The sequence below is a fragment of the Apus apus genome, chromosome 4, assembly GCF_020740795.1.
Source record: "Apus apus isolate bApuApu2 chromosome 4, bApuApu2.pri.cur, whole genome shotgun sequence".
Lineage (NCBI taxonomy): Eukaryota > Metazoa > Chordata > Aves > Apodiformes > Apodidae > Apus > Apus apus.
In genome coordinates this window covers 45,775,758-45,847,846 of record NC_067285.1, presented here as the reverse complement: position 1 = coordinate 45,847,846, position 72,089 = coordinate 45,775,758, and positions in this window count along the sequence as shown.

Below are 72,089 nucleotides of genomic sequence, written 5' to 3'. Positions count from 1 at the left end.
CTCTTTCAGTGAAACCACAAATCCAAAATACTACAGAAGTCAAATTCAGTCTATTAAACCATTGAACAAAGGGTAAGAAAAATGTCTGGCATTGTGGAAAATAGCTAGTGTTTGGCTGAAGAAATGTTTTCTTCTCTCTTTGCACTTTGTTGAATCATTTGCTCTGGTGTTTATGGCTTTGCCTTTTAGGGTGACAGACAGAGATATTTCAGAGTGAGATTCTAGCATTGTGCTTCTGATGGGGAAAATGAGGAGTCTTTTTCCTGCAGATTATGATGTGCTGTTAGTGGTAAAGCATTATCTATTCTGCCAACTAGCTGATGATGGACTGCTTTTTCTGGTAAGAGGAAGCTGCTTGGAGTCTTTCCAAAAGTGCTGGTAAGTTAGAAGGTGAGGTTTGATGTGAGACTGCAAGTCCATAAGAGACAAACCATTGTCTATGTAATTAGGCTGCTCTGTGCAGCAGCTTCTAGATCTAAGTATTGCTTCACAAAACACAGGAAAGTAGTTATAAAACTGGTTTAAGGCTCCTGGGTAAATGGCTATTAACCTGACAAATTAATGTTTTTCTCCCAATCACAGATAAGCCCAGTTGTAATTACGTTTTGATTTTTAATAAGATTCTGATATGGATGGTATTTACTGCTAAAAACTTTATTATAAGACAAGACTATTCATGCATGCATATAAAACTTGGATTAATAGAAGCCCTAGAGATGAGTCAACATTATAGATTTATGTCTGTTTTGATGGAGTGAGAAGGATTCTCTGAGAAGACAGGAAGAAGATTATTTATATTGCCATCATTTAAGAAGTGAAGCTCTTCTCAGCAGCACCTGAATACCTCTAAGGATAGACAGGAGGACTTTTCATAAATTACCTGGTGCATTAAAAATAAAGGTTATTCAGAGTAATTATGTAGGACAGTCCAATATAATAGGGCAGGAAATTGCTTGAGTCCATTAATTTAATTTGTGCCCTCTCAGAGCAAAATCAATCTGAGGTATACAGCAGGGGAGTGCACTTTCTCCCAAAAAGGCAGAGCATGAGGAAGATCCCCTCATATATGTGTGTACATCTTTTCAAAGAGATGATAAATTCTGTCTATCATGATCTTAAAAAATGAAGCAAACCAAAAATTCGAACATGATTTCTTGGCACTGGCTTTAGGGGAACCTAAACTCTCCTGACTGAAAAAAGCTGTTTGTTGAACATCTGGCTTGGCATCTTCAGAGAACTGCAAATCATAGACTTGAAGTCATGCAAGGTCCTGCTGTCTGTGCCCACCCAGATGTGGTTGCCGCTTACTGCTTCACTCAGCTTATACTGTCAATAACAAGTATCTCATAGGTCCTCTGCAGCATGCCTGGGGTGGATGAAGCTCTGCACCTGCTGGGGCACAAAGAAGGGGACATGCAGTTGAGTCCCAATTCTTGGGCACTTTCCATCTCCCTTTCTTGTGCCTAGCACAAGTATGTAAGGATGAAGGCAGCGGGGAGTAGTGCTGCCAGGCAAGGAAAGTGTCCTGGCACTGCAAGAATCACTGGGAAGAGACCCTGGTGGGTAAACCAGACCTGGCTCCTGGGAATTTGCTGGAGGCAGGAAACCTCTGTGACTATTGAGCTTCCTCAGAGTTGTGTAGAATGGGAAGGTGTAAACACAGCCCCTGGGAAGGCTGTGGCAGGAGCATGTCTTAAGTAATTCCTAACAAATCTTCCCAGTGTTAGACTTGCTCACTGTCAGTGCTGTTTGTTTTATTTTTTAATCCTTACATTGTTAGAAAGCTTTTGGGCAGGGGCTGGCCAAATTATGCAACTGACACTTGGTATTCCTTTGTTCCTTCCTGAAGTGTCTTGGAGGTTACATCCAGACAGCACAAAGTCTGGATATCTGTGCAGCCTGCCCTCCTGGTTCAGGAAGGAATAGAGAGCTATTGGTGCTGTAATGGTGATGAAAACTCATTTGCCTTTACTTGTCTGCCATTCTTCAGAGAAACTGTATTTCTTCCCCATGACTGCTGAATATTGTGTTAAACACCATTCTCCTTTACTTCATGTAGCCAAAGCTCCTGGAACTGCAGTGAGACCACTGGCTGGTAAAGCCTGGACAATATTCCCATTCAATCATTCCACACATTAATAAATCCTGTTAGCTTGAAAAAAACCCATTGAGTCAGCTGCCAGAAGGGACTTATCAAAATATTTTGTATGTTGCACTTTGTTTGGCAGCAATTAAAACTTCTGGCTTCACAAGCTCGTCTTCGTAGATGCCATCTCCTTTCTGTGACAGAAAGGGCTCGCCTGTTGCTTGGATGGGTACATTCCAGTTCACACAGGTAACAGCTGTGGTGTAACAGAGGGAACAACAATGAATGCCAGGGGTGGGCAGGTAAGAGGGCAACTGTGTGAACATGGGTAATTTTAATTAGCAGGGTGATCACTTTTTACTGCATTCATTGTGGTGCCCACCACCAATACACATTGTCATCATGTTTATGAATTCCTGATGATAAGTGCAGCATGTGTACTGAGAGAGAGGGAAAAGATCAAGTCTTCAAATTAAGATATGTCTCTTTATGCTAATTAAAGCCTGACCTGTGTTCACCTAACTAAATCTAAACTTAAAAGCAGTATATTTCTTTGTGATTATTTTGTTCCATATCTTTCAGTAAATTATCAAACTGTGTAGTGTTAAATATAATACTTTATCCTTACTGTCATCAGCATAAATTCATTATTTAGATGTGCTTCCAGTGAAGGCAACTGAGATTCTGTTTCTGATTTCCCTGAGCCCGGGATTGAAGCATTCCATATTGATGTGGAAAATGAAGGCACCCACATTTTTGAATGTGATGGAACATGTGTAATAAAACATAATGCCATCATTCATCTTAATAGGCACAATATAAAAAATACTTTCCATGCAGCCTACAAGTAATATAAATGAATTAGTCGTTTAATTGCAAAATATTTTAAAAATCATGATGATAACTTAAAAAAAACCTGCTATGCCAAATTTTAATATGATAATAGCAGCTTCATTAGCTTTAAAAATGTGCATAATTTACAGGAATCTTGTATTAGCATTGAGGTGACATTTTCCATTTTAGTCAGATTAAAATTGTGTAAATAGGCCATTTGAAATGCTCACATTGTAGATTAAAATTAACTATTTAGGAATTAATTCTTCAGCTTCTCATGAGAATTATCTTTATTCACACAAGAAATCCCATTGACTAATGGCATTTTTTGGGCATAATTAGATGACAGTGAGACCAGGGTAAGAATTACTCATGTGAAAAATACCAACTCCATCATTCTTTGTTAAAAGATTTGCTGATAATGGTTCTTTTAATGCAATTAGCTATTTGAGTGTTCTGTGCTCTACAGCAGACAGAGGGAAATTCTTTCATGTTCTCTGTGGAGGATAATTTTCTTCCCTGACACATGAATGGAATGAAACTAAATGCTGGTGGTGTTAGGGGAAGGACGTAGTTTGTGGGTTTTTTTACCTAGATAAATCAACATAATATTTTTAAGATAACATATCAGGAATATTTGTGAGTTCAGAACAGCAAAAGGCCTTCTCCTGCTTTATAGACACCTTGGGTTTTTAAGGCATATGCTCCTGGGGAAGTGGGTAACATTGAGGGAAATATCAGTGTAACTATTGAGACATACTCTGCTCTTTCAGTGCCGTGCAATACCAGCAGTTGGTGCATCTCCTCACATTGCTTTGTCCATTAAGGCAGAGTTTCATTTTTGGGGTTCATTGGAGACAACCCTGGAGGGCTTTCTTGGAAGTCTAGGACTGTTTACAAGATTTTTTAAGATCTCCCTTGCTGACTAATCCTATTCACACAGTCTTCATTGTTGATCATTAAAACAGTTGTTTTGTTTTTATTATTTGTTTTTTGTAAAAAAAATATTTTTTAGTACTCCCCAGCCTTTCCTTTTGTCTGCAACAAAGTAGAGTATTGGCAGCTGTTATGACCTCTGACTGCTGTATCCAGAAGCTCACATAAAGAGATTTCAAAAGTATTATTCAGAAATAAAAATGTTCTAACATAACTGTGTAGCTTTCTTTGTGTATTCAGCTGCCTGAATAGCACAATCTTTCATTTACCATTAAAAAAGTAATCAACATTTAGGTTGAGTCATTCCATTGAAGAGCAGTAACAATGTTAATTAATTGGAAGTTTATCTATATTCACGGTCTCGATGTGAAGGGTTTGGAAGAAGCCACCACTTCTTCAGCAGCTGAAGTTGGAAGACTTTCAGAGAATTCCTAGGGAGTTAATGCATCCTTTAAAACACAGTTTTGACAATTTTCTCTGTAAGCAGGAAAAGAGGAGTGTTTATAAGAAAAGGAAAACGGCAAAACTTTTTATTAATACATGTGTTTTTTTTAAAAAAAAACAAGAGGATGGAAAATCTCTGATGAGAGATGAAATCATTTTTGTCACCTAAATTAATTTGCCCCTGTGTCTTGTACATCATTTCGTGCCACAAATAATTGATCAGAGACTGAAGCAGAAATGAACGATTCAGACTGTGATTTAAAGGGAATTAATTCTTAATTAAGTTGGCTTACTTTGGATTTTCATCTTTAGAGAGAATAGGCTGCTAAGCATTCACAGTAGAATCACAGAATACCACCACTTAGGTTAATATTAGGAAAAGCCTTCATAAGAGATTAAGGTGCTCTTCACATGAAGAAGATCAGAATGAAGTACCTGAATTTAAGACTAAGAACCAGAACTCCCATCAGTATATAGGGGTCTGGTGTCATCTACTAAGTGAGCTTCAGGTTATCCCAAGAAGTGAGGCAAAATGGCAAGATCAGAATCCTGTGTTTGCAAAGGAAGGAGGCAGTTAATCCAGAAGCCTTTTCATTACAATCTTCCCTGCAGTGTATTTCTCTGATACAGCTTCTATAAAAAATTTCCAGGTAGAATAGCACAGTCGCTTCTTTGTCATCTCATTGTAATATCTTAGGGGCACCTATGTATAAGAATACTGAATCTTATTGCTGAATATTCCTAGAACTGTATATATTGTTTCAAAACTTCTGCTTCCTTACATCTTGTGGTCCTTCTCTTCTATGTTACTTGTTATTTATACTGTCCTTCTCCTGTGTCATTTGCAAGTGGTATCTGTGTGCACATTGCTTTGAGACCATTTGGAAACTACATCAGTCTATCCAATTAGTATGGGAGGAAATGTCACCATTTCTGAGGGCTGAAATATTTTTCAGAGATTTTTCAGAGACCTAAATATTTAGATGGCTTCCAAATATGTTCTTCAAAAGTGTGTAGGTGTTTGACTTCCACTGTTTAATTTCTCATGGGTACAAAATCTGGATTTTGCTCGCATTTTATCCAAAGCAAATAAACTTACAAGTTGAGATGACTATAAGCTAAAAGCAATGTGTTTGATTTTTTAGATGTAGTTGTTTGTACTTTCCCTGCAATGCAACTTAAATTTGTTGGGTTCACCAGTGCTTAATCTTCAAAAATGAAAAGGGAATCGGAGTAAATAATTAAGGAGCTATGTGTCTTACATTGCTGGGCTGACAGCTCTTTTTCATGATTCTGAAGAGATAGGACAAATTTGTTAGTGATTTTAGAAGTGCCTGAAGCACTGATTAGAAGCAGCTTAAAATGGGGTAGAAAGTGAAAGGGAGCTGTCGTATGTGATAGCAACACTTGTCTTTGGATTCCTGTATCCATGCCACTGGTGCACCTGAAGGCTTCGTTCAAGTATTTGGGATAGAACTACAAGATGTAAGATACATTGTTTAGAAAACAGTATTAAATGAGCAGATGGGAAACACCAGTGTAGAAACGTCAGTGGAAAGACTGGAAATGAGGACGTGGCAACAGGCATGTTGGGGACAACAAGCATGGAAATGCATTTGTCAGGAAATGACCATAAGGAAGACAAAATTGATTGCGTGGCTAAAGAGGCAGAAGGCATCCTCGGTAATCAGAATGTTTCAAATTCATTCAGAGTAGGTAATGTCAGGAGGTAGATGGCTGGATAGCTGCAGCTCAGTTTCGTGGACAGAATTTACAGTGTTGCAATTAATTGGAAAGGATAATGAATCTCCCCTTTTATAAGAACTAACTTTTGGGGTTTGTCTGGCTTCTTACAGTACAGTGTATAATCTTTTCTACTACATGAGCTGTGACTTAGAAGCCACCAGAAACCAGAGCATAACTAGTTTGGCAGGTGGGGGCAAAGACAACAGCAAGTTTTGTTTGGGATATGCAGTTGTTCCACATTTGGGACATTTGTGTTGGGCACACATTTGTGTGCCATTTTGATTTTTCTGTAACAATAACATTTTAATTAGGTTTAAGCAGAAGCAGCCAATACATCTTTATTTAAGGGTGTGAGGATTTACGGATCCTGAAGACATCCTGCTCCAACCCATAATTACTAATAGTTAGAAGTAGTGACGGGTTGAAGTTCAAAGAGTGGGTGATGGTCTTGCTCACTTCTGGTTACTGATGAATCTTTCTGTGACTGCTGAACCTAGTAAGGCTGGGTATTGGAGTAGCAAGTCTTAAATAAACAAGAAATTCAGTCTCTTAAGGAGTTGTTCCTATCAAGAGCTAGAAGAGGGTGAGGTGAATCCAAGAGACACGTTGGTTCATCCATCCAAATGGCATTTCCAGCTGATTTGTATGTTTCAGACTTCCTTATCTTGCCAAAGGGGACAAGAAACAACAAGTCACAAAGCATGTGTGGAGTGCCTGTGGATTTGACACATTTCGGATCAGGCTGCACATCCATACTTTTGGACAGTTCTTTTTCCTTTGTATTTATTTTAGATTTGGAGATAATAACTTTGTGTTTGTATGTTCTCTTCTGAGTTGTCCCAAAAACTGAGTCTGTGTTTCTACCACTGAAACACTGTAAAATCTATTGCCTTTGTATGTGTGTTGATAAGATTATTGGGATGCTGTTCCTTCCCCAGTGTATTTAAAACTGTAGTGTGTTGCTTGATTAATTGCTTAAAGTGTTTGCAGAAGGCAGGAAATGAAGCATCGTGGTCAGTGCTCATTATCTTATTGCAGTAGTTGTGAAGTCATATAATTAGATGAATTTCTGCTATTATGTTTTTAGCTCTTGCAGCAATGTAGAAAAGGCAGGAAATGTGATTCAGGAGACTGACAGGAATAGAAAGTATCAGGAAGACTCAAAATACACACACACCTCATGATTTTAGGACAGTCTTATGATTTCTTAGGGTCTGGTTTGTAATTTGTCAGTCCAAGGGCAGGCAGCCTTGCTGAAGGTTACAAAACCAAGTCTGACACGGGAGGTGGTTTGAGTCTCTGTGTGCATTGGGGTTAGTGTTACCAAATATATTTCTCTAATGGAGTGCTAGTTATTAAATTATTTAGGAAAAGTAAAAGTTCTGATATTTTTAGGAAACAAACTCCACTCATGGCTATTTTTAAAAGATTAGTTGGTAATTAGGCAGGAAAAAAAAATAGTAAGTTAAAAGAACAAAAATAAAAAAAAGGAAAGTAGAGAAGACCCTGCCCTTGAGAATGTGAGTGTGGTATGTTTTGTTTTAGTGTTCTTCTTTCTGCACTGTGTGCATGTTGTCCTCTAGACTGACAAAGTTCTTGTGTTTCCCTTGGAGTGTATCTGTTCATTAGTGTCTCCAGACAGAGGTAGTTTAGCTTTTAATTAAAATACAATTTTCAGGTTTTTTAGTGCGTTAATGAGACAGCAAAAATTAATTCATTGGAAGAGGAACAGATATCTGGGCCTTACAGCACTGAAAGTTAGAGCCTCATTAGTAGCTAATTATGCAGAACACGGTATATAAATGGAGTTGTTATGGCACTAAAAAAAAGCCTCAGTGCATTACCTAATGACATAAAATGTTTACAGTCTGTTCTGAGTATGGTATAATGTCTTCCTGAGGTAATTAATGGCATATTTAACAGTGACACAACTGGAATCACAATTGCTTTGCAGGTACAAGTTGAGGGCAACGAAATGTATGGAAGTCTTGAGGCACAGATTATTTGTCCACTGATAAATCTGGGAATATCAGATGATACAAGAGGAACACAAGATTTATGCAGGAAGTGGGACAGTGTCTATTTCTGACAAGGACAGAGTACACTGGGCTTTATTTTTTGGTTTTCCAAAAGTGAGCAGTGAGATGCCAGGAGTCCAAACTGGCTATCCAAAAAAAGACCTGGTTACCTGAGAGAACCAAGGCCCATCTTCTGATAACTAAGAAGGTGTGAAGTATCTTGCTTTTCAATATAAAAACAGCAAGCAAGACTGATAATACATACGAGGTGGAAAAGACTATATTTGTTTGACTATAAGGGCCCCCATGAATCAAACAGACACACTCAAATTAATACTTTCATAGCACGTTAAATATTGTTTTTAGTAGACTAAAGGATAAATTAAAAACCAGCTAACCAAACAAAAAGGATTTTTTTAAAATCTGCCTGAGAGGAATGGCAGATGTAACTTAACAGCTATGTGTTATTATTAAGAGTGGTAGCCAGCATTGTGCTTCCATAAGGCAATGCCTCATACTATGAGTAAAGCTGTAAGCAGCAGTAACCAACCAAAGCTGCTGAGATGCAGCATGGTAGAAACAGCCTCAGTTGCACATCAGCAGTGGTAGAGGAATGACTGAAGGAGAATGCTGCTGAAACACACTTGCTGTGTACCCTGCCTAGCACATCAGAGGTAATTTGGATAGAAGTAGAAAAATATTGTGAAAAGCTGGAGGGGGTGAGAAGGCAGATGAGGAGATGTTTATGCAAATAAGAAAGGCCTGTAAAATGATCTGTGCATTAGTCATGATGATTCCAATTACTGTTGTATTGACTAGGAACCACAGAACCACAGAATCAATTAGATGTTTAAAAACACAAAAAGCTATTTCCTTGCTCAATTTGTTCAGCAGTCAACAAATTTAGAGGTTGTTCTGGGAAATTATTTTGGTATGATGACCAAGTTAGAGACTGATTAATGTTTAGCTGTGAGTAGGTGAAGTGAAGTCATTTTGCTATGAGTTCAATGCTTTATTTTTTAGCTGTAATGCTTAGGGAAATAAAATGGAATGTTATTTTTCTGTGCTAGCACCTTTGCATGTGTTACTGGCATTATCAGCTCTAGTGGGAGGAAGACTTAATGACCTGAAAGTTTGTGTTATGGCAGGTAGGAAAAGAAGCTGCCTATTAATTGTGGTAGGTTTGTTGGGGTTTTTTTTTAGTTCATTAGTGAAAATAATTTTGTATTCATAAAAAGGTGTAGGTAGGCCAGAGCTGAAGGCTCTATACCCATGTCTAATGGGTACAGTTAAATAGATGTCAGTTCCAGCATTGCTGAGGACCCATCAATTTGCCTGATTCCCATCTGACAAAGATATTTGTGTGCCTGTGTGCACATGCCTTGTTCATTTTTGCTGATTTCTGAGTATGAATTTTTGTATTACTGTGGTCAGCATGAATACCAAGTCCCAGTTGTAGTGGTGCTCTCTCTAAATAATGAATAGAGTTAGTACAAATTTGCTGAAGGATTGACTTTTATAATCAATCATATGTGGAACACAAGGATAGGCAACTCTCTATGACATTATACGCCCATAAAAATTTGTAGCACACTTCCATAATAGGTTTTCTGTGTTGGGAAAACTAAAAGATGCACTTTGCAAAATATTTTGATCCTTTGTCAAAGGACTTGCTTCTTCCTGTATGGCTTAGCAGAGAAGTTATTCTGGCTGGCTGTGGGCTGGAGCAGACTGACTAACCTTTTGTGACTGCCTGTGGCCATACTATTGTACGGTAGCACAGTTTGTCTTTGGAGGTAAATAAACTGCTTTTCATGTACAGTGGAGGAAGGGAATGGTTGTAGCATGGTGATCACCTCATGCACTGTAAGTCTGTAATTTTGGTCCAGGTATGTGTAGCTTGTATGTGTAGCCATGATCATAGAGCGTTTCAGATGTGCTTCTAGTGTGACAGTGAGTAAATTCCATATTTGCCTGCCAGAAGTGATCTGGTTGCCTTCAGGTTCATGTCTGGATGCACCATCTTTGGCTGAGCAAATCAGGACCTTGTCACTAGCTCAGCTTACAGTCACCAGCATGCAGCAATCCACAGTTTGGCTGGTGACTCTGAAATTCAGTAGTTCACCACTCTTCAGTGAAGCCTTTTCAAATCCTTGGTGCTAAGGGGTGCTGTGTTGTTCTGCAGGTGCCTGCCTGTCTCTGCTTGGTACAGGAGGAAAGCAGCAAGATCCTTTCCTGTCTGTCTTGACCTATTTCAGAAAGGCGAGTGTGCGCTGGTCTGCAGGTCTTCCATCCTGAATCCAGCTTTTGGTTGAACACCTGCCATAATCTTCATGCTGGTCTGTAAGTCTCTTTGAGAGTTGCTGAGCACCAGGCAGGCAGACCCTGCCCAGTTAGTGCACATGGTGTCATTGTTTAAGCTGCTTTGGTTTCAGTCCACAGCCATCTCCCATCCATCTTCTCCCGTCCATCTCCATCTTCTGTCTCCTGTCTCTACAACATGCTGCAGTCGTACCCAGACAGACCTGGCCAAAATGCAACATCTGTCTTTTGCAAGGTTGCTTCTGTTTTTGCTGTTGTTCTTTGTTATAACTGAGGAGAACTGAAATTTGCATCAATTGCTTTTGAAAATATGGGATGGAAGTGGAGGAGGGATTCAGAAATAGCCACTGCTGAAGATGTGGAAAAAGATTGAGAACTGTGGCTACAGGAAGCAAAGGTCCATGTCCACAGAGAGATCCTACACAAAGACTTTTCTAGATTTTTCGAAAAGTTTCTATTTCATCTTAATAATCAAGAGGGCAGGCAGGTAACTCAGAAACTTTCAAGATGGAAACATATTTCTTATAGTGTTACAGATGGTTTCTTAATTTTTAGAACCCTGGGATCATATTTGTACTGTATAAACATGACTGGAAAGATGTTCTTAGAAAAGGAGCTATTAAATTAAGGGAACAGCAAATGGAGAGGACTTTAATAAATGGGTAAGGCCTTGGTAATATTTTTAGGTTATTAACTGGCTGTGTAGGACATTGTATGGGAAAGAAGAATTAAAATGTCATGTTTTGTGGAGAAAGCAGATGAAGGATGGAATATTAAAAGTTCTTAAAATACAATCTTAAGTAAAAGTGTGCCCAGTGGAGAATTAGTAACATAGAATAGAGGATGCTATATAGATAGATGCAAGTAAAGTGGAAATAAAGAAACTAAGAGTAGTGGATACGAGGAGCCCAGGGGTCCCTCTGTTACTAGGATATCTATAGTCCCTATCAAAGTCTGTGCATGGAACTTTTTAGATAATACAATAGAACTTCAAAGCTAACCAGTACAAGCCTTCACATTAGATCTCATCAGAGGGACTTGTGAAAACAGATGTTCTTGGGCTAAATTAATCCTTAGAATGTTAATGAGTTCATTATCTTTTTACTTTTATTTAAAGCTCGTGCTTTATTTGTTTCCTTTATCTTACAAATTTTCCCTACTGGATCCACATTGTGCTTCTTTTTTTTTCTTTTTAACTTGCACCCAGCAATTAGATTTGAATAGAACCCAGCCTCATGGTCCACAAAGCAGGTGTGTTCTGAGTAATGAGTATTGCTGATAGTTTAAGGGGAGAGAGATGGTAAGAGGAAATCACATGGTTTGGGACAGACTGACCCTATCAGGGAAGATGTGCACAAGAAAAAAATATTCAGCAAGTGTGTAAAAGATGAAGTAACATCCACCTTTCTCTGCCTCCTTCCATTTGACTTAGGAGATCATTTTAACCAATTTGAAATCCTATGCATTTCATGGAAATCAGTGATGGAAGAGGGGAGAGAGAGAGAGCCAGAATTCCTTTTGCTGGGAGGAACCACTGCACAAATCAAAGTCTATTTCTGCTCTATTAACTGGTGCTGTTCTGTGCCTGTGGACCCTCAAACCAGTAAGGGATGTGGAAAGCAGCTGGAGGTAACTGGAGATAGAAGTCATGGAGGTTTCTCCCTGCTCATGGGGAGATGCAGGGAGTGCATGGAGATGGAGAATTGGGGAATACTGCACTGGGAGAAAAACGTCACAGGGGCATGTGAAACTTTTTATTTTTGAAACCTGTTTACTTTCTTGTTTACTCATCCACACAGCCTCCGGCTCTCCTCTGAGCCAAAACCCTCTGAATTTGGGAGCCAGAGGCACAATCCTGAACAACAGCTGAAGAGCTGAAGTCCTTCTCATTTATGTCCCACAGTGCAGTGTGTGCAGTCTCTGTAGGGAGTGTTAATCTTCTGAACTAAATTGTGATAGTTTCAGTGGTTTAATTTGATAATTAGTAACAATAATAGTAATAATGATAATACAATAATAAGAAATAAAACATGATATTCAATAACTAAAGCCAATGAAACACACAGAAATTATGTCTAGTTCAGTCATTGTGTTGCAAAGGCTTCTGTAGTCCCTCATTCCACCTGAAACAGGTTCCTTGTCATCTATATAATGTCAGGGCATTAAAAGTCAGCAGAAGAAAATTATGGCATCAGTTATTTTCTTCCCCCCATCCCCAGTTAAGAGAAGTATCCTCACAATTCCTAAGTATGTAGGGGGTGAAAAGAACGTTTTCTAGTCCTGGCTTGCCTTACAGAGTATGAGAATCACTCTGAAGCCATTAGATTTGTATAAGTGAATATGCACAGTTAAAATACTATACAGCTATTTAATTTTGATGCTCTGGAAACCCCTTATTATAAATTTCTGCTGAGGTTTTTATATTTTTCTGGTTTCATTATAAAATAAATAATCTGTATAATATAGTAGTTATTAATGTAAATTACTTAATGTATTACATCACTGATTAAATCAGCTGTTGGAAAAAAGCTCTGGTAGATTAATCTCGATTCTAAAATTTATAGGTCAGAATGGTTTGAGAGATTGTAATGTAGTGGGACAAATCTTGTTTTTATAGCTACTTTTTAATATAAAATCCTACCTAAGTTGTAGTTCAAAGGCTTTTTTTCCCCCTATTTTCTTATTAATTCCTATATTTATTAAGAGAAATATGCTTCTGTCATAGGGCAATGAAAAGTATTGAATTCATTGTAGATGTGTCTTTAGTAGAGATGAAAAAATAAGGAATCTGGAAGAATGGTGTGCAGTTTAGCTTGGTGTGTTGCTTTTAAATGGTTCCTGACTAAGGAACCAGACTGGATATTCACAGAATCACAGAATCTTAGGGGTTGGAAGAGACCTCAAAAGATCATCCAGTCCAACCCTCCTGCCAGGGCAGGATCACCCAGCGCACATCACACAGGAAGGCGTCCAGGTGGGTTTTGAATTTCTCTGGAGAAGGAGACTCCACAACCTCTCTGGGCAGCCTGTCCCAGGGCTCTGTCACTCTCACAGTAAAGAAGTTTTTTCTGATGTTTACGTGGAACCTCCTGTGCTCCAGTTTGTACCCATTTCCCCTTGTCCTGTCACTGGACATCTCTGAAAAAAAGCCTGTTTTTTTTCTTGCAAAAACAGATACAGACAATGATCTTTCTTCTGCAACATGCATGGAATATTTCCTTCTTCTTTTTTTTTTTATTGCTTTAGTATCACATATAAAGGATTAAAAAAATAGTCATATAAATCAGATTGTCAAGAAGTATTAACTTGTATAAAGTACCTGCATATTCTTAATATTGTGGATTTTTTCTATGTTTTTATTTACTCATCATGTAGAAAACTTTCAGCTTTGTAAAAAAGAAGTGTTTCTTATGAGATAACACAAAGAAGCTGTTGTAAAGCCTTCATATGTGTGGGAAATTGGCTAATAATGATGATACAAAACAAATCCTCTCTTTGCAGCTTTCTCTGCTGCCTCAGAGACTTCATGCTTTTCTCTTGGCCCCATTTAAATTCCAGTGATGAGATATCTCAATCTGTCCCACTTGTGAGTCATGGAGAACAACTGGTGTAGTACTAAGAACTTCCAAAGACTTTCTTCTGAATTGGAGAGAATATGTCAGGAGATGAAAACACGAAGTAGGAGTTTGCTCCCAGGGTGCTGCTTGCAAAAAATGGTGATGTCTTCATTGTGTTCTGAGAACAGAGGAGGTTGCCATGCAATAGCACAGCTTGAAGAGCTGTGTGCCAGCTCTGTGCCAAAGAGCCAGTGTTTTCTGCTGCTTTTTTTTAGGTGAGCATTGTATTCTGAGCACAGACTTGAGTTCAGAAGGATCAGTTGTTTCACACTGGGGTGAACTGTAGTAATTTTATTTCAGTGAGGCTTCCTCTTCCAGCCCTGTTGAGTTCTCTCTAAACACCATGGTTCAGACTGGTTTGGAGACATTGGGCCTCTGCCTCACACAGAAAAGGATTTCATAGTTCAGCTGGTTAAAAATAGCTTTTCTGCAGTGTAAATGAGTGTGGTGAAGCCAGGTACTGGTAGCTGTTTTCTTCCTCCCATGAGCAGGAAGAGCCTCCACTGCCATCAAGGGAGGTGGGCAGCAGAGAACTGGCCTCCCCAGCTCTGCTGAAGCCAGACCATTGTCCATTCTCTCTGTGCATGAAATACACAAGAAACACATTTAACACAGTTGAGGACAGTCACCCACGTCTAACACTTCAGATGAAAGGAAATAAAAATTCCTCTAGTCCCTGATCCGTTAGGCTAAACACTGCAGAGCGCAAGGAAAAAAGGCTGGAATCTCCTTTCCACCCCAGCAAACAGTGAATTAGCACCCTGAAACAAAAGTATTGCAATTCCTTGCAACTGTCTCACTTGTTCACTCGAGTAGGAGCTGGTATTTTGATTCCCTAAAAGTCTGCTCCTTTGAAAGTGTTGCTCAGCATTGTTGCTAATTGCCTGCAGACACAAAACACTGTGGAAAATAAAACATTCTGCTACTTTTGCATTACTTCATGCAGTTCACCTTTTCAAATGTCTTTATCCTCTCCCAGTTGGTTCTCCTTATGCCAGTCTCTTGCGTGTCTGTCCTAATCAATTTATTCCCCATCTCTGTATCTTTTCTGTTTTGGCAACTTGGTGCCTGTAGCCTGATGTAGCAGGACTGAAGCAGAAAGAGCTCAGACAGATGTGGAAAATAAAATTCTGTTCCTGATGTGGTGGACAAAACTGAGTTCAGTTATCATCGTGAGCAGCCTCAATTAATTTATAATTTCTTTTTTGTCATTGATATGAACAAACATGCTCTTGGCTCATGACCAAAGCTCTGAGGAAGTGTTCTTTAGCCATTCGTGGTGCAGTTGGTTGTAATGTCTGTTGTAATTGTCTGAAAAAGTTATCCTACTTTTCTCTTCCATTATGAATTCATTTAGTGTAGCTACCATTATATTAAGTCTATTGGTGACTTTTCCAGGTGGGATTTTTTTGTGGGTTTTTTGAAACTTTTTCTCTCAAGTTGTTCAGAGCCCTGAAGCTTTTACTAGCCTGAGTAATGTCTCTGGGGCATTTATTGAGTCATTACTGAGAATGTCTTTGACATTATTCAGGAACTGATCAATCTTTGTCACTGCACTAAGCCTCCTAAACATTCGTAATATCACTTGCAACAGGTGTTAAATGTGTATAACCTGCTTCTCCTTTAAATTCTTTTTATTTTGTTGTTAAATCTATGAAAATATTTCCCTTTCTTTGTAGTGGCTCGAGGACACCAGTGGAGCCACGATCATTGCAAATCTCACCTGTGTTCAGAGATCAGTTTCTATATAGAGCTAAGTGAGACACTTGAGACAAAGGAGCGTTTTTTACAGGCTTGGTTTGACAGTAATGCAGAGCTGAGCTGCCCCTTTGAGGTGAAGGCTGTCACAGATGTGTCACAGCTCCTGCACGCAGGGGAAGGTGCTCTGTCGCACCAGTATAAGCATAGTCCATTTGCTGCACTTTCTGGCTATGATACAGGGAGGATTGGCAGCATCCTCTGCAGCTCTGCTGGCCCTGGGTGAGTGGCACAAAAAAACTAGCACGGTGGGAGACTAATATAAAAACAAGTGCCCATGTGGTCACAGTGAGACATGAGTAAATCCCCTTAGCTTAGTGAAAATTTCTTTGGCCACAGTGAGAGTATTTGGTTGATTTTTTTTTTTTTTTTTTTTTTTTTTTAATTAGGCACTCATAGCTGGCTTTTCAAATCATCATCCAAGGACATGTTGATGTTTGTTAGACCATTAATTAAACATGTTGATTAAGATAATTTAGATAAATTTGATGAAATAAAATAGAAGCAGCTAAAAATAGGGTAGCTGCTGGTCAGAAGAACTAGAGTAAAGCATTCAAGTTGGGGAACTTTTCTTTGTTGTTGTTCTTGACACAGTAAGACATTGTTATCATTCTGAACATGGTATTTCAAATGTATCCCCTGTACTGGCAATAAATAACAGTATATGATGCAAGGTACTGGGGAGCAACAGCAAATCTAATAGATAATAGATCTCTGTATCTATCTCAGAGAGTTTCCATTTTCAAAATGGAAATGACATAACTTTATGTGATAAGGTACAGTGATTTTCCTTAATCTGTAAGGAAGATAAAATTCCAGAAAACTTACTTCTCAAGAGTAGCAACATATTTTTAGGAATTGTGTACAGTCCATAATGGAATATAATGCAGAATTTAAACTGGAAGGGTAAGAAGAGAATAAACAAGAGGCCATCTACTTTAGAAAAAAAGAAATATTAATAAAAGCAAAGCTAACTGAAAAGAAAATATAGGTAAATAAATTAATATATTTCTCAGAATTTAATTTCAGATCAAAAGATCTGAAAAACAAAGTAGCTGGTCCCCTGAATGACAGTTCTGAGCCATGACAGCCAGACTGGCACAAGCAAGAAATGAAAGGAGCAGAACTGCAACCATTTGAATGTTCTCTGAAGGAGATTAATCATGCTACCTGAAATATCAAAGATTCAAGCAGTTGCTTGTATAAAGGCTTTATACAGTGCTCATCAGGTGTAATAAACCAAACAAGCCGATCTCTCACAGTGCTGTGACCATTCCTACTAATAACCCCCTATGAGGGAAAGTCTTGCCTCACACCACAGCCTGCAACTATTCCAGTTGGGAAATGCTGTTACTCCAAATAAGCAGTTTCCATCTCTTGTACAGGGAGCTGTGACATACATACTAGAGGCCTTGTGACATATACAGAAGAGACCTCATCTGCTTCATAAGCTGTATAAAAAATATGATTAAATGTGCTGTCTGCTAAATGGGAGCAGCATCAGGATTCCAGCCAAAGAGTAAGAGGATTAATCTGAAGAATGTAAAATGTGGTATGTTAGTGAAGTGTGAATCTTGCCTCTCAAACAATTGTAACACGTGCAGCTCTTGCTTGTTTCCATCATATCTGCTTAAGCTACTCTTGCAAACATTTGATTTATTCCTGTATTGCTAAAAGAAATGAGTGCATTTATTTCTGTTGCTTAGGTCATCTACAAACAAATTGGTATGGCAGATTTCCCAGTGAACTCCTGCAGCAAGCATAGCACTGGCTCCAACATTTGGTCAGGATTCTTGGCTTTTAGAAGCAAAAACAACAATGGGAAAAAGCTCTACAAAAACTCCAGTAGAGATGTAGAAAGCTCTTGAGATAAAACAGAAGTTAATTTCCTGATAAATCTACCTGGATGTTATTGCCATCTTTAGTTATTTAATTCTTGGGTGCCCTAGGAACACAATGAATGAGAGTATGAATGACAAATGGATTTGTGAAAGAAATTAGATGAATCCCATTTCTCGTTTCATTTTCAGTAACATACATCTGAGGAAATTCCTTGGTTTCAAAGACTTTGTCCAACTGAAGGAATAGGAATCAGTTTGGAGAATTTAGAGAAATCCAAAGACTTTGCATAACAAATACTTGATGGTTTGTACAACAAAGCTATAATGACCACTGCCTTGCTTATTTTAAAAAAATTGCTTTTGATGGGATTTAGACATAAATTGTAAAAAATGCACCTTTTTTAAAAATATGGAACAACAATGCTATTTATCTAATCTTTACTGGAGTTAAATGCATTATGATACAGTTAATAGTGTATTTCCTGTAGTGATATATAATCCCAAGTAGTTTGGTTTTGGTTTTATTACAAATTCTGTCCTTTTTTACAGGAAAATTTTTCTCCCAGTCCTCCCTTTTGCTTCTCCTGAAATTGTGAGTTGATAATAGTATTTAATCATACTGTCAATTACTTCTGTTTGACTTAAAACTAAGGCTTGGAATAATTAATTTTAATGTGTACTGTGAATCCTCATTTGTGTTTAGTTGTGTCCGGGTTGTCCCTAAATATCCGTGAGGTTTCATTTGGACAAGATATTATAAATGTACAGGCATATTCACATCCACTGTTCAGCCAGTAAACTTTATCCAAAAGGAATAAATATGTATATGACAGGTTGGATAACAAAAGCATTAAAAGCCAACAATCCTATGTCAGCTATTTCTCCTTCATTTTAAACCAGATTTATTGTGTCTGTCTTATTTTCTGAGTGGTTTACATCACTATGGAATGCTGGCTGCATTACACAGCCCTCCCTCCAGGGTTGATGTTTATCTTGCTGCCATTGCTTCTTTCATGATTATAGTTACTGTATTGGATTATATTTTGTGTGTCCATAATACAGGAGAACGTGGACTATAATGTGACCCTTCTCCCTTTAATATTGCAGCACACCAAATCCTTACTACTCTCTGCACAAAATGCACAAACTGTAGTTTGTGTTGGCATTTCTTACAGTGTGGTTTTGTGGAACTTGGGATCCTATCTTTGGAACAGTGTGTCTGTGAGCTGGGATGGGCTCAGATATCATAAAGCTTGATCACTGAAGGGATATTAATTTATCCCAGGTGGCATCCTTTGGATTTCTGCTTAGTATACACATGTGGACCCATTTGGGAAGCTCTAAGGCAGTTTCAGTAGGGAAGACACAAAGCCACAATCAGGCCAAGGCAGCACTTTGAATCAAACCTTTCCTTTGCAGGGAGCTAATTGAAGAGTCCTTCTGCATTGCTGGATGCCCTCAGTGAAATATGGAGTGTGTTTAATCTTTGTAATTTGGAGCAGAAATTCTCTTGTTATATGTAAGATTTATTGAAATATTCCACATCTAAAATAGAATCACAGCCAAACCTGGGGCAGAAAAATAGAAAAAAGCAAAGCTGACAGCTCACATGGATAGGTAAGTTATTCCTTAGTATCCATATACTCCCCTTACCCATGTTGAGGGTAAAAAACTAAATACTGATGTTCCATTCAGAGCAATGTTAAACCTTTTAAATAGTTTCTAGCCATAAATCACATTTGCTGCAGTGTTCCCTGCAATGTAGCAGAGAATGGACTGGAGAAATACCCGTCAGTTAAAGGCAGCTGTTGTAGGAGGTTGCTAAAGCATATAACAATGTAGCCACTGGGATCAATTTTTATCAGACGCAGCAATTCAAAGATATTCAATAAGTCATTTACAAGATTAATGAACTCTAATAAAAAATGCAAGCTCCTATTCCATATTTTATTCTGCTCACTGTAGCTGAAAATTACATTTTATGATTTTATTAGACATTTTACTTAATTTTTCTCAAATTGGTCATTTTATTTAAGTTAAAGGATATTAAATAGATTTTTTTCCACAGAGAAATAGGATTTAAAAAAAAAGAATTGAATTGATGTAATAAAGTAACTGTATAACATAAATAGTTATCTAATCAATAGGATCAAGTCTTCTCTCTTGCAGTAGCACAAGATTTAGAGTGAGGTTTTGAGACGGGGCCGGTGCCTTGCAGAAGTGCCTGGAGTATAAGGAGTGTTATACCCCATCATACATCACCTAGTGAAGATTAATTTTTTTTGTGTGACTAATGTATTTTTGGTGCCCTGCTAAATCTCTGTTTTGCCCCTCTCAGCCCCTCCACTTCAAGAGGAAAGCCTTGCCTTTGCAGGAGCTGCCTCCTTCGTTCCCTTAGGCAGAGCTTCAGCAAGAGGCTTCAAACCAATTTGCTCTGTGGTGAGAAGGGATTGGATGTGAAAGCTGCTGCAGCCACTGAGCTACTCGAGTGCAAAATGGGAGAGACAGTAGCATGAGCGACAGCAGAATCTGGCTCAGGGGTCTTGTTTTTCTTGTTAATGTCTTAAATTGGAACCCGTGAGAAGATGTTACTGTAAAGGAACATTCACAGAAACACAGGTAAGTGTGTTCTGCTGTGGGGAGAAGCAGCTTTCCAATGAAGGCAAAGCAGCTGGATGAGACCCTCAGAACAACTTGTCTAGGTGATGCTGTATGACATGTAGAGGCAGATTTGTTGCGCTTGGTAACAGTTGTGAAGTTTCTAAATTGTTGAATGGGAAGTGACTCAACAGAAGTCAGTAACAGAACAGCAGAAACAAGTTATTCTTTGCTGGTGATTAAGAGTGAAAGAGACTTAGTAACTATCTTCCTGCGTCTGTATTATCCGTGGCCTTATTATGTCTCATCTAATCTATTTTTTAGAGTATTCTGTCTGGTCTGAATAATTCAAGCTTTACACAGCATCTGAGAAGCTGCCTGTCTTTCATGTCCTACTCCTTAGTGCTCTTCCACAGCAAAGTTTCTCTTAGAGATCTATTGTAGCCCTACTACTTCCACAAACCTTTGTAGTATGCTGTCTCTGAAGGCTATAATTATTTTTAAAAATATCAGAAAAACAAATTTAAACTAGATACTAGTAAGAAAAGTTTAGTGGGTATAGTGGCCATTATTTCAAGATGTTGTTTGCAGTTAGTCAATGTGCTGGGAGTTTGTGACACATCCTTTCATGCTCCACTGTGATTCTTCTGAACAAATTTGCCATAGAGACAGTGACCAGTGTCAAAACTGAGTTGGTTACCATTTATTTCTCTTTTTGTGCAAGTTTTACTTAATAACTATCTTGAGTCTTTTATAAATCTTTGTGCCAGAGACCAGATCCAAGATAGTGTCTTATAGTGATTCAAAAGTGAATTTAAAGGACATATAGGGTGTTAGAGCATGCAGGCACAAAGCTTGTTTTTGATTCATGTAAGTCTTAGCTCCTGGATTGATTGTTTTAATAACATTTCTTAATAAAGTAAAACTGAATGTATTTTTTCCTGTGGGCTCATGGGATGAAGAGTAGGAAGCTTCAGTCTCTTTATAACTTGTCAGCTTTGACTTCACAAAGGATATTAGAGTGCTCTGCTTTGCAATTATTGTTTTGTACACACAGCCCTTTTTTGAAAAGACATCTCCATGACATGGAGATGAAAATGCATATATTTAGAGGATATAAGTGAGCTTTCAAATTTAGCTATCAAGTGCAATCTGGGTTGGGTTTTTTTGCTCCATTTACAGCAGTTCTTTTGTACTTCCAGTGGTTTGTCTATGGTGTTTGTGGTCCTGAGGCAGTACTTCAGGAAAGCAATTTTACTGGGAGGAGATGATTAATAGCACACTTCAGTGACTTCCTCAGTTATGAGTTAAGTTAAATGTTTGCTGCTTAGTCAAATCTCACCCAAAAAACGTTTTTCTTTTCAACATACACTTATATTGTTCATCCCAATTCCATTCTACGTGTTTTTTTGCCTTACATGGGAAAAGTGAGACTTGCTGCAGTGATTTAAATAGTATGATAAGTCATCCGGGAAAGTTCTGGGTTGTACCAAGTGTTAATTTATTGTATTCTCAGAAAACATCTAGAAAAGCCACTGTTTTGTAGATTCCAGGAAGGCCTTTAAGAGGTGATAAATGTGGGCAGTGACCTTCTCATCAGAACTGATTTTGGATCTCAAGCCTCATTTGTTTTCAGCAGAATCCATGCTCCAAAATTAAGGAGCTTGTGAAAATCTCCTGTCTACTTGAAATCTGGACACATATCTGATATTACTGTGAAACTCTGGAAACAACTGCCCCTCTAAACTTGACAAATGCTACCTAGTATTTTGCTTCCTCTTCTCTCCTGTAAGCTGCTACAGAAGTTAGAGTATGATTCAGTTTTCTTCCTTAAGAGCTCGAGAGAATGTCTTCTGGTTTATCCTGTTCAGTTGATCACAACACTAAACTGTGGCTGGGCAGCTCTGCTTTTGCTGCTCTTTATGGGAAGAGAGGGGAGAAGAATGGGGAGCCTCAGTGAAGCAGTGGTGCTTTGCCCCAGCATGCTGTTGATTTCCAGATCCTGCAGCTGTGCTGCCCTGTGTCCGGTGGCCATGAGCATTTTCATAACTTTTTTCTTAATTTTAGTTTTGAACAAACAGAATGTCTTCTTGAAGCTGGGAATCCAGGAGACTGAGGGGAGACCTTATAACTCTCTACAACTGCTTGAAAGGAGGTTGGAGTGAGGGGGGTCTCTTTTCCCAAGGAACAAGTGATAGGACAAGAGGAAATGGCCTCAAGTTGTTACAGGGGAGGTTTAGATTGGATATTAGGGAAATTTTATTCACAGAAAAGTTTGTCAGGCACTGGAACAGGCTGCTCAGAGAGATATGGTGGAGGCACCATCCCTGGAGGTATTTAAAAGATGTGTAGATGTGGTGCTGAGGAACACGGTTGGCAGGTGCTGGGTTGGCAGTTGGACTTGGTGATCTAAAAGGTCTTTTCCAACCTAAATGATTCCATGATTCTGTAATGTATCAGATAGAGCCCTGTGAGATACCAAATGTATGCGATAGGGTACAAAGAGATTAATTTCCAAAAGTGTTATCTTTTTACATTCTTCACATGTGTCAAAGTGGAGGGCATAAGCTGCTTGCAGCATTTTGCAACATCAGCTGAAGCATCAGATGCTGTGCATGCTTACAAATGAGGCTGCAGCCAGCAAACCTGGGAAATGAAATACAGAAAGTGCTAAACTAGGAGAACACCTCTGGAGGAGGACAAAAAGAACACACACAGACCTACTTTGCTGAGGCAGGCAATAAGGTTGGCTCTGATACTCATGGCAAAGGCAGCCTTCCTTTCTCATCCTTAGGAATTTCTGTAGTTCACATGTACCAGAGGCCCATGGGAGAGAGAAAAAAGTCATGTGGAACATGTTAGTCCTTTGTAACTTACCTATGCAGGTATGTTAAATTGTCCAATTACAAGATTAAGGGATTTTTTATTACTATTTTCCCAAGGTTCTGAGAAGCAATGACAGTAAATGGCACAACCAGCATGATTCTAAATCAGCAGAGGTAGACTTAACATTTTGGTTGATTCTTACTATGATCTCATGTCTTTGGGAAGAAAAGGTTTTACAGTAAGTGAACAAAAATGTTCTCAAATGGTGCTTGCTGTTTGAAATCAAGGCACTTGCATCTATTGTTTTGCAGAACTTTCCCAAAGAACAATTAAATATGTCTCCAAAATCAGTTAGAATCAGTGAAGAATAAAAAGGCCTGTGTGTAAATGCCAGATGATTTCTAGCTTCAGTTTAGTCACCTTATACACGGTGTCTTCTACCGAAGATTCTGGGACTTATAAGACTAAAAATACTGTTCCTTCCTCCTTGCTTCTTTCCTGAATTAAGCATGTGTTGTCTCCCCTCTGCCAGGCTGAAAAAAATCCCCCCAGAGGAGATATCACTTTGCCTTGAGGAGAAACACCATGTTGCAGTCTCATTTCTGCTGTGCAAAAAGCTGAATACACAGGGGCATATACTCACAGCAGAGCAGTGCCACGAGCCTTGGAAGAATGATTGTTTTGCCTGTAATTTATTCTCCAAAAAGGTCGACTCAGACACAACATCTGTTTTCCACTGTGATCCTGATTTCACCAAATAATTTTGCATGCTGCCGAAGTTTTCAGGAGAAAGACAAGATTAATTAGCTCTTTTGGGGAACTTTCAGAAATCTTCTGAAATACTGTTACGATCATGGGCAAGATCATTCTGGGTTAGATTCAGCTTGGTGTCTTACAGGAAGAAGCCTGGGAAGAGTTATCATAGGTAAGAAAACAGCTGTCTGGACAGAGAACCATTATGGGATAGGATGTGTACAGTTACTGAATTTATCCTTCAGCAAGAGGACACTATGTAAGTTTGTAGCTTAAAACCACGTTAGTTAGTATTGATAATGTGCATCTGTCTTTCTCTGGTTTTTGGCTGTGTGCTTGGCATCAGTATTGGCTGGTCTCATATCAAGTGAAAATAATTATAGAAAGCAAAGTGATTAATGTCTGTTGGAGACAACTGGAAGGTTATTTTCATATTTCACAGTACTGCTTTATGTACAGCATGTATGCACAGTACATGAGGTGCTCTGCTAACAACACAGATAGATGTTTTATTGATCTCCTTCTGTTCCACTTCACTAACTATGCCTTTTCTTCAGTGAGGCATAGCACCAGGATAATCAAGTATGCATTTAATCTAAGAGTGCATGTAGCTATCTGCAGGAGCTAGGTCTCATGAGTTCAAAGAAATGGACTTCTAAAACTTACTGTGAAGACAGGAAGAACGGGGGGGGTGGGGGGGAATAAATACATATATATATATACATGCTGAGGTAGTGAGGTTAAAATGATTTAAAGAAAGTTGGAGACCTAAAAATAGGAGTTGTCATTTAAAATGGGAAATGCAAATTGCACTCTGAAATTAAAAGACATGTAGGCAGATTTTGGAAATGAGAGCTGTATATTCTAAGCCATATATAACACTCTTGAAAAACTCACCCAATCTGACATATTTTATGCCATGTGAAAATAAAGCAAGAAGAGAGAATTATTAAATAGAATGATGAGAAAGAAAGAGCATGTATACAGTTTCAACATTTTTTTATACTGGGACTTTCTATGTAAAAAATGTAGCTACTTGGTAAATGTTGGAAAACATAAATACTTGAGCTGGCTGGAAACACACAAAAAAGTGATCAGAATCTGATTAATTATTAAATAACAAGTTTGGTAATATATTCTCCCTGTAGACACAGTTATAGCTGGTATAACACATTAAGATAATTGAGAAAACTGTGTCTTTGTGTACAAGAGTTTGCATGTTATCCAAATGGGTTCTATTAAAGCCATATCAACAGTCAATGTCTCAAAAATTAGGAAATAGCTGATCCTAGCACTTTGAGGGCATACTTAATTTATCCCCGCTAGTATTTTGGTAATACTAATTTCATGACCATATTATTTTTTTCTGTAGAAAATATTGTAAGTGTACAGTCATTTTACATGAAGTTGAAATGCACCAAGGGGAATCAAACTAGCAAATGAGCAAAGGAATACAAACAATTCACAATTTGGTGCTTTACTTGGGGAAGTGGCTAGTTCTAGTATCCTGAAATCAGCTGCTACATTTAGTCTTTCCCTTATGTCTTTAGTAACAATCCTGTGAAAAATAAAGGGACTATTAATTAAATTATTCATTAAAATCATAGTTCATACTATATTGTGAAGTGCTAAGATAACAGTGTGAAGAGAAATGAATCTGATACATTGTACTAAAAAAATGAATGGTAGTGAATTGAAATGCATAATAATCCATTATTTTCCTTATTATTATCACATCATGGAAGCCACTTATGTAAATGTGCCTGAAGTATCTAACAAGATGACAACATAACAGTTCCTGGGAAGCATTTTTACCCCTTTTTTATAGAAAGGGTACTTAAGACATGGAGATATGAAGTTATTAGCCAAAAGTCCCACTGGAGCAGATATATGACTCAAGATTTCTGTGTTCCAGTTTAGCATCTGGAGCACAGAACTGCAGAGGGAGACTTTTAGTATAAATGCAAGGGAAAATGAAGACCTCCTTGACTGTAAATGCATTTATCATATTTTTAATTTCCATTGTACTGTGCCATCATTTGTAAAATCTGTAAGAAAGATGGTGGTCTTAAAATTCCATCTGAAGTGAGCTGTATGCTAGGACTTTAATGAATATAATAGTGGGGCAATTCCATCTACTAGGGTTGTGTTGGCCCTAGAGATAGTTAAGTGCAAGTCCAGCATAAGGAATTGTTCTGCTTAGGTCAGCTGAACTACATTTATGCTAAAAATAAATACAGGTTTGGATGCTAAGAATGAATACAAGTTTCAGCTTCAAAGTATTTGTCATACATTATTCTGTAAACATTTTAGTTATTCTGTCACTTTGGATGACTTGTTTCAAGTGATGTTTGTGTAGTTTTCCAGAGATCGTAAGAGAATTAGTGAACACTGTTACGCAAAATGTAACAAGAATGAATTTAGGCATAATCTTCATGTGAGAACAAGTTTTAAGTCTTGCAAAGACATTTTCTTGTTAGTTCTCGACTACCCAAGTTTAGATTACTAGGAGAATTCCCAGAGTTAATACTTCATTTCCTTCCACATGTTACATTGGTCTGAAAATGTTACAGTGAGTGGAAACCCGTCACTGTATTGGAGATCAGGATCTGCCTGACCTGTTTGTTCGGCTGTGGCAATGACCAGTGGGTATTTATGCATCTCTCTGAACCCAGCCAACTTTTTTCAGAACTGGACCAACTTGAAACTGCAAGTGTTGTTATTTCAGGAATAGTCAGTATCTTAAAGTCCTAGTCCTGCAGCTGCTCTGATTCTCTCAGCTAAAGATGAGAATGCCAGGCAGCTCTGTCTGAAAAAAATGTATGTAAGATCATATTGTCTACTGGACATCTATGCCCATTAACAAATTTTGGAATTACTCTTACCTAAATCTCGAACTAGCACTGACAACAATATTAAATTTGTTATGAAAGTATTTTTGAAGGTATTTCTATTTGGTGGGAATCATACTGAATGCATTTTTCAATTTGTCACTGTTTTTCATCAAAATTCATACATGCACTTACAAAGTGAATGGTTGATCTATCTCCTTAGAGAAATAAAATTTGTACTGAAAAAAGCTATCTTAAATAATTTGAATAGCTGTAATTGAACAATTTAAATTTTGAGAAGTGAAATGCAAAATTCATTCGGCATCATCAGGGGGACCTACCAGAAGGATTTCAGCTTCAAGGCTGAGCAGTATTGTGGCACTGAGTTCTATGAGAAGAAATTTGCCATTTTTGAGATTGTAAAACTGTTCAATTGCAATATAGGGTTTTGGTTTTTTTTCCTGCTGGGATCCATGCAGTGATAAAAAATGTTTGGTCGAGGAAGAGAGTTGTGACCAATTACTCAAAATTCTCATACTAGGACCTCAGAAAAGTGGTAAGAAACAAGTGAAGGGAATTCAATTGTATAGGTTGTAAATATGGTTTAAAATATTGTTTTAAGTGTTGAATTTGGCAAAGGATTTAGAATAGTCTCACTGATACATAAAAAATCCAGTTGTGTTTTCCTTCCTAGAAAGCTATGAGTTATTATTGCTGGATTACTGGAGGAGGAATTTATTTAGTAGTATGCATGTTTTGACAATAATGAGCCAAATTTACTCTAAGACTTATGTTCTGATAAAGCCTCTCATAGAATAACGTATGCTGTTCAGTACTAATTCAATGCTCATTAAAATGTGCTGTCTCTTTATTTCTATATATTGTGAGTGTATCCAAGTATTGCATTGGTAGGCTCTGTTGTTTATGGTATGAAAATGATAAAAAAAGAACACTAGTGTTTGTAGCAAAAGTGAAATTGATTTTGCTCATTATCTTGAGTGTCAAAACAAAGGAGAAGTAAAAGAAGCAAGATAAGCAGTGAAAGTTAGAGGTTTAACATCTTGTTTGACCTATTTGGAGTAAAATTTTGACATGAATGGTTTATGTGTTCAGATCATAGATTTTTCCATCATGAATGTCAGAGTACTTACATATAAGGAAAAACAGAATAATGTGTTATCCTTGTTTCTTGAGACTGCCTTGTTTTGTTTTTCATTTTCAGGTGTTTCTGCTCTGGGCTGGTTCTTAATGATCCATTCTTCAATTGCTGGTAAATGTCCATGGATCAAGACCCTTTGGAAAACTGCAGGTTTTTTGATGGGGATAACTAATGTAAGAGCATTGGCTGGTAAGAAAATTACTTTAATGTAGCAACTTGATAAATACTGCACCTTTTTGCATCTGCCTTTTTTTTTCTTTTGTCTTCATGCTAATGAGATCAATACTGCTATTTGTGTACATGAAAATGAGGATTTTTCTCTAGTGTGAATAGGTACAAGATGCTATTGAAGATGCTTATGGCTACATGTTTCTCTACCATTGATACCATTTGTATTTTTAGTTTTGGGGATTACAAGTTGATAGCAGCCTCTGTCAGGAACATTGTTCAAATCTCTTTGGTTTCAGGTAATTCTTGTCCATTTTGGGAAAAGCACTATTTTTCCTTTATTGCTATTGAATTTCACCAATGTCTGTTTTGAGGAACTGGATTATTAGAAACTGCCAGAGTGAGTCTGGCTGCAGAGGTGCAGTTTTCAGGATAGCATCAGCTATAATGATCTTCATTGTCCTATCTCAGATGATGTATCAAAAAAAAACAGTCCAGGAGGTCTGTAGTTGATGGTTTAATATCTCGAAAAGAGATGTTTCCCCCTAAACCTCAGTGACTGAACATTAAGACATTATCTTGTATCTACTTCAGCACAGCTGCTGTTTCTTTCATACATGCCCTGCAGTGACTGAATACTCTTGCCATTTACTATGTAAGTACCTGCTACTCCATTAAATCCTGCATGTCCTTTTCCAATTAACTCCCACCATTTTGCCATGCCAAACCCTTTATACCCAAGAGTTTAGATTTTCCTGCCATAGCAACCGGGTGTGGTTATTATGTGTTTTGTCAATACCTTGAATAGCTGGAGCTCTTTGTGTCAAAGGCATTGAGAGTCTTTGGTGATTTTTTACAGGAAAAAGCAGTGCTTAATCACAAGGCTGTTATGAAAATTACTTCAAAGGATGTATTCTGCAAGATCCAGTGCCTTTGGTTCTCACAGAAGGTCACCAAAATGGGCAAAATTAACATGTTGAACATCGTGTATTTATGAAAAGTACTAGATCTGAACTAAGCTGGTGTGAGGGGAGAATTTTTGTATTGAATCAAAATATTTTAAATCAATCTATGAAGGAAGAATGTACTAAGCTGTATTATAAAATTACAATTAATAATATGCAGTAATGAAGCTGTAAGTAAAACTGCTCCAGTAGCAACTGTAATTACTACATAAATTAAATAAAAAATGTTTGAGAGAGAATGCTTGTCAGGCACTTTACACCATCAGGCTGCTTTAAATGCATTTTTCTTAACAATGATACAGTCCATGGATGGTAATGGCTTCCAGAAAGGCACAGATTTTTTTGAGATGTGTGTACTCTGCATTTGTTAGTGTATTGTGTAAATACTCAATTTATTAGTTAGTTAATAGTGATGAAAAGGGTGATTATATAGAGGTGCTGGTTTGGTATAATTAGCACAGGTGTTCAATAATGTTTCTTTCATGGTAAACACACAAGGCAGAATGGAACTGTTGGGATTAGCTTGAGGATTCCAATCCCAGGAACTGCCTCAGCAGTAGTTTCTTGTCAGAAGGCAGCCTGAGGCCCTAAACAGCAAGCAACAGGCACCCTTTGCTGGGGCTGCCCTTCAGCTCCAGGAGCAGCACTAGTCAGATTCAGTTGCCAGAACTGTGCAAGCAGGAAGGAGGCATCCCTGAAACAAACACACCAACTTAACACAGCATCCAGTGATGCTTTTTCCCTCCTGGGGACATCAAGCCTTTGTGCAGGTGTTTGAGGGTAGCAAGGGACAAATCAGGAGGATGAGTGATCCCACAGTATTGTGAAAACATTGAGCATCATCAGTAAGAAATAGGTCTGTCTCAGTCAGTCAGCTTGTATCTGAAACCTTGGGGGGGGGAGGGTGTTCCTTCTTTTTTTTTTTTTTCTTTCTTTTTTTTTTTTCCTTTCTTTTTTTTTTTTTTGTCTGGAACAAGTGGGCTAGTTTGTGATTGGAACCCCTAGCTTGAGTTTTGAAGCTCAACAGATTAGACCTGTCTAGTTGCAGTGCCCTGCAGATAAAAGGTGTCATTCTGCCAGCCCAATCTCCAATAATTAGTACCTTATCTTCATAAATATATAGTTTTATCAATGCTTCTGTAACTATACATGGATTAATTCATTAGCTACTCTAGGTATAGACTCCAAATAAACTGGTGATATTAACTGAACGGGCTGTAAATCAGGGCTCTTTGGAGCTCATCAGTGAGCAGGAATCAATATTAAAGGAACTGTAAAATTTGAAATATTTTTTGCCCTGATAAATAGATAAATTCTGTTAGGCTTTTCTAGCATAGCAGTTCTACTAGCACTGGAGTGGAAATCTGTATATATATCTGTATATGTATCTGTATATATACCTGCTTTTTGCCTTACTCTGCTATAAAATAATGACAGTACCAGTAACATCATATATTTGCTTGAAGCTTTCCCTATAAACACAGTCTTAGTGTTTTTAGATCCTTGCAGTCTAATTTCAGTTGGTGATCATCATTCACACACATGGATAAATATATCCTGGAGGTTCATCCTCACTATTATAAATACATAGAAATATTTATAGTTAATGGATTTGGGATTAGAACAGCTCTGCTTCTTCATCCGTATTTCTCTCTCTCGCTTAACCAGGTACCTGGAATTTTTCCCCATTCCAGTCAATGCAACAAGTCATTTCCTCTTTGAGAAAAGTGCCATTTATTTCTATTCTGTGAAAGCTCCCAAATGAGCACCTTCCCTGGCCCCCAAGGCCCAGATTATCAGCATGTTCACAGATCCATCAGATCAGGCATGCTCCTGCTGTCAGGTACAATGATGTAGCCTCTCGTGGCTGCCATTCATTGTAGTTTTTCCTCTATGTTAAACTATCAAAGGAGTCCAGCGTGGCACCTACTGTGCTATATCTGGAACAGCCACATCTCTTCATGTCACCCACGGAATATAGTTAGCATGGCTGTCGTACTGTTTCAAGATCCCAACAATGCATTAGGGTTTAAAAACAATTTTCCAGCAGCACCTGGGTGTGCTTGAGGCCCCAGCAGCCCTGAAACACACCTTCCCTGAAGTGGTCTCAATGGGACTGCACGTCCCAGGGAAGACACAGCTCCTGCAGAAGGGGTGCCTGGAGCCTGGGTGGTACAGAACTTGCATGGGAAGGTGTTTATCTTGCTTTCCCCACTTTCACGTGAGAAATAGAGAGCTAGATCCTGTAAATGCATTGAAGGTTCAGCTATCCAAATTCACCATCTAGTCTGGGCTGCTCTTTTTCACATATAGATACAATTACCCACACATAAAATTATTCACATAATAAAAAAATTTTGTCCATCTATACCTCCCTCTTCTAGTGCAGACTAGTGGCTTTGTCTGAATGCTCAGGTCAACAAATATGCTTTCTGAAACCTGGTGACCTGCCCCTCCTTTTATTTAGTAGAAAAGGAAATTAAAGTCCCAGAGAAGTGGGTATGCTGTCTTCCTGACATTAGGCAGCATGTATGACCATAACTGATGATGGATGTGGAAATTAACTCCCAGGCTGAAGGAGTCTGTCTCTCTCCACTCACTGTTGAAAAGCCTAATGAGATTAACCTCCTAATTTAGGCAGCCATGTTAGACATCTAAGGCTAGATAGAGCAAATACTCCTTATAATGGAATTTAAGTATATGATCAAAATAACAATGGCTAAAGAAACTGACATCAGAAGTAGTCAGTTGGTTAAACCTGCTCTTAGCAAGTCTAGTCAATGCACACCACAACTGGTATCCTGCACCACCTATCCTAGGGCTACCAGTATTTTTTGTCTCCAAGTGGCTGAAGTTATAGCAGCAATATTAGGAATTACTGCAAAAAAATTCAAAGGCAAGGAAGGAGAGCATTGGGAAAAGAAAAACCTTGTCTGTGATGTTAGAAGTCGTATTATATTTAAGCAACAGCTGAAAGAATTTGCATTTTGTCGGGGTTTATTTTATTTCCCCATCTGTTCTACACTTTTCAGTATACACTTTCTTTTTTCATTTTAAATTCAAATTCTGTTTGTAATGGAGTTTTCTGAAAGGCTTTGGAGAAAACATATGTGTTGATGAAATGAGAAAACTCGTGAGCATAAAGATTTTGAAAGTAGAGGTGTTTTTTAGTCAGAATATTTAAAGAAATGCAGGGGGGAAAAAAGATGATACAATAGTCTGAAAATACAAAGACATTGTTATAAGGGCAATCTAAGAAAATTACTTCTTTAAGCAAACTCTTCAGACTTAGTGAAAACAAGGGAAACAAGAAAAGTAATCATATAATAAAGCAGATGAATATACATTAAAATAACTGTTATATGCCACTTCTAAGACACAAAGACTTTCTAAATTTGTTTGTTGAAAAAGCCTGTCTTTTTTTCAGGACCTGACCCAAGCCTAATTAAAACCAAAGGTGGAACTCCAGTAGTTGATAAAATATGTTAATCTACTAATTTATGCTACAATGGGTATTGGGAAAAAGATTCAGACAAAAGGACGTGAACAAATTTCAGCTAAGAGGAAATTTTGGAACTTTGTTGTTCAGAAAGGTCTGCATACCCACACTTCATGGTTGCTAGCAAAGTTTTTGGAGCTTAGAGGTGTGAACCCCTATTTAAATGCATATTCCCTGAATAGTGGCTTTTAAAAGTCTGTCAGAAAATCAGTTCTCTTAATGTTTAAATCTGTACTCAGCCTTCAGTTTTGCTGAAATCTCAGTGGGACTTACACTTACGTTTAAATGCTGTCACAATATCACAGAATCATTCTGTTTGGAAAAGACCTTTAAGATCATCGAGTCTTAACCTAACTCTACCAACCATTAACCTAACTCTACCACATTCAGTGCTTAAACCCTGTTCCTAAGCACCACATCTATAGTCTCTTAAACACCTCCCGGGATGGTGATTCAACCACCTCCCTGGGCAGCCTGTTCCAGTGTTTAATTACCCTTTCAGTGAAGAATTCTTCTAATATCTAATCTAAACTTCCTCTGGTGCAACTTGAGCCCATTTCCTCTTCTCCTGTTGCTTGTTACTAGGGAGAAGAGACTAACTCCCACATTACAACCTCATTTCAGGTGGTTGTAGAGAGTGATAAGGTCTCTCTTGAGCCTTCTTTTCTCTAGGCTTAACAACCCCAGTTCCCTCACCCTCTCTTCACAAGGCTTGTGCTCTAGACCCTTCACCAGCTTGCCTGCTGTTCTCTGGACACACTCCAGTCCCTCAATGTCCTTCTTGTAGTAAGGGGCCCAGAACTGAACACAGTACTTGAGGTGCAGCCTCACCAGGGCTGAGTACAGGAGCATGATCCCTTTCATGATCCTGCTGGCCACACTATTCCTGATGCAGGCCAGGGTGATGTTGGCCTTCTTGGCCACCTTGGCACGCTGCTGGCTCATATTCAGGTGCTGTTGAGCAACACTCCCAGGTACTTTTCTGTCGCCCACCCCCCTGGTCCTTTTCTGCCCCACAAGCCTGTAGCATTTCATGGGATTATGACCTAAGCGCAAGACCTGGCACTGAGACTTTTTGACTCTCATACAATTGGCCTCAGCCTATCGATCCAGCCTGTCCAGGTCCCTCTGCAGAGCCTCCCTGCTCTAGAGCGGATCAGCTCTCCCACCCAGCTTGGTGTATTCTGCAAACTGACTGAGGGTGCACTCGGTATCCTCGTCCAGATCATTGATAAAGATATTAAAGAGAACTGGTCCCAGTACCGAGGCCCGGAGAACCCCACTTGTGACCAGCCACCAGCTGGATTTAACTCTGTTCACCACACCTCTTTGGGGCTGGCCGCACGGCCAGTATTTTACCCAGTGAAGTGTACATAGGTCTAGCTGTCCTGAAAAGAAATTTTCCTGAGAAAGCCTTTTTGTGAAACATGGTCTATAAATGCTCTGAAAAACAGGAAAGCACCTTTGTCTCCCCACTTCACGAAGCTGAGATCAATTATAAAAACACAGATTTGTGAAAGCTCTTGGGAGCGAGCTATTTCTCTGTCACACCTGTGACACGCACGTCAGTCACATTTCCAGCTGGCAATTTGAAATCCAACCTGCAGAAGCAGCTACCTTTGTCATAAACTTAAATTGACAGTTTCTCTTCAGGGCTTTCAATTAGGATCTCAAAAGAAAAAAAAAGAAGGAAAGTGTCAGTCTGAGTGCGATGAGCAAGTGCTGTTTTGTGGGAGGCCTACACATGCTGCTTTTTGCTCAGACTCCGTGACAATCAGAAACCTGCAATGCCAAGTGGTAGATAAAAAGCACTTAAAAAGAAAACACGTTACAGCACCATAAAAATACCTGTTTTTGCTGGATGAGGGGATACGTGCACCAAGGCCCGGTGTGCTTTCCTGAGGGAAAAGCTTTTCTGCCGAGCTGAGTGAGGGCCCAGGACTCGTGAGGTGGTGGCGAGGATCTGTGACGCTGCTCGAATAATCCCATCTCTAAAAGTTCTGCATGCTGGATGGAGGAAGTGATGAGAAAGCTCCAGATTCCAGTGTTGGCTTCTGAAAGGGGGGAAGATGAGGCCGCAGGAGCTGGTGGGCCTGAGGTCAAAGCTTCCTCTGCCTCAGACGCGAACTGGAGGTGGGGTTGGTACAGCAGCCTGATGGGCTTGTGCGCAGCTGCAGTCCCTGGCAGCTCTTCTCTTGCTCTCCCCAGGAAAAATCTGCCTGTTTTTAAAGCCACATTTAAGTTTTTTTAGTTGTTTATTTTTGCTCTATTACGTCTGACCCTGTGTCAGGATTGCCACGACGGCCTCTGTTAGTTGAGGTGAATGTTATCTCCCAGGCTCCAGAAAGCAAGGTTTCCATGTAAAATGTGGGGAGAAAAAAAAATTATAACCAAGTTTCTAGCTCAAAAAGTAATAAAGCTAACCTTGAAGCAGTCATTGCATGTAAGTTGATTCAACAATTTGTGCCTGAACCTTCAGCAGGCCTCAAACAACATGCATGAGGAGAGGCAAGCAGGGCAGGGCCCCCTCAAGTGTCTGGCTGAATGGAAGGAAAGCATCCAAAATCACCTTGAATTTATATTCATCACTTAAATGTATGACTGGAAAACTGATAAAAAAGGCTTAGGATGGGCACAAGTGGTGAATGTATATAAGAAACCAAGTGACATCCACCTCACACACACTTTGGATATGTACGACACTGTACGACACTCATCCACTGCCTCCCTCTTCTATTAAAGCTGTAACTGTGGCAGCTTCACCAGGTATGTGCTTAATTTGTTACAGATATTATTTTCTTTTTACAGTTATTAAAAATAGATGGGCAGCAGCTGGGAACTTAGGCAATTCTAGAAATGGATTAAGTTCAAAAATTTGTTGGAATTTCTGTGTGTCTTAATTATCCTGGTGTCTTTGTGTGATTTATGTGATGATTATTTTGCAAAACATAAAAATAAAAAATGAGAATGTTTTCAGACACCATTCAGCATGGGAGAAGTGGAGGGTAGCTGAAGCTGGTGGTAACTTGCAGCCATCAGATCCTTATGATGGTTGTTCAGAGACTCTCAACAACCATTTCTTTAAATGCAGGTTTTTCTAATTAATGAATTCTGAACTTAAGGTCCTTCCTTGTTAGCTAGAAAATGTCTGAGACTGTTAATTGCCAAATTGTCTCCTAGCACTAGGGCTTCAGCAAACAACCAATGTAAACTAAAATTTAAAAATAGCTTAGACTAAGAAACAACAGTCTCCTCTTGAAAAGAGCAAGACTTTCCCTGCCCTCTCCCCTGCCCCCCTCCGAATCCATGTTATTATTAAAACAGCTATTTCTAGTTAATATTTACACTTCGAGAAAGGAAAAATTTAAGTTAAGGTTTGTTTTCAAAATTCTTGCTCAGCTCTTAGTATCCCTGTATTTTGAAAATAATGGTACCTGCTGAGAGCCAGTAGTTACGAGCCACCATCTTTTGTGGCAAGACTGAGAATCAGAGGCTGGAAGAACATGAAAAATGTCATTCACTTTTCAAAATAATTGGTACATGTGTATAGTCTGAGAACATTATGAGAAGGTAAAAAAAAAGGAGAGATCATTTTCACCCAGAGAAGGTAGATTCATAGAGTGAAATCTCACTCTTTGGAAATGATGCCAAAATTATTGTTAGATGCAGTGGGGCAGCCAAATAGTTGGCAAAAAGAGATTAACACAGGTAGGCAGTCTTATTTGAAAACTAACTAGGGATCTGTCAAAGAATCCAAGTATTGAGGAGGACTTTTAAAAGTAATTAGGCACCTAATTTTGTGACTCTGCACATCTTTCAGGTTAGAAACCCACTGGTTTCATGTCCTCAGGAACACCTTTGTGGAGTTTTTAATGCAGTTGAAAGGAAAAAAAATCCAACAAAACCATTTATTATTATTTACTTCTGCTGTTGCATTTTGTGACTTTTTGTTAGATACCTTAAAAGAGATTTTTAGCTGAACCATATATCCAGCTCAGTGATTCTTTTCTGCTTGCCTGTAAAACTCCTGAAGAAGTATGAAGTGGAAGAACAGAGGTATTCTGAGTTACAGAATTTCAAAGTTACTCTTGTGGATTTATGAAAACGCAACTTTGTTGCTTGTTCCAAACATGAAAGAAAGAGAGATACTAGGGTCTAGTTCAGGCTCCTGTTAGCAAAGCCATCAGATACAAGCAGATTTACAACTAACTAACTGTTGTAAACGCAGGGACACAGGAATCAACTCCTACAGCCCTCCAGTATACCAGTCTCCTGAGCTCTGCCTGCTCTCAAAAATTGGGCTTGATGCTTTGATGCTGTGAAGGAGTTAACTTTTAGGAAAAATATAAGGGGAAGGGGAACAGGAAATTAAGGAGAGATGAAAGGAGGAGGTACTAAGTTGCTTGGAAGCTGGTTCTCGGCTACTTGCAGGAGATGGGAAGGTGGTTTCTGAAAGTGTGAGGGGGTGACAGAGAGCCCTGGGTAGAAACACTGAGCTGACACAGCAGAGGAATAAGGGAATTCTCCTGGTAGAGAGAGTTATTATGGAAACATTTTTTATAAACTCCACCCTGCTATACACGTGTAAGGTCTACTTTGACCACCCCAGCCATGTTGTTCCATTCTGATTAACTTCAGACCTCAAGCCTTAAAAAAAGTGCCTTAAAAAGCTCTCTTGAGTCGCTCTCTGGAACAAAGCCAATTACAAACTGCTCAACAGCTTTGACACCCTCATCCTGAGCCAGTGAGTGTCTGAAGGCAGCAGGAGGAAACGCTCTGTCACTCCAGGGGGAGTCTGTCATGTTCAGGGGTGAACCAGACATCAATATTTATCATGCATCTATCTGAAAGGTAGAAGTGAGAGTGCAGAGTAACGGCACTATCGGATTGCCACCTTGGATGTGGTTGACTTGTGTTAAAGTTTTCCTGCTCTTCCACACCTGATCTTCTGCTGTTCATCACCCCTTCCCTGAAATTAACAGCCTCTCTGATCTGTCAGTGCCACTGCCTGTGTAGTCTCTCCAGGAGCTGAACTGAGCTGTGGTAGATAGCCCCTATTATTAGAAGTGTTTCAGCTGTTGGATTCATTTAGACAGAACTGGGTTAGAAGCAATTACACATGCCATTAGTTGGCAGTTTGGAGAAATCTGTAACTTCCAGTAGTGATGAGATCAGCAGAAAGCAGAGTGATAACCTCTTGATCTGGCACAATTGCTGCCCAAATAGTCTTACTTAGCATCAAGGACCCTGTGTGGACAAGGTGCATTCCTTAATACTCAGAAAGTAATAAGATAATTATAGCTGAGAGACTGACAGTGTTGCTGTTCTACCTGCTGCTTCTCAAAAGTGGCAGAATCAGACTTGCAGTTACACTCATAATTTTCTGTTACATGAGGAAAATAGGCTTCTATCAACAAGGGGTGTTGTGTAACTCTGGAGTGGTCAGTGCATGTTTTATTAAACATTAGAAGCTGGAGAGTCAAACAGAACTAAGATTGGGTGAGGTACAAGTTATCACAGCATCTTATTTGTCTGAAACTTTCAATGAGTATGTGAGAGAGAATGAGGTTGGAAGAGGTGTCATAAGCCATGCATTTTTTCCCATTCCTAATAACCTATTAGTACATGAGCTGAAAAGTGCCCTAATTTTTAATGTATGACATTATTTTTTAATTTGAGCCTAAGAGGGAGTTTTGTTGTCAGCTGCTAGAAGAATAGAAGACTTAAGTGCATAGAAGAGTTTGAAGATCAAAAGTACATGTCCATGAACCAGGAGGTAACCTTTAAAAAAACTAGAGTAGTTTTAAACTTCAGTGTTTAGGGCATTGCAGTATAATGTAGCCAGGGGATAGTATTATAGATGCAAATGCTATGTAGTATAGTATAGTAAAATCTATGAAAAGTCTACATTTATTTTAAAAATAAACCTGATTTTCAGTGCAAAATTGTATTTACACTTTTAACTTGATGAAGTCTTTATTGAACAGTTACGTGAAGGTGAATATTTTTCCTAAGTTCACTGTTGTTTGTTTTTTTTTTTACTTTTCTCAGCCCAGATCCTTTTTGTCAGGCTTATCTCTGAGCTGTCCAGCCTGTGTTACTGCACAGATGAGGATAACCTCTCCCATCCTGCCTGAGGCAGGAGCTATGGAAGGTGAAATGGCCAAGAGCATGGAAAAGAAGTGAAGTGCTCCTATCACACAGCCTAAAAGATAAATGTGAAACAAAACCTAATTCATTAGCTGCAGACACTTGGAAGCATATTAGCATTTTCATGTTTACTTAGACTCATGCCTAATTAGTTTAGTTGCTGTAAACTTCTCTCAAGGGAGTAAATTACTGAGAAAAAAAATCCCTTCCCAAATACTGTATTTAGTGAGGTAAACCAGCAGATCTTAAAAGAATCACAGCAATGCAGAAGAAATGGCACATTATTCTGTAAATTATTATCCCATTATTTGTTTTCCACCAAGAGAATGATTCCATAATGGGAAGAAAAGGAGTAGATCTCCAAAAAAGAGAAGCTTCTCCTGACATTAAAAACCAGTATTTAAGCATGTTCTTTTCTAAGTAACATAGTCCCATGTATGCCCCTCTGACAATATGCACTGTCTTACATATGTCCAGATTGATTAAAATGTAATTCTGGGCATTAAGTATGGTACATTCCAGAAGGGTAAGAGCAATGAAGGATCCAATTCTGGGGATCTTTTTAGAAAAAAAAAAAAAAGTGTGTGTTTCTGGCTGATAATTCTGCAATGAAGAATGGAAAAAAAAAAAAAAAAAATAGAAGTTGTACCCCAGCACTTATTTTAAGAAAAGCAGCAAAACACAAAGCTAGTCTATGACTTACAGAGCAGAGCACCTAAGCGCAGGTTTAACCCAGTGACAAGAGCAGCATTTCAGCACATGTCATGAAGCATATTTGCCTCAGTAGGTACAAGAACTGTTCCTTGGGCTAGCAGCAGTGGTGGGAGAAAGGAAAAAAAATATATCTGTGGGAGGGCTGAGTTTCTTTGTACTTGTGTATCTTGCATTTTGTAGTTGTGTCCCAGTTCTGTGAACAGCTGTGTTTTTATAAACCTAAATAAACAACCCAGAGAGCAGATACACACCTGGGATGGCTAGCAGACGGGTGGTCATCTGTTATGAGCCCTCAATTGCATTTTCTCTATAATTACTTGTCTAACTGCTTGTCCAGAGTTGTAGCTAATTTATTCGCACATGTAATTAATTATACCTTTTTTTAAAAAAACCCAAATAACCATTTTCAGTTGTTTGCCCTTTTTTCTTCATTTGTGGAATTTCAAGCTACCTTGCTACTGAACTATTACCAGTTTTATTCAGGGACTACCCTATGACTCCATTCTGGAGATGTCTGTAGAAGGACATGTGATACCTCATTATTTCTCAGGCGAAATATGGAAATAATGAATATCAGTTACAACTCACTGAAGTGTTGTGGCCAGTGGTAGGTAGGGCAGGAATACCACAGTAGTACCTTCCAGGCTATGGAGAGAGCTGGGACATGCTACCTAGCCATTTTTGTTCTGGTTTTGTTGGGTTGTTTTAATAACATTGACTATTAACAGTACATTAAACTTTCTGAAAACTGAATTTGGAGAGGGAGCTTAGACTTACTAGTTTTGTGGCACTTGGCAAAATTTTAATAGTAGGTGACATTTTAATATTCACCTGTGAGAGAAGGCTGGTGTTATGTGGTGCACAAAGAACAGCTCTGCCAACGTGCCTTTCTGCACTCTGTGTGGTGCAGATGATGGTATTCACAGTGTTAGTGTAAGATCAAGGCCACAGGACATAGCAGCGACATGTTGTCTGGTCCCCAGCAGCACACCCTTGTGTTTCTGAAGCCATGACTACCTGGGGCTCTGGTTGAGCTGCTGTTTATCCTCTTCTCAAGTCTTCCTCTCTCATCCATGTTTAAAGCTCCATTTGTGCTTTCATTTTTGCTTGACTCCAGGATCCCTGTGGAATGTGCTTTCCCCCTTCCACTGCATGCCAGAATGTGGGTGTCCCTCGCTGCCCATTCCTCCCACATTTTTTCCTATTTCCTCTTTTGTCAGGGATCTGTGAAGCCACCACAAATTCCCCCTTTCCTTCCCATTGTCTAGGATATGTCATCCTGTGGCCAGCACTTTTAACTCCACTGCAACAGAGAAGAGAGTCTGGGCCACCTGCTGCTCTGTTATTCCAGCTGCACAGTAAAATCAAAGGCACATTAAAAGACAAAGCATCACTAACAATTTTTGCAAGTCTGTCTAATATCAATGTAACTTGAAAAGAGCTGCAATTTTGTTCTGAAGACCATTTAAAAAGTTGATCAGTGTTTCTAGAATTAACAGAAATTTGGGGAAAACACAAAGGGTTTACAGATTTTGGTTTTGTCTTTAAAATGTTAAGCCACAATCAATCTGTTTTAAAGTCACTGGAGAGTCTGAGTGAAAAACAAAGAGTGAGGAGGGGTCCTCATAGAGGTTAAGAAATATTCACAGCTGCCAAATGATTTCCAGGACACAGGGCAGGGAACCGATATGTTTGTGACACTGCAAGGTCACAGAATCACAGAATCATTGAGGTTGGAAAAGACATTCAAGATCATCAATTCCAACCATCTGCCCTACAACCCCTAACCACTAAACCATCTCGTGAAATACCACGTCTACCCCTTTTTTTAACACCTCCAGGGATGGTGCCTGTATCACCTCCCTGGGCAGCCTGTTCCGATCCTTCATCACTCTTGCTGTGAAGAACCTTCCCTGGTTCACCTTGATCTCATTTCCTCTTGTCCTATTGCTGGTCACCAGGGAGAAGAGACCACCACCCACCTTACTACAACCTCCTTTCAGGTAATTGCAGAGAGCAATGAGGTCTCCCCTCAGTCTCCTCTTACCCAGGCTGAACAGCCCCAGCTCCCTCAGCCTCTCCTCATAGGGCTGCTTCTCAAGACCCCTAATCGGCCTAGTTGCCTTTCTCTGCACCCTCCAGCAGCTCAATGTCCTTCTTATACTGTCAGTGCAGTTACCTGGGTCAAGTGCACCCTTCCAAACCCACCTGGCAGTAAGTACTATTAAGAGCACTTGTTATTGTGTTGAATGTAAAAGATTAAAAACTCACTGTGCTCTGGGAATAGGACTATGGAGGTTGCAGGCTGAAGGTTTTAAGGCATAAGAGGATTAGATTAGGTACTGTTCTCTGCTTTAGTCTAGCACATAAATGTTTTATTGTGATCAAACTCAACTCTTGGATTCACAGTCAGAATCAAACAACTCAAACTCGAAGACATCAAACAAAAGCAAAAAGAAACCCCATCCAAAACACTCAGTGAACAGAGAGATGGAGTTTCACAGGGCACCTCTGCATGGGCCAGTGCAATGCTGAGCCAAGAAATTGACTCAGGCCCAGAAAGTTACTGCAACCCCATTGGCATCTACAGGCTGCACTTTGAGAAGGGCATGAATGAACTACAAGTGACATGACTCCTCTGACTGGTATTTCTCTGGCCTAAATCTTATAGTTGTATCTAATATTAAAAATAATGAAATATGGAAGTCTGCTTTTCAGAGAACTACCAAAGGAAATGAAAAAAATGAACATGCAAGTCAGCAGTCAAAGCAAAGGGTCAGGTTGTAAATACAGCAAAAGGAAATAACATCTGAGCAAGAAGATGGGCTCAGGGACTGAGCTGGGCTACAAAATCACTGGTGATGGCTGCAATTAGATGGTTTGGGAAGAGCTACAGAATTTCTGCAGTAGATAATTACAGGTTCACCTTTCAACAGGATCAATTTCTTTCAAACCCTTGTTACTCAGAGACTCTGGGTCTGTGGTATGAGATTTTATATTCTTTCTAAAGCTTTGTAATGATAGTTAAGAGTTAACTCTGAAGGCTGTTATTATCTATAGATAGATCCCATTCATCCTTGAAGCCTGCTAGACCATTAGCTTCAGTAATCTGTTGCAGTAGTTAGATGAAAACTGCCTTAAGAATAGAAGCAAAAAGGAGAACCTTCAGGAACTTAAAGAACTTGTGATTGATTTTGGTATGTACTTAACTCACAATGACACTGGCAGATAACATTTCATTAGAGAAAATATAACTAGGTCTCAGAGCACCAAAAAAACCCAAACCACCCTTCCAGTTTTTTTTCTGTGGACTTTAGATCAGGAATAAAAAGAGGAAACAACAGAATAAGATGGCTAAAGAAAGACACTGTCTTTCCAATGTCTGAAATATCTCCCAGCTAACTAGTGAGGTGATACTAAAGATGCTACACGGCAGTTTCAGTGGTGTGGAAAAGAAGGAGAGCCAGATTAATTTGCCCAACCCCAGGCATCCAGCATCAGGGGAGATTCTCTGTGGTACATCAGGGGGTTGCTGCAGGGCAGTGATGGACCCACGCCATGGCTACCAGCCGCGGGTGGCCTCAGGGACTGTGTCCACATGGAGCTGGTGGCCACTCAGACCAAGAGATGAACCCAGATAATTTCGTCTGATTATCTGCTTATCAGACTAATGATCAGTATTAGGTGATATTAAAGAAGCAGTTTCACTGCAGTAAGCAGCTGTAATTCCCACAGGGAAAACACTGAACGAGGATTCTGCAGGAATTTCTGCACTTGATTATTTCAAGCTGTTAACACAGTTGGATGCAAAATCAAATACAAGAAGTTAATTCTGTACTGAACTATTTCCCTGAAGCTGTTTGGTGACGATAGCCAATACCCATTACTCAAGGTAGGGCTCATTGCATTGCTTCATTTCTATCATCATAATGAAAAATACTCCTTTGCTTCAGATCTGAAGAATGGCATAAGCTTATCTTCTTTCTGACAGATTTTCTTCTGGATAGAGCAGCTGCTTTATGCCGTTTACTGCTGAGCTATAGGTATATATTTTTTTTCTCTCTTTTTTTCCCCCCCTAGTTTAATTAATATGATCACCTGGCTTATCAGAAATTAACTGTGCAGTATACATGAATCACCTTTTTCAGTTGGTAAGCTTATTTTATGTAGCAGCTTAAGGCATTGTGCAACAGCTCACAGTGTTAAAGTATGGCTGGCAATTTTTGGGGTATTAATCTGCTGGCATAATGGAATGAATCAGAAAATACTTGATAAGGTAAAACTTTGTTCTTTCATCCCATTTCCAGCTGTAGGATTTCAAAATGCTTTTGGCCGTGGTTGCTTGTAGTGGTGGCTGCTTTCAGTGCTGGCTCTCCAGGCATCTGTGTTCCAGTCTCTTAGATGGGGAAGCCAAAGAAGTGGAAAGAGGAATTGTCTGAAGCCAGTGAAAAAAGTCTGTCAAAACTCAGCACATAATTTTGTGATCTTAACAGTGAAAGGTCTCACCTCACTTAAAGGTAGCTGGGGACTTGCAAGGGGGGCAGAGAGACAGGAGAAGTGCATGGGTGTAGGTTGTAGGTGTCTGGGTGTTTAACTGATGAAAATCCTCAATTCTGTAGTCAGAGTCCTATGAAGACACATTTTGTGTATCTAAAGCTCGTAATGGTTCAAAAAATCTTAATTTAAAAATGAGCTGTAGCTTTAGAAAGCTGTTTTGATGTTTGTTTGGGGGTTTTGTAGTATAGTTGCAGCTTCCAGAGGTTTAACTGGAGATTATGGGGATGGAAATAGAGAAGTCAGCTGTGACCTTCTGTACTTGTTAATTTGAAGATGCAGTCCTCACTTGGTGTCTGCCTGACGCAACTCACAGTAGGAAGGCAGACGTTTTGCCTGCACCAGAACAGCTTTTGGAAATGCAGATACCTTGGGCTGTCTTGCATTATATTTATTTTGTAATTAATGATTAACTGATGCCATTCATAAAATAAAAATCAGGCACAACAGCTGGGTTATTTGCCTTTGAAAAGCTGTTGTTATGCACACAGCATGCCTTTCTCCTTGTCACTCACAATATCACAAAGATGTATGGGGGGAAATGCTACAGTGCCATCATGTCATGTCCAGTACAAATGAAAGTGTCATAAACATTCAAAGAACATATGAATAGGAAGAGCTTCATTGACATATGCCTCCACTGGGCCATCAGGAAGGATGGTACCAATTGTGTGGTTAGTATGCACAGATAGAGGCTCAGGAAATATTTCTATAGAACCGTCAGGTTTTTTTAAAAATTGTTTCTCTTTGCAAGTCACATGTTTAATTCCACAGTTTTCCTATTTTTGTTCCTCAAAGCGCAGTCTAAAAAGTCATTAGTGAATCTACTTCTGCAGCAAGACCTGAACCCCTAGTGGCACCTGTCCCAGTAGTGTCAGTGCCCAGTTTGGCCCAGTAAACGTCTATGAAACCATAATGCGCACGAGAGTCAATGTAAATTCTGCCTCAATTAACTGTGCTGACCCTGTGAGAAATATTAGCATATGAAATGTGTGGGAGAGGTGTTGGTTTGGAAACCAAACCATCTAATAACATAGGAGCTCCCACTGAAGTCAGACCACAGCCCATTCAGTTCAGGAAGCTGTCCCCAGAGGTGGCTGAGAGTGGGTGCTTCATGGAAGAGAAACCAAAACTTCGTGTTGTCATCCTACAGCATCCTTCCAGGTCTAACTGGGAACGTTTTGAAGCCTGGAAATGAATTCAGAATTTTAGCCTGTGCTGGGGCACAAACAAAGCAACTGGTCCCTGATACTGTCTCACAGTTCTGGCAATGGATGTTGAACACAGCAGGAAGAGTCAGGGGACAGCCAGATAGAACCCAGCATATCACTAGACATTATACAAATATTCATGTTCTGCAAATACAACATAGATACACCAGGACAACAATTTGAATAAATACTACCAGCCAAACAATTAACTCAGAGAGGCCAAGTGGGTGCATGGGTGACTCACTCACACAGAGAAGGGTACACGTGTGCAGGGGTCTATTTAAATATATGAAGAGCATCATAAAGAGAAAATGAATGTGAGCATGAAAGCAAGCAAGCAAATGTGTGCATGGCTGGTTTGAGATTTCACAGCAGTGTGAGAAACAGTGATAGCAGCACCCCAGTAATTCTTTGGGATTCAGTTTTAGGATGCTGGTGACAGCAGCAGAACACTGAGTTATCATCAAGAATTTGGGTGTGGTGATCAAAGATTGGTAGCATCCTGGGGTTGATGGGAGCCTAGTCATTGAAGTTTTAAAGTATTTTGAGCAGAATAAAATCTTTGCAGGGGAGTAAATGGATTTGGGAGCCTGCATAAGGGAGAAGGTGAGTGGGACACTGAGGGCAAGATTCTATGCGGGGCTCAAGGAGTAATTTCTTCCCCAGGGTCTTTTTCTGTTTTTCTCAAATGGATGGGGTATGGACACCTACCACCCTCCCAGCTGCCTTGTGCCCTCATGAACAACCAGCACCCTCAGTCCCTGGTAGAGGTGACCTCCCACTCCTCCTGGAGGCCATGCCTGCTGCTGAGGGTATGGGAGGTAGCAGAGCCACCCTCACTCCTGGTGGGAGGCACAAAGCAGGGGTTGAGGAGCCACTGAGAGAGGGATTTTGAGTCCCTGCTTCCCCATGTGTTGGCAATATAGCTGTGTCCTTTTTGTTTGCCTGATCTGCAGTGCATTATAACTTGCTCCTCTCGACTGTTGCCTTCAGATAACTGTGACAAACAAATGAGTGTTTGTGGTGAACAGACCAGCAGAGAAAACTTAAACGATTGATCAGTAATAGTTCATCTGCACAAGAACAAAAAAATCCTAGAAGTGTGTAAATCTGTTTGATTTTAAAATAGCCTAGTCTATCTCTCAGAATACTTTTTATATTGTTAAAAAAAGATTGAAGTGTGATTGTTGATGTCCAGATCCCACTCTGGGCTGCTGAACTGTCCAACTGCATCGACAGCCCTCTCGTGAGAGCAGCCTGTCATCTAATGCCACATCTTTTCAAGGCAGCTCACATATTTTGAGAGCTCTCGTTAGTAATTAAATGACTTTCTCACTATTATAACAAATGCCGCTCATATTGTTAATGAGAGCATTAGGCTAGTGTTCCAACTAAGAGCTTAGCAGGGGATGTACGTATATTTTGGATTCTCGGTTGTAAATTTTTTGCCTCTTTTTTTTAATTGGAAGCCTCATTTGTATTTAGAATATGCAGGTTTTAAAAAGTTGGTTAGCATTTGAATATTTCTCTTTTTCCCCTGCAGTGGCCTTTTCAGATCTGTTTTTAACACATTTAGTACAAAAGTCAGTTATCAAGAGTAATACATAAAAAAGATGGATGTAGAGATGTAAAGCATTAATACATAGTGGTGGTGGTAAGCCTGACAGCTGTCAGCTTTCCTGTGTGCATTTATCTTGTGCTCTGTATTATTTATTCATCTGAAACACATTCGAAAATGAAGCAGATGAAAAGTAACGTAAGGTAAATTAAGACTGTTCAGGACAACTAGAGATCAGAATGGGATAAAATATGTGCAGGAGCAGAGCACCTGGGTATTGGTGGCTGCTTCCATACGTGAAGTGTTTCACTTAAAAACATGACTGGAATTATTCAAGAGCAGCTAGCATCTGTAGCCCCAAAGCATCTGTAGTTTATTCTTCTGAATGGGCATGTAATAAATATTTTATACTGAGTCCTCAAATGATTGAAGGAGGCAAAAGAAAGAAAAAAAGTAAAAAGCTGAGAGAAGAAAGCAAGCAAAGAAGCAGCAATCTAAAGAGAAAGATGGGTGCCTCCCAGATGCATTTATTGCAGAACTCACCTTGTAATGAACCATCACACCCCATGAAGACAATGGGAAGATGCAGTGCAGGTGAGGATACTTGGGCTGAGCAGGCATGTTCTGGTACAAGCATAACTGAGGCCAGATGGTGATTAGGCATCATTACTAATTTTTTTATGCTAAGCTAGATCCCAAAGCGAAACTAGTAGAGTTTCAGATTTTCTCATCTCCTTGTGTTTGAACTGTATTTGATTTCATGTAGCTTATCTCAAGACAATGGACTCGTTTGGGGAATCCATATTTTTCAGCTGCTCTTGAGCTGCTGTATTGTCATTGCTGCTAGATGTTGCATGAAGGATGGTGGATTGACCTCTACCTGCACAGCTTCATGCTGTAAAGTGTTCTTACCGCAGTGATTTGCATTCCCCTTGCTCAATTTTATCCCTGTTACATGGTAGTAAATGGCCTGGGAAACCTGGATAGAGTAGTATTGATCATAACAATCAAGGGCTCTGACTTGAAAATTCAACATTAAGTGCTTCAAGCTAGATTTCTTTTCAAATGGCTGGTTAACTAATGTAATTAAGGGCTCCTGTACTTATAATTTTCCTTGCTTATTTACATGGGCAGTAGGATTTCAGGTGCTCTGCAGCATACAAGTGATGTGAGTTTGATTTGTTCTCATCTTTTCTGTACCCTCCTACCATGTTAGGACCCAGCTGCTCTTCACAGAGCAGTGTTGTATTAGAAACACATCTGCAAACCAGGATCTTGTCAGTAACTACAGATTCTTGATGGCTGATTTCATTGTAAATCTGGTTAAGTCAGTGACTGCACTGAGTATTCACGAAACTCAAAACATAAACCAGCTTTTTTTTTTTTGTTTGGGTGCTTCGATTTTTTCCTAATAAAAAGTCAAGGAAGCTTTTGCTAAGATGACTACAGGTAATAATGGCATTTTTTTTAATCCAAAAGTCTATGGTTAGAGCTGTCTGTCAGGATGTGGGTAGACCAGTGTTATCTTTTTTTCCTTGGCATTTTGCACCTAATATCTTTGGAGCTGGGGACTCCTGGCAGCTTTAAGTAGATCAGTTTTGAAATGATTGTTTCTCTCTCTGTTTTTGATGAGTCCACCCCAGATTATATAAAATAGGTGAGTATTTATTAGTGAGAATGAATGACTCTGTAATCAGAGGGATCTACTGAGATGAGGGAAAGATCTGAGTTCCAGTTGCTACTTCACTTAGTACTTAACCACATTATACAGTAAAAAAGATTGATGCATTTCTTTTAGCCCAGTTACTAGAAGCTGTATTAGTACTATGTTGTCCTCCCCTCTCACCCCTGAGTAGGTTGACAGAGCCACACTGCTTTTATTTTCAGTGGTTGCTCACAGGGAGCAGGCTTGGCTATCTTTGTACATTAGATTTACACATCCAAAGAGGCACCTCAGGAGCTATGTCTAGCTGGCAAAGGGAGTTTCTTGAAACTGGGGACTGGCTGGACAAGGCAGGTTTGAAAAATCTGAGCAAGTGCTGACATTGATTCCATTCATGGACACAAACCTTGCACTGACCATCCTCCTTGAGTCCAGGAACTTATGGGACTTAATGAACTTCCAGTAAGTGAGTGTTTTCTGGTCTTTTTCAAGATGGAATTGTTTCTGCTTTTCAGTTTTAAAGATGGCAAAACTCTGCAGGCAGTTCTATATAAGAAAAATATATTTTGTTGTAAGCTTAATTTGTTTTGCTGTATTGCCTCCTCACATCTCTTTATCTCCTTTTTGAAAAATGGACAGAAATTCAGGTATTCAAAGCATGAAGCATGAGGGTTCTTAGTATCATTTACCACATTTCCATAACTTACATGTTTTTAGGGAATTTGAGATGAGACATTCTTTCAAAATAATGTTTGTGCCTTCTTTTTTATATAAAAGCTCTGGAAAGCTGTGCTTCTTGTTCCACTGAAGAAATACAATAATTTGATCCTGTAATTTAGTTTCTAAATGGTGTGAAGATTTTCTAGCATACTCTAAAAGTAGCCATTTCATAGTGTGAAAAGGCTTTTCCTGTCCCTTCAGGTTACTGTGTGACTGATTTTTTTTTAACTTGTGTTTGGTGCTAGTCTTGTGATTTCCTATTTGTTTGGAATTGCCATAAAGCTTCAGTCTTTCAGACTGCCTAAATTATTGGTTAATAATAACTAATTTTAGCAATACTGAATAGTAAAAACCACTGACTTTAAATACCTGTGTTCAGCAGGCATATTTCAAGAAATCTGACTTTATTGAGTTCAAATGTTTTTCTATAATCTGAATAAAAGTATCCAGTAGCCCTGAACTGTTTAAGTAGCACCATGAAGCTCTCGCTCCATCTGTACTGTAGGTGCACAAATATGAAAAAACAAGACACTAATGAAGTGGTTTTTTAAACAAAATGCAGCTCAAGCTGGAAGTTGTATTTTGTGCCTAGAGCAGCTTTTCTTTCTAAAATGTTTAGTTTGTGAAGCCTAACATGGCTTTCACATAGCTCGGTCTCACTAGTGGTGCTCAGGTGTCAAAAATGGAAGACAGTCTTCCAAAATGTGCAATCCCAGCTTTCCCATCAATGCATTTGTCCAGTCTGGACAGAGAATATGCTCCTCTCCAAATGAGCTGTCATGTTTAGCTTTCATCTCGCATGTTTTCTTTTTCCTGATGGAGCTGCTGGCTGGCACCCTGTGCTGGCTCGCTGGGCTGGTGGCAGATATTTGCTCAGGGTTTCTGGGAGGGATGAGCAAGTCTTCAGCTTCCCAAGTGTTTGTGAGGTGCCAAGCAGCACAGCCTGCTGTCTGTCTGAATTATTTTCTACCAGATTAAAGATGCCTTTAGTTTATAACTGTCTCATTTCTAGTAAGTGTGCAGAATTGAGGTGACAGTAAGAAGATTTGTCAAGTGTGGGGTCTCAGTTTTGGGGGCTTTTTATTTTCTATGTAAAGTGACTTCTTGGGCGTCTTGTTAAATCTCATTCTATTTTGGTTTGACACAGACTAAGATGATGGGATTTTAGAGAATTATTTTTCAGTATGTAAAGGAAATTGATTCAGTGAGAGGTGTCCCTGCCCACAGCAGGAGGGTTGGAACTAGATGATCTTCAAGGTCCTTTCCAACCCAAACCAGTCTGTGATTCTATGGAGCAACGCTCAGAATCAAGTGACTTGTAGCAGCAGAAATGGAGGTGGGACCATTACAAACCAAGTAGCCAGGATGCAGAGAGAAGAGCATGTTTTTTTTCATGCCACTTGATCAAGCTAATGTAAATGTGCCCCCATGTCTTTTGTGGCAAAAAAAATAATTTGTTTTCTTTGTGGTTATAGGAGTTGAGTTTGAGATGAGAACAATGCAATATGACCTTAAAGAGTTGTTTAGTGCATACTGGGAAATGAGCCCGCTCCCCTTGTGCTCCAGGACAGATGAAAGTAGTGCTGTTAATCTCCTTACCTTTCAGAGAGCGTCACTCATTCATCATCAGCAATTTCAGGATGCAAGATAGATGTTGTCATTTCAGTAATTGTATTAGCTTAGTTATTCTTCTGAACGTTAACCAAATTCCTTCTTTAGTTTACTTAGCAGAAGAGGTTAGGGACTCACCTTTGCAAGCCATACTCAGAAACAAAACAAAAGGTGCTGTTTTATTTTGTTTATTAACTCTCTTTACTGTGTACTTCTCAATGCATTTTTTTCTTTTTCTTGAGACTTTGCCTTCACTGAGACACATAAGAATAAATATTTGTGGACAAATAGAAATCTTTAAATTACTAGCAATGTTACCAAAATGAGTGGAAGTTGCTAAGTGACAACAAGGAATTCACTGCCAAGTCCCAGGCTCTCCAATGCAAGGAATTAAATAGTTAAGGACATTACATATTTCTGAGCTGACCACATGATATTTATGCTGAAAAACACTTCCACTTAGGCTCTTCCAAAGTTTGTTTTTGAAAATTCCGTGTTTTGCAGCTAATCCCATCCTTTTCACACTGAGTGTGGTTTCCCATACTTCTGGGTCCATCCATGCCCTTCCCCTAGAGAGGAGCAGATGTCCAGATGAACAACTTGGTTTCTGTTACGACTTCAAAGCAAACTCTTGGAGGTCTTCTTCCAAAACACAACCCTGCAAAGTACATTCAGGCAGGGAAATAATGTGAACTTAAATTGAAAAGTGGACCTCAGGCCAGGCCAGTCCAAAGAACCTTTGATGTGAGAACTTAAGGGAGGTGCTTCAGGGTACAGGTCTGGACAACAAGGTCTTCTCTAGCTAATCCATTAGTGGGATCCAGTTAGACCCAAGTCTGACACTGTTTTGAGCCATTGAGCTTAACTTTCATAAGCTGTTGCCTCACTTTTGAGTTTTGCCATCTTTACGATGGGGCTTACAAAAAAAAAAACCTTCCTTGCCTGTCTCCCAAAGGTTTGAGAAGATGTGGTAGATTTTATGCATAGGGCAATTTGTAGGTGAAAAGCACAAAATAAATCCTAGCTGCTATTAAGTCCATGCAGGAACTAAAGGACAGATATCCTAGATAATTGCTAGATACTCCATGTGGAAAGTTTAATACCCTTTTAACACTTCAGAAAACAGATCTTAGTAGCCCAAAAAGTTCTGTCTCTTTGTTTCATTTTTCCCCCCTCAGTAGAAAGTGACAACAAGCTGAAGCATTAGTGCAATAATCTTCTTGTTTATTGTTGTTTATAAAATGACTTCTGGCTAAATGTTCATTACAATATTTTTTTATATGTCCCAACTAATATATATGATGACTTTATGGATGTGCTAAGTAAAATTACACACTTAAAACTCTGGAAGACTGTGTGAAAAGGCATCATATGCTGGAAAATCGTGTTTGTGCTGTATGCAACAAAAGCAAATGTCCTTTTATTCATTTGAAGGAGAATGGCAAAATAATTAATTGTGACTGGTGACATTTCCCAATGCTACCATCTATTTGCAACATGATTTTTTAAAGGCTGCATTGGCCAAATCCATTCATCTTTTCTCTTGGGTCAATTATGCTGTTTGCATTCAAATCAATCCCTTAATCAAGCCCGTTGATAATTGCAGCAGTGCAAGGGAGTTATTTATCACAGAAGTGTAATGAAGGCACTTTGTTCCAGTGCAGCCAAGTCTAATATTGTACTGCCACAGTGGACCATTTATGCATATGCACATAGTTTATTTTCCTAATCAACAGTCTCAGACACAGGCATGAGTGGATCTCACTGATGGGGTGAGATGGGGAAGAGACTAGCCTTAAGACCAGCTCAATAAAGCTGGTGTGGGTGCTTCTGTCCTTTCACAGAGAAGCCATTGGAATTAGACCTGGTGTGTGCTCACTAAATGTACCTCACCATGTGGTGGAAGTTTGGTAAGGTAGGACAGGCAGAACTATCGTATCAGTCACCATGAAATGTGCTGGAAAGATATTGTCTATTATCACTGAAAAATTGTCAATTGTGTTTAGAAAAGAATGTTGCTGTCCAAAGGCCCTATTGCCACTGACTTCAGAAACTGTGGTCGGCTCAGGAACTTGCTTCTCGCTCCGAGGGATGCTTTGTGTGGAGTAATTAGTGAGAATACTGTTGGATGTGTGATGGTGGGAGGCTGTAAAGAGGTAGGGTTTGTGAGGAGAGAGAATATCTTCTACTATTAAGATTAAATTACATACCCAGGAAAAGCTCAGTCATGTTGTTGGGATCGCTAATACATTTCCAGTCTGAAGCAGAAATGGCAAGCTTTCATCAGAAGATAGTACGTAAATATTTTAATTACATTACACATGAGATTAAAGGAACTCAGGATTTTCCTTTCTGATGAAACCACTGTAAAATCTTGATTTTGTTGTTGTTTTAGTTTTAAACAGCATTTGTAATAGCTGTCTCTTGTTTAACCTGCTATGAAATTCTAGCAAAAAGATTATTATACCTGTCCTTGACCAACAAGAATGTATTGCTTTAATAACATTCATGATCTGCAACAGTAATTTGGATGTAGTGATCTGAGGCAGGTGGGGCCATAAAGCCAACATGGCTTTGCCATTTCTGACTCCTCCAGTTTGCTTTGCAAGGTATGTTATGTGGGGCCAGCTGGCAGAGAGGGCTGAGTCCAGGGGGTTGGAAATGGAGTCTGTACATCTTTGGCAACAGCTCTTGCCCTGTTTGCTGACTGCACAGTGCAGTGGAGGAAAAGGATGGGGGGAAGGAACCTTCCTCCCAGTCTCATCTAATGAGAGCAGTAATTCTCACCTCCAGGTTGTACCAACAGGTGATGCTATAATATCTTCCAGTTTGTGGTGTTCATTTTTACCTCTCTCTTCTGCTGTAAGAGGGCTAGTTAAACAGGGCTTGCCTCAGTTGCAGCTTCTATTGGTTGACAAAGTGTAACTAACATCAGGCAGTAAATTTTAGTTCCTTACAAGGGAATTCAGCAACGTTCTTCCACATTTCAGCTAATGGCATTGTGTGTCTAGATTCCTTAGTGTCCTTTCAAAATGTTCCCCTGCAGCTTTAATACTGAACACTGTACACTCTTTTGTACATAAAATGTTGTCCCTAATTAAAAACTGTCAATGTAGATAACTACAGTTCTGGGAAAATGAAAAAGCATTTCTGTTGTGGAAAATCAAGTAGCCCAATTCTACAAGCAGAATAAAGTTCCTCAAAATGTGTTGTACTATGTAACATCAGAACACAAACTTAAATGGATGCAATGAAGCTGAGCTTACAGATATTAATTCAAGAGAAATGAACATTGAAACAATTTATTTTTGATGATTCACTGTATTAGCACACACTTCTTTGTGCAGCCAAGCTTAAAATGAAGCTGTATTGAAGTTTTTATACATCACTTAGTGAGGGTTCTTTGAACTGCCATTCAGCTAAGCAATGTTCCCTAACTGCCTCAATTCCAATTTCACTTTGTCTTTCAATTCACCAGGCTTCACCCCGCTTTCCCCTGTCATGTATTCTCTGGGGATTCTAAACAATCTACAAAAACGTCATTTTATTGCTCTGGTAATAGTGTTATTTGAGGCTTCCGATTGTTTAGGAGCATCCCAAGTAAAACACTTAACAAGTGCTGAAACTTCAAAATAGTAGTTTGATGAAAGCCATGGTCCTTGCTTTTTCTGTTCCAGACAAAATCTGAACAACTTCTAATCAGCTGGGACAACTCAGCATTGTCTTAATGACAGCTGTTTTCCTTATTTAGTGTGTTCAAGTCACGAGCAGTGTCTATGGTGGTAACACAGAACACAAGCAAGAGCTGTTGGTGGCACTTCAGTGTTTCAGCTGCAACCTAGTGACCTAATAGCAGAGCAGTTGTTGAGCAAGTGGAATACAAACCAGCTCCAACACCACGCTGGGACTACAAGCTGCCTTAATTGCAAATCCAAACCTATATTTTGCAAAATTGTCAGGAAAAAAAATTAAAATTGTTTATTAGTTATCTGTAATGTCTCTTCCTGTAGTGTTAAACACACTTCACAGATCTGCCTGTAGGGTTCAAAAGCAATATGGTTTCTTGGGTCCAAGGGAACAGAAGCACAGCACTCCCCTTGCTCTGAGCTGCTGCTTCCTCCTCTTCTTCCTCCTCATGCCCTTTCCAGGCACTGCCATCGTCCTAAACAGCACTAGCCACGTACCATGGCTGGGGCTCCCTATAGAGATCGGAAATGCTCTGTGAATAAATAAGACTTGACTCTTAAAGCAGCTCATTAATTCAGGGTTGGGTGTTACATGAGGTTGGTCACACATCTCCTGAGCTGCTTAAACCTCGGTTGCTGCAGAAGCCTCTGTCAGTTGCATCCTCTGTTACTCAAATTTACCTCAAGTTAGCTGAAAAATAATGTACGCATGTCTCTCATGCTCAACCCTGACATTTTTCTGAGTGCTGTGAGCTAAATTAATCTCAGTGTAATTCCCAGCCCATTTGGCCATGAGTTCAGTTACCCTGTCAGAAGTTTCAAGTATTGAAGTCACTGTGAATTGTGAATTTGGCAACAGCCTTGACCTCATGTAGCACTATTACTTTAAGGAGAATAAAAGTTCACTTTCAGCTGGATAATCTTATGTATCTTCTAAGTGTCAGTGAATTGAAGTCACAATTGTTGGTTCTTCAGAACATACTTCATTAAGGTTGCTCGGCAGAGACTGGGAGTCATTAGCTCCTACTGATGGTGAGGATTTTGTACTGCCAGTTTGTAATGTGTTTGTGGGTATCAGGTATAAGGAATTGGGAGTAATAATGTTGTATTAATTCATTATTAACCTCCTTTTGCTGTAACACTCCTAGAATAATTTGTGAATGATTCAAGATACTTTCATTCCTGAACTGTAGCTGCTTGCCATTTAAGCAAAATAAATGCTAAGCCACCAAATATTGCTTGGGTCCAGAAAATGGTCAGAATCACAGATCAGGGGCTAAAGGTAAAACTGTGGTACTCTTGGAGACAAAAGAACTACCTGTAGAGAAAAGTTAGTAATTTTTCATAATCCAGTACCAGTTAATCAGAGACAGCCAGCAGGTGTGACTGGTTGTTGTTGTTTTGCTCCTCAGTTTCTTTGATTTCATTATTACTATTTGAATGTAAAGCATTATAAATTGTGTGTGCCAATTTTAGTTCCTACCTCTGATCACAGTAATGCTCGCAAGGCTAGCATTAGCAAACTGCAAGAGATTAATATTCTCCTATTATGTTAATCTCCTCTCACATTTGCATGGGCCATAAATCAAGTGTTTTCTCTGTATCTTTCAAACAGCAAGGGACAAAGCTGAACAAAACCACACTGACTACAGAAATTTCAGGACAGATTTTGTGATACCACTAACAGACTACCCATCTCACAGTAATTTATTGTTTATAAACACAAGTCTATTGCTTTTTTCTGGCCTGTATCATGAGAATTAGCAACTTTGGCTTATCCTATCTGTCACCAACAGATAAAACCATTTTCACAATACCTTTGTCAACGCAAGTATGTAAGTAGGCTAAAGTTACTTAAGTTTAGGTAGCTTACTTTTCAGGTACTTAAATATTAGTAAATTTCAGCAGGATAAAAGTGAAGTATGGTTTTCACTTAAAGAAAGTGCAGTAAACCAAATTCAAATAGAATTATCTCTTTAAGAAACATCTCAGTGTACTTTTCTCAGTTAGTTCTTGATGCTTTGTCTGGCATAAATTGTAACTTTATACTTCAGTACATACCTGGGATTAAACTCTGCTTGCACTATAAATAATATGTGCACTCGTGCAAAGACATTGTATATCATTAGTAACAATTTAAAAATCACATTGTAATGAAATTGGTAAAAATTGGTATCAGCAAACCCTTTACTAGCTCAGCTGAGTGGATTGCTTATGACCAGCAGTCTGCTGCTCTTCTTAACCAGTACCACTGGAATGATTAAGTTTGGCTTAAGTATTGGCACCACCAATAGAATTAAAAAAACCCACAACCTAAGGTGAGCATTTGGAGAGCATTCCCATCTCATCTCCCTCATCTCTGGCTCTTAAGCATGTCCCTCTCCTTGCTGAATGACGAAGTGGGGGCTCCATGGCCAGTTTCTTTCCCTCTCTATGGCCTATGAGCCAGAGGGTGTCCAGGGTGGAGGAGCCCAAGTTCCTGTCCTTTCAGAGGAAGGATGAGCAAACCAGTCTAAGGATGACTTCTTCAGGTGACAGGCAGTTCAGCTGGAAGTTAATGTCACAGAAGAGCTGCAGGCACCACTTGTTTTTCATAAGGGTGAAAAAGAGATCAGGCAAATACATGAAGGAATATCCACTCCCTCATTTCCTAAATTCAAAGATCACATCTGTGATTTATGAAATCTCAGCTGCATGCTGCTAGGGACTGGGAGAGCACAGAAGAGAAATATGACTGTATGCTTGAGCTAAGACCCTACACTTCGCTGTTATCTATTATCAGAGACAGTGTCCTGGACAGAGTTTTGCTGTGATTTAGAACTGTAATTCTTAAACTCACAGAAGCAGGAGTATAGTGCTTTTCCTGTCCCTCTTAGATCTCCTAGAGCAAGCAATACCAGCAGACGTAAACATAAGGAATGTAAGGGGGCTGGGAAAAGTGTGGATGAAAGAATGAGTAGATGTAAGAGATTTTCAGAAAACAAAGAGCCATGGGTTTTATTTATTTGTAGAAGGGGACCTTCACTGTGCTTAGAGAGAGCCTGGCATGGAGATGTTTCTTAGCTATATTGCTACAAGCTGGACTTACTACAAATATTTCTGTTTAGCTTTATGATCTTTTCAACACCTGGAAGGTTATACAAGGAGGCACTTAGACAGAAGGGGTGTCTGATTGCTTTGCTCCATTTCCCTGTGTCAGATCTCAGGCAGCCCATGAGGGAGGTGGTGGCTTGTGCTTCTTTCTGATACCCACCTGTGGTCCTCTCTGGGTCAGTCCTAAGACGGAGCAGCAGCTCACTCTGAAATCAGTGTTTTACATATTGTAACCTGTTTTTCCACAGGGAAAAGCCCTTTTTGCTTACCTGACATATTAGTTCCTTTCCCTATGACTATGAGGGTTATTATGATACCTTTCAGTAAATGTGAACCATTAGAAATAATTAATATCAAGCATAATGGGGGCCACCTGGGAGAAAAAGAGATACTATTAAATGATCCTGTAACATGATGGGTAAAGATGTCCCCTGGATAATGAACAGAAGAAAAGCAATTCATGCTGCATTATCCATGGGTCATCCTTTCTTTTAGAAAAGTGAAAGACAAGGTTATTTTGAGATAACAGTTGAGTGATTTTTGTATTTCTTAATATAGCAGGTTGATCTTCCAGGAAAGCTCACTATTTAATGAGTATTTTGTGTACAGAAAAGATGACCCAACATACTCAAATGGAGTACACAGACTTTTCCATATTTTCCATGTCAATCTAGTACTAGGAATATTTCTAGGCAGTGCTGGCAAATACAGAGCAAAAAGTTAGATAGTCTTTAAAGTAAAATGAATTAGCATTAGATATGTTGCTATTCAATTCTCAAAGGGCAGGTGTCTGTTCCAAAGCTGTATTTGTTGTGAAAAATCCTATAAGGCTGTGGCCAGCCAAAGTCCCCCCTTGCTGTGGAAGGCTCTGGGTTTGATTCAGCAGTGAGACTTCTCCAGAGAAGCCATTTGGTAAAAAATGAGGGCCCCTTTTCACTTCCCTCTGCCAGAAGCACCCAGAGAGGGTAGGTTTGATTCCTGGGATGGAGAAACACACACCTTCACGGTGGTGATTTCGGCATCACCTTCTGAAGTCATACCTCATCTACTCACATCTCTCCCAAGCCCTGCTGCAATCTGTGACCCAGCTTGCTCTGCCTTCCTTCTGCCTTTTAACGTGGAGCTGGGCTGTGGCACAGGTTTCCGTGTGTCGTTAGAGCAGCTGCCAGTTGTTTTCTCCTCCCTTCCCTTCCCTGCCCGTGGTGTGGCAGAGGTGCTCAAGGTGCTGGCTGAGATGCACAGCTGGCAGCCTACAGCCACCTCTGTGGGCACAGGGGATGAGTGATGCCAGGTATCATCTGCTGTAAGGAAAGAGAATTACCACCTTTCCCAGAGCCAGTGTGATATGAGACTGGGAGGCTTGGCAGTGATCAGGGGGGACAACTTCATTATCACATCAGCACCAAGTGAATGAAGTCCTGACAGTCTGTGCTCCACAGCTCCCTGCCTGGCACTGCGGTGATTCCTGGTAGGAATAAGCTGCAGAGACTCCTCAGCCCACAAGAGATGACATAATTTATTTAGTGGAAGTCATATGTCCCCCATAAATGCACATATATCTGGACACAAGCACTGGCATGGGTCTGGAGAGTTTTTTAATACATTCAGATGAAAAGAGTTAAGTGAGTGCACTGAAAACTGCTCTACCATACATAGTGCTGTCCATTAATTCTGTGGTTTTGGCTTACCTTGGGACTTAGCAGTAAACCCAGGAGTGCCATTGCAGCTCATGGCCTAAAAGCCAATGATTTTTATGCAGGCTGTGACTCTCTTTGCGTTAGCTCTGTGAAGGTCTCACTCAGAGAAATAACAGCAAGGATGCTTAGCCTGAATTTTTGCTCCTACAAATATTTGCAGTAGTTGTGTTTCCATACAGGGTAAATGCTATAAACACCCTTTTTGCTTAAAACTGGGGATATGTAGGTTTGAATAAAGCCATCCATGCTCTGAAATGGTATGTTCTGGAAGGTTGTACTTCAATATTTATTTTTGCTGTCAATATTTCATTTAAATAATAATATATATAAAAGCCAGGTTCAAGGAAGACCTTGGTTATTGTTGGGTGCTGTGATCAGCAGTAGGTTTGTGTCACCTGTTAGCTTGGCTCCCCAGTTATCCAAGGCAACTGACACTGGGGTCTGAAAGCTACAGGGACCAGCTGCATTTGCTTTACCAGCCATGCCAGTTGGAGTAGTAGTGTAGGCTTAATTTTATCCAACGTGGAGATTTTACAAAAGGCAAGGCAACAGGACAGCTAGCAGGGAGGATCTGGCAGAAGGAAGGAGGAGCTGATGACCTGTGGGTAGACAGAGCCAGTGTTTCTCCCTGCTGTTTGTTTTCTTTAAATATGCAGGGACGTGCAGCGTCCAGGAAGGTGAGCGACAGCGATCAAACCTCCTGCTGATGTGACTGGGTCAAGACTTTGCCTGTGTGCCCTCAAGTGGAGGGCAAGGTCCAGGGGCAGCCCATGTTCCCATGAACGCACCAGGGGACCTTCTTGGCCCCTAATGAACAAGGGCCTCACTTGCACAGTATCTCCAAAGGTCTGATGTCTTGGTAAGTGTGGGGATGTTTCCCCCTGCCCCTCCTGTGGTTTCCTGGTGGTCCCTGCTCATGACAGCTGCCTCACCTGGCAGTGCAGTGAAGCCAGACAGAGGGCTGGCACGGTGGTGGAGGTACACGATGGTGGCACCACTCAAACCTTCTCTGAGCAACCTACCTGGAGTCAAGTCCCCCACTCACAATCGTAATTTATGCCGAGAAAAATCCCCCGACCGGTAAATTTCTCTAAAGCAACAGTGACACCTGGTGGGATACTTTTAAGTGCACTGTATGTGGAAATGTTTATTCCCATCTCCTCTGCCTCTGCTTGCACGGAAACCAGCAGTCTTGAATTCCAGTGGCATCCATGCCCATCTGCTCAGCACATCCTGACAGCAAAATAACTGATGGATGGCAGAACTGCTCATAAAGCATTATGTCAAGGGCTCGCTTGGAAATTCAGTTAGCAGGATCATATTATTTGAAAATAGTTTTTTAATTGTAAACTGATTGGTAAGTGGATATTGCACATATTTCATTAAGGAGACATATAGAAAGCTTAGTTCTACATAGACAACAGAAGACTGAAGTGTTTGTTAACATGCATGTTTTTGAAGATTATGGTGTCCTAGTTTTAATTTGTGAGAATGCAATTGGATTAATGCTGTCTCAGGTCTCCATTCACAGCATGGTAGCTCTCCTTTTTTTCATTTTGGTTTTTCTTGTGAGCATAACTTTTGCTGCCGTGTTTGCCAATCTAATTGCAAGGCCTTATTTGATTCAGATCTTTTTTTTTTTTTTTTTTTTTTTTAATCCTGGTATATTGAATTTGTTCCTCTGAGGATTTTTCATTCCAGCTGGGCTTCAGTTCCTCTCTGATTCTCCCAGGGCTCCATTTTGAGCCCTGCTGTGTTTTGCTTTTGTAGACTTTTGACGGGTAAACATTATAGCTTCTCAAACTCTGTACTGTCTCATCTTTTCTGCTGGCACTCAGCTCCTGCTGGTCTTGTAAAAAAGCTTGATCCTTTGCATAATATTCTGCATGACATTCAATTATGGAGATCTTCACATTTAAAAAAAACCCGGTAGATGAGAGAAGAGTGATCTGCGGTAAATTAGCTGTCCGATGCACAGGACTCATGTTGATAGTAATGGTTCCCCTTGGTTATGGTTTTATTAATCCATAGGAAAACATGCCATTATAGGTATTAAAATTTCATTTCAAAATAATAATGCCAGCTTGAAGAATGGAATCCAGACTTTTAGTTTATTTATCTTGTAATATAACAGTTTTACAGAACAAGTTATAGATTTGTTTAAAGTATTTATTTCCAGCAAACTTCAAGATACCATCTTTGTGTGTTAGCACATATTTGTGCACACAAACACTGGAATGACTGCTTAGGAAGGCTTTGAAATCTCTGTTATTAAGCATACTTACACAAACTTTAGGTTTCTAGAGAAGAACTTCCTGGGCTGATGGTTGAGGTCCTTTCCACATGTCTTCGCAACATGTGCCTACCCAGACCTACACCCTGAAACACATTTCAACATATTCCTGCAGACATGCAAACCTGAATGGCTTTTTGAAAATGAACGTCAACAGCACGCATCTCCTGATCACCTGTTCTTCCTCATCTCCTTGCATCATCCTCATTTTAAAATCCAGTTCCTGTCTTGCCATAAATACATCATATTCGCCTGGACTAGGGACTGCACTGGAACATGTACCCAAGGAATCAAACCCTTGTACCGAGAGGCAGGCACTGCCTCCTCAGAGGGTTTCCATGAAGGCTGACCAATATATTCTGTTTTTGCCTCTGCTGACAAAGAGAGAGCCATGATTTTCCAGTAGTAGCACACATCACCTTTCTTGTACAACTAGCAACTTCTGCAAGGATTTTCTTATTGGAATCATAGCTTTAGAAGTGAATAAATCAGAAAGAAAGCCCACAACCCAATAATCTGCTCATCTTCTGAAGTGGTAATTCATCACAGTGCTGTCTATTTAGAAGCATTATAAATCAAATGACTTCCCTGGACCTATAATGATGTCTATAGCAGAGTGGTGTTTTTTAATCTATTAAAAAGAAATTAAGGGAGTTAATAATCCAGCAATCTGTAAGTTTCAGAACTGCATTCTGTCAAACATTAAACATCAATTAATAAAATAATATAGGTGCAATGTGTCATTACTGTAGTACAGTTTTTAGAACAATCAATGTTTCCCTTTTATAAATCTCTAAGGATTGTGAGTTCCATTCTTCTGGTGATAATGTGCATGTTAATGGGGCAAGGAGATGCTGGTCAGAGAAAAATACACTGCTACATTATCACTTAGCATTTATTCTACTTTCTTTGAAGAAAAAATATTTTTACAGTGATTCATTTTGCAATACAATGCAACCACTCTTTCTTTTTCCAGGTTTTTCTGGCCTTGTGAGTTTGTATTCAACCATTTTCTGACCTGCACTGGTGTATGGTTACTAAATCATGAGCATGATTATATAGCTGGTGTTTATTAGGTGTAGAAGTACCCTTAAAATGCTGGATGTTCTCTATGGGAAGTTAGTTACAGACTTATATGGGTTATACCCAGGAGTTACTGATTTGCAGCAAAAAAAACATAAATACATTTATGCTCATTAACACTCGTGAGTTGCAAAGACAGAAGCAGTTTCCAAAAATTATTCTCCAAGTGCTTTTAGATCTTGTGTTTCCCCTCCTTTAATGGCTTAAATATGTACACAGGACCCCAGAGCTGGCTTCTAGTAGACAAGGGGCTGTCTGGGGCCCCTACCTACAATTCATTTATTTTTCACTTAAAACAGACAAAACCCAGTAATTCTTTCCTCATGGCCTGATGATCTTTGATGTTCCAACAGTATTTGGTTTCTCCTCTTTTCTGGCAGGTAAAGAGCATCAAGAGGCATCCCAACAGTTTACTGACAGGATTTCCTATGTGATGAGTTTTTTACATATTTGATGTATGGATTGAGTTTTGCTTATGGGGAAGGCAGAAGCACTTTAAAATGAAAAAAAGGGGGAAAAAAAAAAAAGGAAAGCTGAGGTCTCTTGAGTGTCACCAGAGATACTGTCTTTCCTCCTTGGGTGGTGGGACCACAGCAGTCAAGTGGGGTACTGGTTGGTGAGGATGGATAAAGATCTCTGAAGGTCTGCAAGTGCAGGTTGGGGCAGAAATCAAGGAAAGGCTTTGAAGAGACATAAGTGTTCATGCTAGAAAAAAGAGCTCTTACTGGTTTATTCACATTTTCTGGAAGAGAATTTGAATTCAGGCTATATAAGCTGGGGGAAGAAAATTGTGGATAAAAGTCAGAGATCAAGGGATTTGATTATGAGAGGGGCAAAGATTGTAGAATATTTTAATTGTATGTTTGTTTGTTTTGTTAAAAGGAAGAACGGCTTGGGTCCTGGAGAGAAAACATGAAACATTTACAGAAGGTGCTTTATGGCTTCCTACCTGAAGTATACAACAAAAATGATTATTAAAAAAAAACAACAAAAGGCTTATATATGTCAAACACAGGACACTTTTGTCACTGTGTTCCTGATTTAAAGACACACAAGAAGCTAAAAGATGTCAAGCACTAAGCCTGCTGATTCTGGCTCTCCTGCAGCCTGATGCCTGCAGTCAGTGACCAAGAGATGAAAAACCCTTCTGTGATATATGCAGAGCTTCCATATGGAAATAATGAAGATCAGGCAATATTTCTGATGCCTGCAACAACTTGTGGGAGTTGTCCACAGACATTTTTGTTCTTTTTCTGTAAATATTCTGTAAGTATTTAATATATCTTGCAGTAAGTGGGGTTTGGTAATTGAATTGAATGCCCCCTACAAATCCAGGTGGACATTTCAGGGACAGGAACACGCATTTCACCAGAAAATTTAGGTTTTGCACACCGCATTTTCTATGTTGTTTGATCTTCTCTCTTTTCCAGTGGTCAATTTTTACCATTTTTTTGTTGCAATACTCAAGAAATATTACAAAGATTAGTGTACCAGTAGCACAAAAGGGTTCAAAAGAAACTGAGATTAACTTTATGTACTTATATATCTATGACTGCATTATATGCTCCCTGGTTATTTTATTATTGCGAATTTGCTATTATAGAAGAGTGCTGCTTCACTGTCTTAGCTTCCTGCTACTACAGTTAATTTGATGAAAGAACTTGCAAAGTGTGCAGATAATCCAAGAGTCACTCCTTGTAGTGAACTCTGTGGTCAGAAGACTTCCCAAATTTTAAAAAACTATTGAAGCTGAAGCATTAGCTAGAGTTAGCATTACAGGAGCTGTAATAGGAGATAAAATCTTAACAAATAAAATATTTATAGCTAAATTCACATCTAATGTATGTTCCTTCATAAACTTCACATATAATATGAAGTTAGATCAACATGTTTCAACTTCTGTATCTGCAGAGAAGGCAGGTGGAAAAAGGCTATCTGGGTGGTTTATTTGACAAGGATGCAATACTTCTGATCAACTTTTTTTCCCCTCTAGCTCTCATTAATCATTCTTCATTTAGGAGTTATTAATGAAGTGTAAAATTTGTTCTAATCTTCAGGTTTTTTCTATGCATTCTAGTTTATTTTTGCAGGCACAATTTGGGCTATAGTTTTAAAAATTATTCACCTCCATGAACATCTTCTCTTCCCCTGTCTTCATATTAAACATTTAATTCCAAAGTGAATATATTTTGAAATACTGAAGCAAGGAGTGTGGGGGAAAGAGTATTTGTGAAGCCAAAGATTTATTGGACAATACTTTTATGAAAGTCAAAGTAACATCCAAATATTTGGTCTGGACACACTAGATCTGCTAGTTGCAGCAGGACGCTCCATCTCTCAGTGTGCCTGCTTCAGTTTCCCTCTGAGATTCAATTGCTTTCTGTCTCTCAATTCTACAGGCCTAGGCCTGGACTGAAAAGATTCCCATGGGAAAGAAAAGGGCCTACCAAGCTCTGAGCTGGTAAAAACCTTTAAAGTACAAACAGAGGGCCAAGTTGATGTTCATAACACCAGCTGCTCTCCCACACGGAGCCCAACCTAATTGCACCTAGGCCCAAAGTGGAAACAAGACCAGAATAAAAGAGTTTGCTTGGTGAGAAAAGGGCCTTCCTTGGCTTTTCCCACTGTTTTCCCTTTATTCTCCAATGAGGGATGTTGGAGGTACAGCTAAATAGTTAAATGACAGCAGTCAACCCACTTTATTCTCTAAAAGTCTGGTCCCATCTTCAGTCGAGGAGACTCCCATACACTTCCCAGCTTCTCTTCTCCTACCAGAGGGATTATTTCTCTGGAGTCAGGAACCGAGACAAAGGCATTCCTGCCTGTGGCTGTAGAAGGGTGAGAGATATTAACTCTCTACATGTCTGTATTAGTTGACTTGACATTAACCAATGTTTTATTGTTAAGTTTTAAACTTTTCAATAACTACACTTATTGTATTATCACCTGGCCAACTATTATTTTAATCATTGTTTTAGATAAGACCTATTAATAAGTTGCTAGCTTTTAAATGGTTAACCCTTACCAGCTGACTATTATTGTGCATTTTATTGCTAAGATACCTTTTTGTATGATTGCTTCAACGTTCTGTTCTAAAATATCCCAGTTCCCCCACAACCCAGTTGGGCTTCTTGTGTCTTTTTAATTCAATCGTTCAGCCCCCGGTGCTGTTTGCAGTAAGTCTTGTTCTGTGCATGGACATCTCATCTGCTATCTTGCCCCATTTGGGACACTAGTGTGGGTGAAGAAGTGATGCTGTTAATATATTTAAGATCTACCTCTTTCTGTACTGCTGAGAGATTGATTGATTTCGTATGACGTTATGATTACTGAAGAACTCTCTGGGATTTTTGTGTCTGACCCGAACTGCAGCAATACCTTCATGCCATGAACATCGGATAAAGTGCTCTAGCAAAGTCTCTTTCCACTCTCTTGATTCCCCATTTAAAAGCCTCTCCTGAGCCTCCAGATTCCTTCAGCTGTGGTGGCCAGGGCAGCTCCAGAAGGCTGCAGCAGTGATGCCAAACTAAGTCTGCTTTTGCTTAGCGCTGCTGTGCTGGTGCAGGGCCACTCGAGGGGCTGAGCTGGTCACCTCTCAGCAGGCAGAAGAAATCTCCAGGGCCTCCTCCTTCCTTCCTTCTCGATCTCAGTGGATCCAGAGGAGTCCTCAGCAGGAGGTATAGAGAGAGTTGCACTGTGGAGGTCGTGGTGGAAATTTCAGGTGCAGTTATGAGGCACTCATCAAATGATAAATTAATAATAATCTCTAGAGCACAAAACCACAGGGAACTTAAGATGACCAGTGTTTTCTTGAGAAGATGGACTCATTTCTGATTCTGCTCACTAACCATGGATGCAACAAGTTTACCTTTGGCACTTGGTCAAAGATCATCACTTAATCCGGATTCATTTATTCATTCCACATAATTATGACTGTGGATTATGGTGACTTCAGAGCTCAAAGCTGCTTTTATTCACTATGATTTGTCTACAAGGTTGCTGAGGGGGAAATTTTCAGAGATCAAGCTTTTCTAACAGGGACACTTTGAGTAGTGTCAAATTGCATTTAACAAGAAAGTAATTTATTTTTTTGCAAACACTGAGTGATCACTGGTCACCACACAGTACTTGCAAAAAGGAAGAACCAAGAAAGCTGGAAGAACAGGAACAGTTAAAATCCTCAGCCAGTGATACCCTCCAAAGCCTGACATGGCACTGGGCTGGCAGTGGAGGGACACTGGGTTATGTCCAGCCTTGGGCTGCGAGTTTTGGAGAGCAAAGCAGGACCCAGCATCTGCAGACCAGACCTTTCCCAAGTACTTTAGACAGTGAGTGATCCATGGTGGAGTATCTAGTAGCATACCCTAAGAGCTGTAGAAAATGGATTATGTGTATTTCATTAAAAACATTGTTTTGATTTACTCTTTAGGGAGAAGTAAAAGAAACAGCACTCTGTCTTCTCCAACTCCAGTGGCAAAATATTCATTGGCCTCATTGTGAGCAGCAGCAAGCCTGTTTTCTTCAGGTATTGAATCACACCCTGAGAGCATAGAGAAACTCTATGGCTGATAGATTTTGTGAGGAAAGACGTTCTAATTTCTGGGGCAAGCAGCTCAGCCCTCTTCTGTGAGCAGCTGAGTGAAGCTCCCTGCCAGGAGCACAGCCCAGCTCAGCACTCCCAGTGCTGGTAAGAGCCCTGAGTCTCCTTCGATGGCAGCACCTTGTGTCATGCCTTGCCTCGTGCTGCTGCTTTGGCTCAGGAATGCATGATGTCCATCTCAAGCTCTGGTGGCTGGTGCAATATTGATGCACACACTGAGAGTCTCCCTGAGTGTGGCTCAGCTTGTGGAGAGCACATAAACCAGCATTAGTGTCTGCAGGAAGTGGGGCACAGTTAAAGGGACCTGACTGCAATCCAGCATCTGGACTTTATGTAAAAAAGATATAAATGATGTAAGTTCACTCATCGGCTGGTTTCCTAATGATCCTTCTCGTAAGGAGAAAGAAGTATAATATGGGACCTCATCTAAAATACATGCACTTAGACTTCAGCAGCAATAAATGAACACCATTCATTTAAACCACTTGAACTCTCCTCACCTGCTTGGAGGAAGCAGGAAGAGTGAGCAAATAAAAGACACAACTGGAGCTGATAAATGATGCTCCCATATAATGAGTGCTGTGTTCTTCTCTCCTCTCTCAGCTTTACCATCCTAAGGAAAAAATGTATAGATAGGTGTGACATGAGTAGCCAAACATGGGGTAAAGTTCTGCCTAAGCAAAGTCTAAAGAGGCTAGGACTTCCAACTCAGCAAAAGGGTGAAACAGGAGGCATGGGTAGGAGTGGTGGCGTAGAGGGGCTGTAATGTAACTTCTACAGTTCTGCAGGTGCCATGGACATTTAACAAGGCTGACTTTTCCTCTGCCTTTCATTACGTGAACTCAGGTGGCACCCAATGACATGACCACATGGATCTTATCTTGATCTGTTGGTAAATTCCTTGCTACAAGACCTTGTGGATGCCTAAACTCTATATAGTGAAACATAAACTTACAAAAGAAAAGGATACAACACCTTTAGTAAAATAAACACAAACAAGTCCAAACCAACCCAAAAGATATCAAATCCACCTCAAGCTTAGGATACCCTTGGTTTGCAGATTGTTGCAGGATGGGGCAAAATCAAGCAAGTGTCGTGCAGCAGACTACTCTGTGAGCACCTGTTGCTGCCACAGCTGAGACAGGGCACGGGGATCTTCTGGCTTGAGCTGGCCCTGTGCTGTCATTCCTGTGGCCCTACGGTTTTACACCCTAGAGTTGAGGGTGTAGAGCACCAAATTCACTAGCAATTCGCAGCACTTGAGCCGCACAGGGACACAACCACAGGTGGGGCCCGTTGCTGCTGCTGTTCCTTTCAGCAGTGACTGGTCTTGATGAGAGCCAGAGCTCAGTGTGACAAAGTGTGGGCAGGGACAGGCACATGCCTGTGCAGCTGGGCCACTGTCCGCGACAGGTTGTTTAGTTCCAGGAATCTTCTTAAAAATCCAGGCTGAGGGTTGGTGGGATGCAGGGCTGCTCTTGCTGCGGGGCTGGTAACGGCAGCAAGTGTTCAAGCCCTTCCAAAATTCACCCCTGACACTAAAGCACACCTGGACACTGAACAGCATTCCAGTGTACCCATCTCCAGCTGCAGTACCTCCATTGTTCCTTCAGCTCCTGAGGCTTTTTGTGAAGCTTTCTGTGCAGATCATGAAGATCTTATAAACCTGAGCTTATAAACCCTCAAGATTTCATGATCAAACCTAGCCTAAGGCTCAGCTTTGCTGTTTCAAGTTCATCCTTGGTTTGGTTGGGTCTTTTTGGGTTTGATTTGGTTTGCCTTTTTTTTTTTTTTGCTATGAATGGGAAATGGTGATGAAAGAAATTCACATTGAAGAGAGATTTAAGGCTGCCCTGCACAGCTCATGCCACTCGCCTGTGCTGCCCCAGATGAGGGGACTAATCTGAATAAAAACAGGCTGGTTTTTTAAGCTGGAGCAGCCAGCACAGTGGGCAATGGAGCCTTTGGAAAACGAGACACCCCCCATGACACACGAGGAAGTTGCACTGGGGAAAGGTGCTGTGGCACTTGGGGCATCAGCTGCTGACATGGCCTCCAGAAGAAGGGTTGGAGAGGGCTGGCTGGCTGCAGGAAACATTTTTAGTACTGGAAGAGCAGCTCAGACTACAGCCCTGGCCACAATTCCGTAACTCTGTGACTGGGATAACTGGGATGTCGTTTTTATTAGGCATGGTTTGTGCGTGCAGGTTTGGGTTTTCTGCTCTCTCTGTGGGGTCAGTTTTGCTTCTTCACCAGCTTTGTTCCCCCCACCATGTGTGGGGTGGGTGGCTCTGCTGCTCACTTCCCTTCTTTTGCACCTCTACTTTTTTTTTTTTGGGGGGGGAGGCTTCTTTATTTTATTCTTTTTTTCTCTTCTCTCATTTTTTCCTTTATTCATCTTCTTCCTTTTAATTTTTTTTAAACCTGTCTTTTCCGATTTTTTCACCTTTTTTCTTTTCCTGATACATCCCTTCCCCCCCCCGTTTTGTTAATCTGTTGGGGCAATTTTTGCTTCGGTTGGTTGTTGTGGGTTTTTTTCCCCTGCCTGGCTCCCAGCCCCTCCCACAGATGTTGCCCCTCCCCGGCCAATGACAAAGGACCCGCAGCTGGGCTGGGCTGGGGGTGAAGAGGGGAGGTGGCTGGGAGGGCAGATGTGGGATTTCTGAGGTCGTGCTCTGGGCAGCAGGTCCTCAGCGGTGGCTTTGGCTGGAGTTTTAGGTTCTTCCCGTCGGCGGGCAGCTCTTCTGAGCCTGGGCTGCTAGAAGGTGGGCTGGGGTGTGAGGGGGCCCTGCTCCCCACTGCCCCCCAGCACTGCTGCAAGCAGCGGGAGAGCCCCAGCTGCATGGCTCCCATCACACCGCTCCCCTGGAGCAGGGTAAGGAGGTGCTGGGAGCTCAGGGGGGTCTGCCTTGTGCCCCTGCAGCAGGACGTGGGGTGTCATTCTCTGACCATAACCCCATTTCTGCCTCGCTTTGTGCCTTGGTTACCTGCTTTCCTACGTGAGCAATCGAAAAACAAGTAAACTTATAAACAAACCAACCTAGCCGTTCAGGACCGTGTGGGGATTAGCAAATGGAAAATCTGGGCAAGCAGCTAGGGGGGAGTTTGCATGGCACAACGGTTCCTGAGGTTTATACGTAAACACATACATGTAGGTATGTGTATTGGTAGATGATTTGCTGGGGAAGCAGGCTGGGAAGTGTGCTTGAACCTGCTCAGGGCAGACGCAGCATCTTTGTGTCTCTTCTCTGAGGGAAGAGGAATGCATTTTCAAGCTTGGAATGCAAAAATGTCCATACTCATTACCTATACAATGTAAACCCACCCCCACAAAGCAACAGCCCTTCTCAGCTCCACAGGTGGGCTCGGGCTGATCCCTCACACGGGAAGGGTGGGGTTGATTCGTGTTAATAGGGAAAAATACTGATTTCCTGAGCAGCCAGGAATGACCTGAGGTTAGGAGGCAATGGCCCGGTGCCACCAATCACCCCGATGACACCCCGGCCCGGGGGGCGGGGCCGTCTCTGTAATTAGCCCGAGGGGGCCGAGCCTATAATTAGCCCGGGCGGGGCAGGGGGGCCCATGCGCGGCTGCGGGGGCGGCTCCGGAGCGGTGAGTGCGGGGCTGCGGGCGCGGGGAGCAGCCCGGCTCTCTCCGCTTCCCTCCCTCTCTGCCGGGGCTGCGGGCGGGCCTGGGGCGCCGGGAAACCCACCCCGAGGGCCGGAGCCCGGCGTCCCCATCCCCGCACCCCGGAGCCCCGGGAGCGGGTCCAGCCGCGGGGCTGCAGCACCGGGCCGGGGGCTCCAGCCAGGGGTGCCGAGGTGGGGAGCAGAGCCGGGCCCGGCCCCGCTGTCTGGGCGCGGGGGGAGCGCTGATCCCGCCCGGCTGGGCTTGGTGCGGGAGCCCTGCCGGGATGTTCCCCTCCCGGGCCCGGCTGGTGTGCGGGCACCGGGAGCGACGGGCCCAAAGGTGGGATGTTCCGTGTGACAGAAGGATCGGGAGGGAGGGAGGGAGGGAGGGATGGCCGGGAAGGCGCTTCCCAGACGGGGGCTGGGAGGTTTCCCTCCAGCACCGGTGGGCAGGGATGGGCTGGCATCCCTGGTTACATGTTCTGTTGCTGTCACTGTGATGATGTTTCGGTTATTAAATGGTTTTTGCATCTCAACCCGTGAGTCTCTTGCCCTGTCTGATTCTCCCCCATTCCCCGGGGAAAGGGAGGCAGCAGCTGCTGGGATTTAGCTGCCGGATCCAACCAGGACACGCAAATTTCACACCTTGGAAACAGAGCCCAAACCCTGCAGGTTGGGGCTCAGACAGGGCCCCGAGTGCTGTGGCTCCAAACCACGAGCTGCCTCCCACACCCGGGGGCTGGGAGCAGGGACCAGGGCCTCGGGCTTGGGGGCAGGAACACAGACTTGAGTGCTGTAGCTGTGGGGGCCTGGAAGCAGCTCCCTGGGGCAGTTTTGGGGCTCACAAAGGAGGGAAAAAAAACAAACGACCAGGTGCTGCCTTCTTGGAACTGAAAACTGGGCTCATGGGGCCAGTGTTGGAGCTGAGAAACTGAGACCAAGTGTGGGTGTTCAGGGTTTGGGGCTCAGGCACGTGGAACTGCAGTAGCTACGGGTGTTCACGGCTTGGAAATAAAAGTCCTGCTTTTCTGGAAGGGCTCAGAAAGAGACTAAGTCCTGTGTGTGGCACATTTGGAACCAGAGACATGTGGCCAGTTACAGAGCTGAGAAGCGGAGACTAAGTCCTGCCCTGGAAGCAGAGACCCAGCCCCTCGTGTTGGTGCTTAGTGACCAAGACCTGCATGTGGGGGGCTTGAAACCAGACCCCCCCGGTCAGGGATTTGGGCTCACCAAGACTAAGTCCTGTGTTGTAGGGTCGTGACACGAGGCTTGTTCGGGGGCTCACCAGGAGCGGCCAAGCACCGCGTTTTGCACTCTGGGGACCAGGCTCCCTGGGCCAGTTCCAGGGCTTAGAAGGGGAGACCAAGTCCTGCCTTGGGGGGGGCTTGAAGCAGAGACCCCGGCCCTCGTGTTTGTGCTTGGAAAC